This window comes from Drosophila obscura, unplaced genomic scaffold, assembly GCF_018151105.1.
Source record: "Drosophila obscura isolate BZ-5 IFL unplaced genomic scaffold, ASM1815110v1 contig_36, whole genome shotgun sequence".
Lineage (NCBI taxonomy): Eukaryota > Metazoa > Arthropoda > Insecta > Diptera > Drosophilidae > Drosophila > Drosophila obscura.
Window position 1 is genome coordinate 832,174 of NW_024542824.1, and position 72,089 is coordinate 904,262.

The following is a 72,089-nucleotide window of genomic DNA, read 5'->3' on the forward strand; positions in this document are numbered from 1 at the left end:
ACGCAACTTTTTGCCACCACTAGGGCCCTATGCTTAACCTATGTAAAAAAAACTGCGTCTTCGCCAAGACGCAAAGAAGCATGACGCAGCCCCAGTGTAAGCGGCCTATTAAAAGGCTATTATCCATATTTACTGGAGTACCCTCTATTCCATTACGAATATTTACTGGAGTACCCTCTATTCCATTAAATATCGATAGTTTAAATTATGATCCATAAAAACGCGATGAAAAGAATCTTGCATTATCACAACAAAACAGCACATGTTCAGAAAATGGATCAAATTGAAAATCTTTTGGAATGTATTACTAATACGAATCTGAAAACTCAAAGTATTTACCTCAACATGCTTGACGAAAATCATATCATATGGAGCAAGGTATGTTGCTATTTCCCCGAATCTCTACTTCATTAACAACACATTTTTCTCACTTAGAAACTTATTGTGTCTCAACTAATAACTAAATTACTCGTGAAAAGAAAAACCCGTGCCCTTGGATACCGGCTACTTATATGTTACCTCAATCAATACTCCCTCGAAGAATCAGAAAAATCTGCAAATGTGTGGTTTACAATTATATTGAAATCTTTAAACGAATCTGAGATCCGTTTATACGGGGAAATTATATTTGAAGCATTGGGTAAGTTGTGATTTCATTTTTTCTAATTACTTCATTAAGAGTCAAGTTGAAGGGAAATTTAGGACGATGGCGAATGGAATTTTAGTTCTGGAATAGAACCCCAAAAGGTTAACGCTGGGAGTACTTTGACCTCTGAGAGGAGCCGTAAAGTCCAATCTGTCCCAAAAGAGTTTGGGAGTCCACAATCCCAAGTAGGAGCTTGTGCTTAAACATCACACTATTGCATATTCTGCGATGGTGCAATGAGAGTAGTCCAATAAGTATCCTAGATCAATATGGTGAATAGAGTCTTCCAGAATCCTATTTGATTACGAAGGGCAAAGATTAAAAATTGTGTTTGAACAGATTCAAATTAGAATTTGTTGCTGTACTGTACTGTGGGCTCCACATACAGGAACAATATGTCCTCTCATATCGAACGTACCGACGAGACCAATGCACTATGGGGAAAAAAGTCGAAAATTTTGTCATTAATGTAATTTTTTTTGTGTTTAATATTTTATTGCGGTTTTAATTTTTCGATTCCTTAATAACAAGATAGAACAAAACTAGTTTAAGAACATTTTTACGGAATGCCATTAATTTATTGCTTTGAGTTGTGAAAAAAGTTGGAAAACATTGAAAAACTTGCAGCTTGAATGTTAAATCGATCCTAAATATTAACTGAAAGTGTAAATATGGAAAAACAGGTCACGGTATGTAGATTTATTGTTAATATTTTACATGTTTTTAGATAGTAATGTGTTATTGAATTTTCCTATGTGTTGTTCGAGTGTATTTTAAGCTGTATACCAACAAAGTTACGTAACACAACCAATCACCAAGGTTAAAGACAGAAGTTTTGAACCAATTAATATATGTAGAATGAAATGGTATTAATGCTTTCGGCCCGTTTTTGCACCTTTTCGGGAAATATTGCATTTTGCAGAAACCTTCAAGAGTTCACTCATGCATCGCTGCTTGAAGTTGGGATCAACAACAAACGAAAAGCAGACGCTGTAAAAATTTATATTTTAGAAAATATTGATGAAAACTATCTCACTGGAGGCCAATCGATTGCAATTTCAAAGAGAGTGACAAATTTATTGCCTATGTAAACAACCACTCACCGAGTGGTCCAAAAGACAACATATTTTTTTTCGAAATTCTAGTTTAGTCTAACGAGCATTTGTGCAAATTTGTAGAGGACTAGCTTTATTTTTAGAATAAATGCCAAATTTTTTTACTTTTTCCCCATAGTGCAACGCTTGATAAGAGCAAAATCTTTGATTACACTAGTCAACACGAAAAATGGCCCAAAATGACTTTTTCTTATAGATTTCTGGGTTTAAAAATTTTTAACAAATTATAGTTTAGTTTTTTTTTAAAGAATTTTTTAATATCTGGTATTTTTTAATGTTTCTTTTTCAGAGGTAGTGCTTTTATTTTTCACATAACTTAAGTATCTTATCTATAGATTTTAATGAACGGTACCTTAGGTTAGGTTAGGTTGAGGCGGCTGTCGGGGTTGTCAGAGACCCGACACACCTAGGCCGGTTTCGGCCCGTTGTGATACCGCATGTTTCGTTCCCATTCTCCCTCGTGAGACCCTATGTTATCCATTATCCCATCCGGATGGCCTTATGAAGCCTGCGATCCGTCTGGGACTGATTGTAGACATGTCCGAAATGTCAGTTAGAAAAGGAGCGCCCAAGTATTGAAGTCTCCTTCTACTGAGAGCCGGGCAGGAGCAGAACAGGTGTTCCACAGTCTCCTCCTCGTCCTCATCTCTACAGCTTCGACAGAAGTCGTTATATGGGGCGCCCAGCCTGTTTGCATTTGTGCCTATTAGCCAGTGTCCCGTAAGGGAGCGTATGACTGAGCTGCACCTACTCCTACTGAGTTTGCAGAGCTCATCGATGCGCTTCCTATTAATGCTAGGCCATGTTTGCCAAGTTATGCGACATAGTGGCACAGTTTGCCATCTGTCATTGATTAGTCGCTTAAAATGTTCTTTTATTTTGAGCTTGCAGGTGGCCATTGGCATACGAATATCCTCCTTATCATTGAGAAGGGGGATTGTTGTTCCAGCTCTGGCCAGCTCGTCTGCTATGCAGTTGCCTTCAATGTCCTGGTGGCCCGGGACCCATATTAGGCTGATGACGAACTGATAAGCCATCTCATGAAGAGATTTGCGACAGTTTGCCACAGTAGCCGAGCTTGTTGCTATCGCATTCAGCGATTTCATCGCAGCTTGGATATCACTATAGATATTTATGTGAGTTGCAGGGGTTAGTTCTGAAGACAGCTCAAAGCTTCCTTGATCGCTATGACTTCCGCTTGGAAGACACTGCAGTGATCCGGGAGCCTGAAGGAGTGACTTATGTTCAGCTGTTCGGAGTAGATTCCTCCTCCGACCTTGTTGTCCAGTCTCCTTTGAGCCATCAGTAAAGATTCGAATGGCTCCCTTTGGACCAGGTGGTCCCTCAAGCCAGTTGTTTCTGTGAGGGATGATTGTTTCAAAGGGGGTTTCTGTATACTCCCTCGGAACGCAGTAGTCCGTTTTTGTGGGGACGATTTTGTTTCCCTTTAGGATGGACGCATGACCGGTGTGATGTGATACCCATTGGTCAGAGTCTCTAAGACAGATTGCTGCCATTTCTGCCTGCTCCTTACCTGCAAGGTCAAGGCTCTGCAGGCATAGTATAGCATTTAGCGCATCCGTTGGTGTTGTGCTCAGAGCTCCACTGATGCATAGGGCTGCAGTACGCTGCACCTTGCCTAGTTGTTTAGTGATGGTCCCCTTCGATAGGGCAGGCCACCACACTGCGACTCCGTAGAGCAGTATTGGTCTTACTATTGCTAGGTAGATCCATTGGACTATTTTTGGGTTCATGCCCCATTTTAGCCCAATGGCCTTCTTGCAAGTGTAGAGGGCTATTGTAGCCTTCTTCACTCTGTCTTTGATGCTCAGGTTCCAGCTAAGCTTTTTATCAATTACCTAAGTAACTGGCACTGTCGCTGAAGGAGAGCCTGCATCCGTTTAGTATTGGGGGGTTGAGGGACGGGATTTTGTATTTGGTTGTAAACAACACAAGTTCCGTTTTAGAGGGATTAACTCCCAGTCCACGCGACTTTGTCCATTCTGACAGTCGCGCGAGCTTCGCGGTCATTAGATCGCAGAGTGTTTGAGGGAATTTTCCCGAGAAGATAATGGCAACGTCGTCCGCGTATGCTACCACCATGCAGCCCTCCCCCTCCAGGTCACACAGAATCTTGTTGACTGCTATGTTCCATAGAAGGGGAGACAGGACACCACCTTGCGGGGTGCCTCTGTTGACATACCTTGACTGAGTGGACGATCCCATTGATGATGCCACTGTCCTGCATGTGAGCAATTGATCTATGAGCATCACCAAGTAACGATCCACTCCCAGGTCAGTCAGGGCCTCTGTGATGGCTCCTGGTATGAAGTTGTTAAAAGCTCCCTCAATGTCTAGGAAAGCGATTAAGGAGTATTCTTTGACGTGTAGAGATTTCTCTACCGCCGAGATTACTTCATGGAGTGCCGTTTCCGTGGATTTTCCTTTTCGGTAGGCATGTTGAGCGCCTGACAGCCACTGAGGATTTATAGTTGTCCTCAGCTGCAGCCCGACTAGTCTCTCAAAGGTTTTGAGAAGAAAGGACGATAGACTTATTGGTCTGAAGTCTTTTGGGTTGTGTGTGAGGGTTTCCCTGCTTTGGGGATAAAGACTATTTTAGCCTTTAGCCAAGCACGGGGGATTTTTCCCACTGTAAGTATCTTCCTGAAGATACTTTGCAGCCAGTTGATGGCCATGTCCCCGGCTTTTTGTAACTGAGCCGGAATGACTTGGTCCGGGCCAGGCGATTTGTAGGATTTAAAGCTGTTTACTGCCCAGCTAATATTCCGTTTTGTGAGGATGTGCCCCATCGAGGTTTCCGGGCCTTCACTTGGGGTGTCTGCCGGCTCGATGGTCGTACACCCAGGAAAATGAGTATCGAGTAGAATGTGTAGGGAGTCCTCACTAGAGTTTGTCCACGTACCATCCGTTCTCTTGAGGTATCCCACCGAGGGTGATGTTTTTGACAGGATCTTGCGTAGCCTTGCGGCTTCTGACGTGTCCTCAATTTCGGAGCAAAATTTTTGCCAAGAGGCCCTTTTTGCTCTCCTTGTTTCTTTTTTGTATAGGGTTAGCTTACTTTTGTAATTTTCCCAATGCGCTTCCTCGCTGCTGCTTTTGGCTCTGTTGAAGAGAGTCCTGCAGTCTTTCCGGAGGGTATCTATATGTTTAGACCACCAGGGGGGTTTCTTTTTCCCTCTTGGTTTGGTTGAGGGGCAAGCTGCCATGAAGGCCTTGTTGCAAGCTTCCGTGAAATTGTCCACAAGACGATTAAGATCGTCTTGTGTGTCCGGGCATTTTGTGGCTAGGGGGGGGAGTAATTCCTCCATTTTTGCACTATACGTATCCCAGTTGGCTTTCCTTGGATTAATATAGCTAGTGGGTATGGTGCTTTCGAGCGATAGGATTGTCTCGATGTACCTGTGGTCGGAGAAGGAGTGGTCCTCTAGGACTCTCCAACTTTCCATTATGTCTGACAGTTTGTGAGACAATAGAGTGAAGTCAATAACCTCTTGACGGTTTTTTTATGATAAAAGTGGGGTCATTACCCCGATTACCAATAATTAGGTTGGAGTTCAGGATGAAGCTGAAAAGCTTCCCCATTGGGTGTGATGAGCGTTGGCATCGCAGCCTATTAGTAGGCTTGTATCCGACCTCTCGCTGTCGCTGGCAATCTTGCGAACGAGGTCACTGGGAGGATCGCTTTCCTCGTGAGCCATGTAGGACGACACCAGGTTCAGGCGTGTCCCTTGTAGCTCTAGGCTAGCCGCCGTGTTGTCGCCATTGCTAAAATTGTGGAGCAGAAAGATATTTAGGTGCTTTCTTGCTAATATTCAGGTTCTAATTTTACCTTCAGTTTGGGCTACAATCAGCTTGTAGTCCTTCGTCGCTAGGCCCCCTCTGAGCCACCTCAAAGCCCAATAGGATCATCGGAAACGGTACCTTAAACGACGCCTAATTAATGCGTCTATCTAAAACTAACGAGAAGGAACGTGTGAGTCGCTTCTGGGGACGCGACTCTACTTATACCCGTACTCAGTCAGTATATACATTTTTGGGCTTATGATTTTTTAGAATTTTAGAAAAAAAAAAAAAATTTACATTTTACATTTTTTTGCTACATCTGCTATCTACATCTACATATACAATGTATATTCTACATCTTACATGTAGATTGTACATGTTCCAATTAGATTCTACATCTCCTCCGCTAGGGGTTGCTCACGCACTGAACGCAGCAGAGTGTGCGATCGAGAAGGAAAATGAGTTACGTTGTTGTTTGCGGGAGGGGGCAGGGGAAGCAACTGAAAATTAATTTCTTTATTCTGGCTATAATTATGATCCAATCTGATTCAGATTCGGCAATCTGGTAGATATGGTCATTCTCTACGATACTGTGTTTTTAGTTTTATCGTATCTTTAAAATGTGCCTGCCACAGATTTTTGTCCTTTGTGTGGGCGGAAGGGGGCGGGGCGAAATTTTGAAATACACTTGTAGCACTGCGATATCACATGAGTCTGGAAACAAAATTTGGTTCCTCTAGCTTTTATAGTCTCTGAGATCCAGGCGTCAAACAAGACGGACAGACAGACATGGCTCTATCGACTCGGCTATTGATGCTGATCAAGAATATATATACTTTATGGGGTCGGAAACGTTTCCTTCTCTGCGTTACACACATCCACTTTTACCACAAATCTAATATACCCCTTAACTCTTTTTTGAGTACGGGTATAAAAATGTTGGCCAAGAATTTTTTTTTTTTCGACTTTTCCCAAGTTTTTCGAAAGAAAAAAAATTCCGCAAAAAATGATGAAATTTGAATTTAAAAGCTTAATATCTTCCCGGCATTAAGCTGCAGATACAAAGTGTCTGGCTCTGATTTTAAGCTGCATTTGTCAGCTTTTCAGAATTGAAAAGTTTTATGCAACCAGATATATGATACGTAATGTTGAGCTACTGAGCTTCTTCAGTAGCGTTGTTTTGCAAGATTATTTAAAAGTCGACGATTGTTCAGTTAATATATACACAGTTTATTTACTTAAGTTAATATATATGTATTATCCAAAACTAGCGAAAGGAGTGCGGATTTGATAACGAGAGTTAACGATGGGTCGATTGAAGACGCGCGGGCCATTTCAAGACTATTGAAGTTGATATGTTTATGTTAGGTTTAGTTTAGAACTCTGTGGCAGGCAGGTCACTGTGCCAAACAGCCAAACGTTTAACTATGGTGATGATCGAATTTTAAGTGACTTCTGCCTTTTCTGATGAGCCTCCCCCACAGCGGCTGACGAAAGCCGAGAAAGAGCAAGGCACCAGCAAGAGCATAAGTACAAGCAACCAAACGGTTATAAAGAGAGACATTACATTAAGAGATGCTCAACTACTCTATGTGCTGCCATGGGCCGGCGCTTAGCCGAACACTTAAGTTAAGTGAAAAAATAGAAGCATCTCTAAAAACATGAAAAAAATACCAGATTTTATAAATTCTTAAAAAAAAACTAAACCATAAAAAATCGATCAGAAAAGGTCATTTTGGTCCACAGCGGGAAGAAAAATTTTCAATTTTGTCGAGTAGTGTAATCATTATTTTAAGTTGAATTTTGTTGTATAAAAAATAATGATTATGTAAAGTTTATTAAATTACTGGAAACTAATGATTACACAATCGAAAAAGGTTTTTGTTGATTGAGATTATGTCCAAAATTATAGCACTTGTCCTAAATATAGTGGAATAACATGAAAACGGTTTACCGTATTCAGTTAAAACGAGAAGGAACGTGTGAGTCGCTTCTGGGGACGCGAATCTACTTATACCCGTACTCAGTCAGTATATATATTTTTGAGCTTATGATTTTTAGAAATTTTATTTATTTTTTTTCTACATCTGTTATCTACATCTACTATGTATATTCTACATCTAAAATGTAAATTATACATGTACCATTAAGATTCTACATCTCCTCCGCTAGAGGGCGCTCGCGTACATAACGATGTGCGAGCGAGAAAGAAAATGAGTAGCTGGTCTCTTGCTGTAGGAGGCGGGGAAGCTACTGAAAATTAATTTCTTCATTCTGCCTATAATTATGATCCGATCTGATTCTGCATTCTGGTAGATATGGTCATTCTCTACGATACTGCATTTTTAGCTTTATCGTATCTTTAAAATTGTGCCTGCCACAATTGTCCTTTGTGGGGGCGGAGCAAAATTTTGAAATACACTTGTAGCAGTGTGATATCACATGAGTCTGGAAACCAAATTTGGTTGCCCTAGCTCTTATAGTCTCTGAGATCCAGGCGACAAACAAGACGGACAGACGGTCAGACGGACAGACAGACATGGCTCTATCGACTCGGCTATTGATGTTGATCAAGAATATATATACTATATGGGGTCGGAAACGTTTCCTTCTCTGCGTTACATACATCCACTTTTACCACAAATCTAATATAGCCCTTAACTCTTTTTGAGTACGGGTATAAAAAGTGTGCAAATTGTGACATTTTATTCAAAGGCACACCAGATTATGTTTACATTTTGTATGTGCAAAAATGAAACTTTGAAATTAAATTTAAAAAGAACAAAATAGAGAAAAAGAGAGCAACTACGACCGTTAGTTGTTTTTTAGTGTTTGTTCTTGAACTTCGTTTATCCTCTCATGAATTATTCGAATTTTTTTTGAATATTTTATCTTTTTCCATTTTTCCACAACTGTATTTTTATTCTGCTACGTCTGTTTCTATTTCTCTCCTCTCACACCAACAACAGCCTGTTTGAATTAGTAAGCACATGGAAGGGGTAGCATAGCCACTGCAATTTTATTTTTTTATTTTGGGGTTATAAATGTTCCAATCTGATCTAGATTCGGCAATCTTGTATATATGGTCATCATGGTTCGTCACAAAGGGGTAGGTACATGCGCGGCTGATCGACGGAACGGCGCTGGCCAAGAATATGTAACCAACCACCACCGCAGAAACCAAAAACTCAGCTAACGCTCGAGTCAGTCAGCAGACTCTAATATTTGATATTGGACACTGACTGAAGGGCCAATTATTAGGTAACACGATCTTACCAATCAACAAGTCGGCACGCTCGGGTAATAATCAAAACAATATTTATATAATCCCCCTTCCACCATTCCCATTAGGAATAAGAAATCGTTTTTTGACATTGATGGAAAATCGATGGCCGGCCGATCCATAAAAGGCACTGCCTTGCAGTCGATCAAGATACCAGTACTACGTGACTCAAACAACCGCGAAAGTATACGCAGTGCCGATCCTATGAGTGCCGTTTAAACAGTGACACAGTGCCAGAACCAACAGAAAGAAAATCACCATGGAATATCATGGCGAGGAACAACCAGACGAGGCATACCCTGCGGGGAGCTTTTCCAATCCAGGGATCAGCACCGGCTGGATTCACAAACTCCGTCGAGACGAGCTAGAAGTCCTCGCCGAAGAATTTGTACTCGGTAACGAAGGAACGGTCGATGAACGACGAAATAAATTTGCCGCATTAGTCGCCAGGCCTCTCGCGCAAGACGCCTGGGTTTAGTTAGTTAGCAAAGTCTAATGCCATACGGACATAAAAACATATTTATGTTTTAACAAAAAGATAATTAGTATGTTAATAAAAAATATTTTTACCTTGCGATTAATTCTGTCAACTTGTCGATTTTGATTTTCTAGCTCAGAGCCCATATCCAGAGCCATGTTACGGAGGTTTCCAATCATTGTATTAACCTGTCCCATATTTTCTTCCATTTCATCCTCCCTCGCCTCATTTGTAATTCTAAAAATAAGGGAAATAGTTAATATGGGTTTCCGAATTATTTTGCAATTTTCAGTAAATATTGCATATTTTAGCTAATAAGTGAAAAAACCTACGCTACGTTTCACTTGTACAGAAAAATGTTTAAAAAATATTGAAGAAGTACAATTTTAAAAATGTTCTATTTTCTTTTTGATTATAATTTTAATTAATTGTAAGATGTTTTGGTAAACACACGATCGTATTCTGAGGATAGTCAGAACTACACTGCACAGACACTGTTTGAGATGCCAAGCTTTTTTGGCACCCATATCTATCCAAAATCAGTTAAAAGACTTTCAATTTACAACGTTATAATGTTTATTTATACCGGCGGCTAGCTGAAGCCAATTGCTCGCTCTTTTGCCCAGCCAGATAAATGTGCACAAGCGGGAGTTCGGTATGCAACCTATGCGGCGAGAGATTAGCATAGAACTACTTGGACCACGACGGCCGATCAATGCAAGAGCCGAAGCGGCAGGTGCAGACAGGGAGAGCGCAGCAGCACTGCCGAACGCTAGAGACATAGAGGGCCTTGAATTCGTGTCCAGCGCGGACAACGCAAACAGCAGCTGATCCGACGCAGGGTCCCAAACTAAACCAAGAGTTTTGGTAATGTCGCTTCCATCATGAAACCGTAGAAATTTCTCCACGTCGTCTTTTGGAATTCCATCAACTTCAACTTGAAGTTACCGCAAGACAGTAGACTTGAAGTTTGGCGCATCTTTTCCATGACCTTTGCGTTCGAGTTGCCGCCAGAGAGGAGATCATCAACATAGAACTCCTGTTGCAGAGCAGCTGAGCCAAGAGGGTAGAGATTACATTCGTCGATGGCCAGCTGGTGAATTGCGCGGACAGCTTAAAACGATGCAGCCCTCGTGCCGTATGTGACGGTGTCTAATGTGTACACCTAGACCTCGGACTGGATGGAATCTCGCCATAGGTGGCGAGATACTTTTACGCAGCGGTACATTTTACAAATGTCACCAGTGAAAGCGACGGGATATGTGCGGAACCGGATCAGTATGTCAAACAATGCAGGCAGAATAACAGGACCTGTCATCATCACAACATTTAACGAGCATCCAGTTGATGTAGCTGCAGAGCCATCGAAAACGACACGGAGTCGTGCCGTGGTACTGTCCTCCTTTAAAACGAAGTGATGAGGCAGAGGCTACGTGAGTCAGGATGGACTTCGGACATATGCTTTAAATCAGTATACTCTTTCATAAAAGCTGAGTAACGCTCCTTGAGCGTGGGATTACGATCCAGTTTTCGCTCCAAACTGAGAAATCGTCGATACGCCTGAGTATAGGACTCTCCCAAGTGATCAGCATCATGCTTTAAAAGCAGTCGAACGGAGTACTCCCCTGATGGCAAACGTGAAAGGTGGCTTACGAAATGCGACTCACAATCTACTTCTTCCCTTGTACTCAAACTAGCCTCCACACAATTCTCGACTCCCAAAACATACGAACAGTTCGATCCAACCTTGCATTCATTCTAGCCTCCGAATCCGGAGAATTTTGGGTTGCCAGATGCAACGAGCTAGATACGAGATACGATCCACCCAAGCCGGCAAGAGGCAATCCATCTATGAGCTTGATTTGCCCTACGCAGAGAAGGAGATGCTCGCGCCAATGAGGAGATCTACTCGCTGAGGATTAAAGAATGCAGAATCGGCAAGCTGAATATTGGATGGAATGTTCCAATCGGCTACATTAACTGCCAGACTTGGTTGGCTATCTGTGATTGTGGGTGCGATGAGAGCAGTGAGTGTGGTCGAATAGTCCGAAGTGCGAGACTGCATGCAAATGCTGAAGGTCGATCCCTCAGTGGACACGCTAGTATCGCCCAGACCAGAAACAAGGGTAGACGATTGAGTTCTCCTAAGCTGAAGCTGCTGGGCGAACCTGGTTGTAACGAGATGCAGCTGGGATGCTAAAGGGGAGATCAATTTGTAAAGATGCTGCACGAGTATATTCCGTGGCCCGCTGAATGGCAGAAAGGGCATCCAGACAGGTCGGCGGAAGAGTTAGAAGCAACAAAAGTTTTCTTTAGATGTGTAGACTGGCTTTTTTCCACCTGAGCGCTACCAGCGTGTGTCGCTATAGCGTACTGCACGTTCTCCATCTTCTGGCATCGCTTCTCCAGGAAGCGATTCTTGAGCCCAAGAATCTCCTTGATGTGTGCCTGGAAAACAAGTCGTTTATTATTAAAACGTTTGCTAAGTATGTCCAGAGCTACACGATAATTGGCACTGGAGAGCTCCAACGATCGAACCGAATCCAGGGCCGCATCCGAGAGACATTAGCAAAGATGTTGGAACTTCTCGATTTCACTGAGATCTGCATCCCCTTCGATGACCCCTTCGATTGAACATGAAATAGCCACCGGAGAAGCTAGGTTGCTTCAGCTGAGGAAGCCGCTGCTTGTGAGCCATGATGATGGTATGACCTCCAGAGCTATTTGGCATGCTAGTGGAATGAGCAGCTACGCGTAAATGACCTAGTTCGAGAGCAGACAGCAGCTTGGCTTTCAAAGAAATGAACAGCGCATCGAAGGTTTCACGCAGCTCACTTCCAATCTCGTCTTCATCCAGCGATTCCAACTCATGATGGGACTTGTTGAACTCCTCAAGCATTTCCGCCAACATATCGAGGCGCACATCTATTTTAGACGCACTTAGTTTGTCGAGTTTATTCCCCGAGTGTGGTCGTGCAGCCGATCATGCAGAGACTGAACTTTACGCTTGTAAAGCCTTTTTTCCTCCATCGCAATATTTCCGCCCGCACCTGGATTCGGTTCTTCGTCCATGCCAACCGGTGTGATGCAACGAAAAAACGGAAAATGTAAGACCGCTTAAGCGACGGAGAACAGAACGGGAGCGAGAATAGAAGACACGGAAAGTCAAGGGCCGCGGCTGCAGCGACGCAGAGCAATAGAGATACGGCGATTAAGCAACGGAATGCAGTCTCAGTGAACTTGCACTTTAACTGTTCTTATTTGCACAAATGTATTTGTTGGTCGCTAAACCGCACAGCAACGAATATCTTATTCGATTTTTATAGTTTTTAAATGAAACGCGACTAAAATTTGTAGTTAAATCACGTCGGGGTCACCAATGATTGAGATGCCAAGCTTTTTTGGCACCTATATCTATCCAAAATCAGTTAAAAGACTTTCAATTTACAACGTTATAATGTTTATTTATACAGGCGGCTAGCTGAAGCCAATTGCTCTTTTGCCCAGCCAGATAAATGTGCACAAGCGGGGGTTCGGTATGCAACCTATGCGGCGAGAGATTAGCATAGAACTACTTGGGCCACGACGGCCGATCAATGCAAGAGCTGAAGCGGCAGGTGCAGAGCGCCCTTTAACAGGGAGAGCGCAGCAGCGAATTTAAAAGTTGGGATGTTATGCATATTCTGAATCTATTCGGAAAGAGTAAGTCGTAACGCCAACTTACGAGGGCGGTCTGACCTAACATAGCCGTGTTGGAAAATGTTCAAAAAAATATTAAAGAGAGGAAGTACGGACTATTAAAAGCTTAAGTGTAAAGTTTGATGTTTTTAGCTTGCGTAGTTTTTTTTTTTAGTAGATGTTAATAGAGAACGCTCTTAATTGATTTGCAAACATGGACAAAATTGACAATCGTTATGCGATTCAATACTTTCATTTGAAAGGTCTTAGCTCAACCAAAATTAAAGCTGGCTGGCTACCTAGGAGATTCTGCTCCTTCGTTTACAACAATAAAATATTGGGTGGCAGAGTTTAAGCGAGAACGTTCAAACTGCGAAGATGGACATCGTAATGGGCGAAAGCTTAATATCTTTCAGGCGTTAAGCTGCAGATACAAAAGCTCTGGGTCCGATATAGCTGCATTTGTCAGCTTTTCGGAACTGCAAAGTTCTATGCATTCAGATATAAGATACTTAAGTTATGTGAAAAATAGAAGCACTACCTCTGAAAAAACCCATGAAAAAAATTACAGATTTTAAAAATTCTTTAAAAAAATTACACCATAAAAAAAATAAAGTACTACAAAAATTTTTAAATCCCGAAATCTATCAGAAAAAGTTATTTTGGTCCGCAGCCTAAAGAAAAAGTTCAATTTTTTTGAGTAGTGTTACCGTTAAAGCAAAGACAATATAAGAATTAGATACATAGCGCCACACGAAATTTTTGCACACGAATTTTGCAGGCTGGCTTTAGAGCTGGCTCCAGGCTAGAGGTGGGCATGGACCGTGTTTTCTTCGTGTCACGTCGTGACACGATGGGCGTCCGCGTGTGCGTGTTCGTTCAGAGCAAAATCGGCACGAAAAAACACGACGAACAATAGAACTAAAATGTTACTCGATGTCCGTTTTTGTGATTTTTGATTGTGTTTTAGAACTAGCTGGTAAAATATTTTAAGCACTCCGAGTTAAACAATAAATTGTCAAAAACTTGAAAACAAGACCTCAGAACTCGTTGGAACTCGAAATATATAATGCTTAGCAGCATAAACGATATGAAAAATAAAATTCAGAGCTTACTTCTTCAAAAGACTGAGCTGAAAAGAGTGTCTGAAATAGATTTTCATGTGATCAGTTCACTGTTAGTGTTTTCAAAGCCATTTAAAGAATGCTCAGAGCAGCTAAGTTCTGATAAAGAGACAACTTTTAACATATACGTTCTCTGGTATGAGAAACTAAAAAAACATTGCCAATTGGATGATATCGATTCAGATATAATGTCTATGCTTAAACGTAATACATTAAACTCGTTAGAAAAATGTTTTCAGCCGTCAACAGCGCACTATGTAGGTCTTTTTCTTAACCCTCCGTTTAAGGAGCTCAGTATTTTAAGCCCAGAAAAAAAGGAGCAAGTGTTGGCCACTGCCAAAGCGATGCTAATTGACTGTACGCAGTCAATTTCAGACAATAAAGACTCCCCTGATAAAAGCTATCCATCTCCAAAAAATGAAACTAGAAAAAACAGATGTAGACAAGGAGTTAAAATTTTTCTATGGAACAGTTTCATTGCCGGATACAAATGTACTAACATTTTGGAAGAATGCGAACAACATGAAAGGGCTTTTAGCTAGAAAAATATTAAATATTCCAGTCAGCTCGGCTACAATCGAGAGGGTGTTTTCTACCTCGGGAAAAATATTAAATGAACGCCGTACACGCTTATTAAGCTCTAACCTTGATAAATTGTTATTTTTATATAAAAATATGTAAATAAAAACGTATATGTAATTAAAATCGATGTAAACAAAGGTATGAAAAAAAGTATAATATTTCGTGTTGGACCGTGTTCGGACATTTTTTAGCCGTACGTGTTAGTGCGTGTTGAAAATTTGTATTTTCGTGTCGTGTTGGGTCGTGTCGGAAAATTGCAGTCCATGCCCATCTCTACTCCAGGCTCTCTTGAAATTTTTTGGAGAGAGAGAGCGCCCTAGACCCAGCCGCTCTCTTGTATGCATACAGCATACGAAGGCACACGAAGTTGGTTCTCTGCCGCTGCGACAGCCGAGACGAGTCGTTGCGACGACTGTATGTGTGCACATGCATACGTTTTTTACAGCGCCCTTCACCCCTCATAAGTGTAAGTTAATTTTGCAAGACGCTTACCACCCAAATATTAAAAAACTCTTATATTGTATATCCCTCCAACGATAATTTCTTTTAACATGGTATATTCGATAATAATGATCGGATATACTTATATAAAAATACATAATATATTTAATACATGACTTCACATTGGACTAATTGTTATTAGGGTATTCCTCGTGCGGCGTATTCAACGACGGTAAATAAATTCGTTTCTCAACTCATAAAAAGGGTTTCGTCTCGAAAATCGTCCGCTTCGCACAAGTACGCACACATACGCACTTGCTGGTTCTGTGTGTACTCACACATGCAAGCGGATTATATTTTTAGATTCGTACGCTCTCAAATTTGTGCGAGTGAGATGGTCGTCGCTTGCCGAAAAAGGGGCTTGCATATGGTAATTGACATGTATGAGCGTTACGCATCGTATACATATGTTGGCTTTGGTTAAAGCAATATGGCTGTTTAAAGATACATGTACATAGTTTGTCATCGAAAATGACTGCAAGGTCATTTGTTCTTAAATTTCGATGCAGGACATGATGTCCTGAGCAGTGTTCCGCAAACTTTTTGTGTTCAAGGTACTCCCATCAAATCCGAAATTTTAGAGGTACACTAAAGAAAAAAGCTATGTTTATTAAGTATTTATTTATTACTAAAATCAATATACGAGGGCGGATCAATGGGTCCGAGACCTTTTGGATTAAAAACAGGTTTTTGATTACACAATCATTTTATTTTTCAACTGGTCTTATTTTAGCTCTATAAGGTGAAGGAGCCATTCGTAGCCTAATTCATGGATTTTCGCAATGGAAACTGCACATGTCTGCGCCCTTGCATTGTTCTGGCGGAAAAGATTTTTTTCCTGGGCAAATGCTTTCGTTTCTTTTTCAAATCCTCATTAAATCGATCCAATAAGTTGGCATAATATTCACCATTGTCTGTTTTTGTGGTTTTTTTTTTATTTTTAGGTTCATTAGGTTCATTATGTAGTATTCAGTATCTGTCAAACTGCATATAAAAAAAACTGGCAGGAATTTTTCGTTTACGTTTTCCTGGAGTGTGTATCCAGCAACACGAGCGGAATCCACAGATTTGTATCGATAGTTGCCTATAGGGACCGTATGTGGACTGAGAGAACAGCTGACACCCAGCTCAGGAATATATGTTCAAAAATTATTCCTTTAGTGAATGGTGCAAGATGTAGGCAAAAACTGTCCGCAAAACCAAAAAGAGAGATGAAAATGTATGCCGCCACCAACACAATCACTTCATCATCAGATTGCATTTTTTCCTTTTTTAATTTTAGCAGAATTTTACAGTTGCCTCTGTTTACAAAACACAGCTGATTCATCAACCCTTTTTTAGCTATGTTCCACACCCTCACGGAATAACTAGCAAATTCCTTGCAATTTTCCGCGGTGCTGGAGACAGGCCTTAAAGAAACTTTTAACGGATCCTGATTCTTTATGGATAAAGGCACAGCCCACGTAATTGTCTGTGACTGAACCGTCCGTGAAAATTAAATTGAAGTGTTTAAATTTAAATGATTTAATTTTTCTTGAGCTAACGAATTTATAAGAGCATTACTTGCAGATCTTTTGTTTGGACATGAGCCCTTGAAAAAATCTGTGTCGGTTGAAATTTTGCTGTTAAAACTACGTACATCTGATCGGTACAATTGCATCCAAAATGTCTTTAAACTCGTCGTAGACTTTGGCGTAGCTGGTATTCCGTGCCACAAAAGAACTGACCAAAAGCGATGACACCGGAAGACCAAAGGCAAAAACCTTAGCCAGCTCCTTTGCTGTAATAAACTTTAGCCTGTATTCAGGAAGTTCGGCAGCTAGATTGTTAATTATATTTACCGGTGTGGACTTTATTAGGCCTAGTGCTCGCCTAAGATGAAAATTGATATGAACTTTAATTTTGTTAGATACCACCTTAGAAATGTTTGCAAATGAGGAACATGAGTAATTTGGAGCGTACAAAGGCTTTGTAAAAATTTAAAGATTTGCTTGGACTAACTCCGAAGTGACATTTTATTGTTATTCTTATTTGATTTTGAAATGATTTCATCAATGTGAAGTACTGAGGAGTTATTGGCAGCAATTATTCTACCAAGGTAATTTACTTTACCTACCTCTTTTAGTGTTTCATTGTTATGTACTATATTTAATGGACGTCTTCTATTACTAAAATGAATTACGGTAGATTTTGTCAAATTGAATCTTAAGTTTTTACTGCTGCATACCATATTGAATTCATATATTCTTTTATTTTAAAATGTTCTTAGCCGAATCAAAAATTTTGGTGAAAATCAGGAAGTTCAGCTGAGGTTGATAAGTTAGCTTGTTTAAAAGAACTTGTGCAGTTTTTTTTACTGCCAATGACTGATTACACTAGTCAACACGATTTTTCCTCAAGGAACAAAACGAGCTTTTTCTTAAAGATTTGGGGCTTAGAAATGGTTTGGTGATATTTTTTTTTTCTATGGCAGAACTTTTGAAGAATTTTAGAAAGCTGGTATTTTTTTTTTAAGCTTTTTTCAGAGGTAGCGCTTGTTTTTTTCATATAACTGTAGTATCTTACGTCTGGTTGTAAAGAACTTTGCTACTTTGAAAAGATAATTATAACAGCTAGAAGTTAAGCCCAAACACTTTGTGATTACAGCTTACCGTCTGGGAAATATAAAGCATTGAAATGCAAAAATGATGATTTTTGTGCGGTATTTTTTACGAAATTTTGAGTTTAAAAACTTAGGAAAAAACAAAAAAATACAGGACACAGGATATAATTTTTTTTCGACTTTTCCTGAGTTTTATACCCGTACTCAGTCAGTATTTAATTTGAGATTTATGTAGAAATAAAAAAATTAAAATAATTATGATCCGATCTGATTCAGATTCGGAAATCTGCTAGATATGGTCATTCTAAACGATATAGTTTTATCGTATCTTGAAAATTGTGGCTGCCACAGATTTTCGTCCTTTGTGGGGGCGGAAGGGGGCGGGGCGAAATTTTGAAATACACTTGTAGCAGTGGGATATCACATGAGTCTGGAAACCAAATTTGGTTGCCCTAGCTCTTATAGTCTATGAGATCCAGGCGCTCAACAAGACAGACAGACGGACAGACAGACATGGCTATATCGACTCTGGCTATTGATGCTGATCAGGAATATATATTCTTTATGGGTCGGAAACGTTTCCTTCTCTGCGTTACACACATCCACTTTTACCACAAATACAATATACCCCTTATTTCTTTTTTGAGTACGGGTATAAAAAGGGGTCTAAATCGGATTTTCTAATTACCGATTTCTAATTTATCTGCCATTCCCAAACACTTCGAAAAAATTATTACTTCCCAGCTACAACACTTTTGTTCTTCCTTCTTCTCTGAATCGCAGCACGGTTTTGTGAAACCTCGCACAGTGGCTTTCAAAACACGTTGCAAAATTAATAACTTTTGAACCCGGCTAGGCATAAGTCTGAAATTTAATACATACATATATTTGCAATTCTTAAAATACATTTTTAAAAGAAAAAAGTTTAAAAGTCTAACTCGAAATTTCGTTTTATTACCCTTAAAACCATCATAATAAATATAAATAAAACTGAACAACATGCAAATATATTTTTGTACAACAAATCTTAATTTTTAATACATTTTACTAGTTAAATTTAAAAAAAATAAATTTTGGTTTTTAAATTATTTATTTTGCACTTTTTGAGCTGATAGCACGAAAAGTTAATGTCCAAAAAACGTCAAGTAAAAAATTTGATCAATCGATTTATTTAGGGTTTTGAATCATGAAATAGATATGTAATCGAAACGTTTTTAAAACTGTGAAAGAAAAGCTCTCCCAGCAAATGCGTAACACCTATAGTTCATAAGAAAAGCGACAAAACGAAGATTTGTTCAACTTGCTGTTAGCTTCCCGGATGAGAGCCCTTCCGGACTTAAAATTCGTGCATTCCTCTGAAATGGTTGCCCCATTTGAAAATAGGGGCTTCGTTAAATATAAAAATATTTAATTAAAGGCATATGCATATATGTATTTAGAAAGGGGGCGTGGCTTGGCTAATCTAAAATTTATGCATTTATACCATGTGAAAAAAATGTTCTCCTAGCTTGAGTACTTTTTGAGGAAAAAGCATTAACTTTTGCCTTTTAAGCACGGTTCTCTTCATTTTTTTCAAAAACAGAAAAATGGTCCGACAAAATTGAACTTTTTATTTAGGCTGTGAACCAAATTACTTTTTCTAATAGATTTCGGGACTTAAGCATTTTTGTAGTACTTTATTTTTTTTATGGTGTCATTTTTTTTTTTTAGAATTTTTAAAATCTGGTATTTTTTATCATGGTTTTTTTTTCAGAGGTAGTGCTTCTATTTTTCACATAACTTAAGTATCTTATATCTGGTTACATAGAACTTTGCAGTTCTGAAAAGCTGACAAATGCAGCTATAAATCAGACCCTGTTGTATCTGCAGCTTAACGCCTGAAAGATATTAAGCTTTCAAATTCAAGTGTTATAAATCTTAAAAAAATTTTGTAAATTTTAAAATTCTGGTTTTGAATAGCTTGATCAATTCCTAATTGAAGTGTTACAAAAGTTTTGCCAAATTCAACAATGCGATATCCGACTCTTGCATCGAGTTTTCATAAAACGAGCCACTATTCGTCGATCTATTTCTTCTAACCTCCTTGAATTCTCAACCTCGTGCATGAATGTTTCGCTAAGCAGTCTCAAACTTTAGTAAAGCCTTTCATTCAGTAAATAATAATCTCCTTACCACTAAATTATATCTCCTAGGGTTTCCGTTTGAACTTATTTTCTGGATTAATGCCTACTCTCTCTCTAAGGCTGTTTCTTTATCGTCTGGGGTACCTCAGGATAGCCATCTTGGCCCTCTGTTGTTTAATTTGTTCATCAATGATCTTCCCCAAGTCTTAACTCATTCCCGAGAACTTATGTACATGGACGATGTGAAGTTATGTTTCTCCTATAGCGTCCCCGCGTACCCTTTATGTGTCCAATCCGATCTTGACGCCCTCAAATTTAACGTCAAGACATTCCATCGCAGCAAGCCTTTTTGACTACAATATTCACAACTGTTCCTTAAAACGCCTTTACAAAATTACTGACTTGGGAATTATCTTTGTACCTAATCTGTGCTATAACACATCCACACATCCGCGATTTCGAATAAAGCCAGAGGCTTCCTTGGCTTCATGGTCTAAGGAGTTCACCGAACCTTATACCACTAAAATTTTATTTGTATCCTTTGTCCGGCCTATCCTTGAATATGGTTCCTGCGTTTTGTCTCCGCATTATGATTGAGTCCGTTCAAAAAAGGTTTCCCCTTTTTTCACTTCGTGGCCTTAATTCGGACCCCTCTAGACATCTTCCTTCTGAACAAAATCTTGTTTATATAAACACTAGCTGACCCGGCGAACTTCGTCTCGCCCCAATTTAACACCCTTCAGATAAACTTCAGAGTGATAATAAAACAAAGATATGTAGTTTCAATTTCAAGAATCGAAATCAGCTATTCATTGAAGAACCTTGGAATATACTACATTTTTTTTTTCATGCGCAAAACAAATAGAGCGGATGATTTGCCGACATCTGAACATGCCACGTACAACTGGCCATGATAAAAACATGTCTTTTCTAGGTATAGACCACAAACAGTCAAGGATTGGCCTTGTGATTTATTGGCGAAGGCAAGACGAATCGGGAACTGAATTCGTTTAAACTCAATAGGTATATATTTTTGGATCATTGGAATCCTCGGAATTAGGACTAACTCATCTTTAAATTTTCCTTTGAGTATCGCGTGAATCAAATTACTCATCAGTTTTCTTATCACCAATCGCGTTTCATTGCATAGTTTATGGTAGGTTTAGATTTCGAAACATGATGACTACCGAGCCCACCTTCAGTTCTAAATTGAGCACATCCAAGGAGTTTAAAAATTCAGTAGGATAATTAGTTGCTTCATCTTCGTTTGTTACACAGTCAATAGATTTGAATAATTACAGTGTACCAACGATTTGATTCTGAATTTTAATGTTTAATCCATTCACTTCTGTATTCTTAGCCGCCAAAATTGCACGCTCGCCTTACCATTTGTTATTTTTGTGGTTATCAATAATGAATTGAAATCACTCTGCGGAATCAATACTGTGGCTCAGGTGCTGCCAAGTTATGGTTTAAAGCAATTAGCACGAAAGAAAAAAAAACAAACCCTGTATATCAGTGGGAACCGCGAGCAAAGAGATTACAGCTAATGGGCGTAACTGTGCAGCTGTGCGAGCTGTCCGATTCCACTTTGCATGCGCTTATGTGTATTGGTGAGTTCACTGAACTACCCACTGCACTGCACTGATAGAATTTTCGCAACACGGGGAAAGGAGTAACCAGCAATGTAGTTAGTGTGGTTGTTCTGACACCGAATTGGGCTCAAAGCGCCGAGAAACTGCTAAGGCTTGCGATTGTTGAACCCAAAAATGATTGTTCAATTGGTTGCCACTGCAATTCATATGATCACGTCGGTGTCCCCAATTTTTAAAAATCCCTAATCGGGCGAATAATTTTTTCGAATAAATAAGAACCCAGCAAAGACGTAACATTCAAATGTATGTTCTTTAATGCCATCAAAATTGCAAGTAGTCTTGCTTTCCCTTTGCATTGCAGATCCGATTGCTGAGCGCAGATTCGCTCAGCATAGATAAGCTGCGTAGAGTCTTAGATAACGTAGAGCGAACTTCGAGAGAGCGCTTAGAAGGGCAATCAAGTACAAAGCTGAAGCGAACATAATCAGGCAGGCTCCGGTTTTCACATTCACTTTGCGTTTTACTTTTCAGCAAAAAGTCATACTTTTCATTTCAAGGCGCTCTGGAATCCACTTTTGTGAATTTGCTTATTCTTTGTACTCTTAAGCACCAAATTTACTGCTGTTATACCCACGCGTTAGTGCCAGCTCACACAAAAAGGCCTCTGTTATGTTTAACCGAGATTTATCGATAGCCAAATCGGGCTGCCACATCTGTTCGTAGCAAATCACTACTTTTTGTTACCCTGGCCAATTTTTCAGATCTTAATTTGATGTTGGTTTAAATAAAAATTATTTATAAGCACAAACTTAATTGCACTGTTAATGATGTCAAATTCATGTTAATGCATCATTGAGTCATCTATTTTTTTACACCCGTACCCAAAAAGAGTTAAGGGGTATATTGTATTTGTGGTAAAAGTGGATGTGTGCAACGCAGAGAAGAAAACGTTTCCGACCCCATAAAGTATATTATATACTCAATATATTCTTGATCAGCATCAATAGCCGAGTCGATATATCCATATCTGTCTGTCCTTCCGTCTTGATGAGCGCCTAGATCTCGGAGACTATAAAAGCTAGAGCAACCAAATTTTTTTTCCAGACTCATGTTATCACACTGCTACAATTGTATTTCAAAATTTCGCCCCGCCCCCGTAAAGAACGAACTTCTGTGGCAGGCACAATTTTGAAGATACGATAAAACTAAAAACAGCATCGTAGAGAATGACCATATCTTCCAGATTGCCGAATCTGAATCAGATCAGATCATAATTATAGCCAGAATAAACATTGTAGATGTAGATAAAAACTTTAAAAAGTGAAATTTTTTAAAATTCTACATAAATCATAAGCTCAATAAATTATATACTGACTGAGTACGGGTATAAGTAGAGTCCCTAGAAGCGACTCACACGTTTCTTCTCGTTTTTTTTAAGGTTCATTATGTAGGTTTATTGTAAACAATTATCACAGACTATAAAGTACAATTACTTAACGTACTGATACTGTTGATTAGCAACTTTTGTTAAGGGTCAGGGACAATTTCTATTTACTATTTTAAGTTAAATTCGGGACCAACGGACGACAACGGAGATTGTGCAATAGGAAATTATATGTTCCTGGTGGCCAAGGCGGACGGATGGATGCGGTTTAACCTTCGCCTGGTTCTGCAACTTACCAATCTTCTAGCGTTCGGGTGGCTCACAAGTTCTGTCAAGGGCCAACTGCGTTGACGACGCCACTGAAAACCTCCAGCGGTACCTTAAATGTTTTGAGAACTGGGCATGTAGGTGGGAATATCAGTGTGGACCCTGAGAAGTGTGTGGTAGTGACACACACGCTTAGGAAAGGAACGTGCCCTGAGCTCTTTCTTCATGGCGAGATGTTGGAGCAGCGGTAGGAACATAAGTATCTGGGAATCACGATGGACACCCGCCTGACCTTTGCCAGCCACACAAGTATGGTCAGAAGCGCTTTGGAAAGCAAGGCTAGAAAACTCTACTGGTTTCTTAAGCCAAACAACAAGCTCAGCCTGGCCAACAAGATCCGCATATATAAGGTCTATGGTGTCGCAGCGAAAACGAACCTGGACAGGATATTTGTGTTTCAGAACAAGACCCTCCAAAAGATCTCTGGTGCTGAATGGTATGTCCGTAATAGAGACATCGCCAAAAACCTTGGAGTTCCCTCAGTCGGTGACATTATTAACGAGAAAGCCACAAGATACCTGATCAAACTGAATAATAACAAAGAATTTAGTAGCACACAAAACATATGCGGCTGAGGGCTAATAATGACATTTGTCTGTTGTTGTTCAAATTTTGGCTTAGTCAAATGTACAAAGATTGCAAGTTTTTAGTTCGAGACTGTTTTGTACGCCGACAACGAATGCCGATTCTACTAGAAATTTGACTAGTTACAACCGTGTTTCACTTTCTATATGTGAAATGTGTGTTTAAGAGTTGTATTAACCAAATCTCCAGCTACAGAACAGATGTTTTGAAAATAACCGAGACAGAAAGAACTTGAACTCAGTTGTTTTAAAAATCTGTGACACCCCCGAATATAAGTTAAATTTTTTGATTGTACATACCTTATAAATAATATATTATTATATTAATTATATTATTATATTAATTATATTATTATATTAATTATATTATTATATTAATTATATTATTATAGTTATTATATTATTATATTTATTATATTATTATTCTTTATTATAATATATTATTATAGTTATTATATTATTATTATCCATTAAATTATATTATATTATTATAAATTACATATTTATACCCGTACTCAAAAAGAGTAAATGGATATATTAGATTTGTGGTAAAAGTTGATGTGTGTAACGCAGTAAAGGAAAGGTTTCCGTCCGACCCCAAAAAGTATATATATTCTTCATCAGCATCAATAGCCATGTCTGTCTGTCCGTCCGTCCGTCCGTCCGTCCGTCCGTCCGCCCGCCCGTCTTGTTTGTCGCCTATATCTCAGAAACTATAAGATCTAGAGCAACCAAATTTTGTTTCCAGATTCATGTGATATCACAGTGCTACAAGTGTATTTCGCCCGCTCCCTTCCGCCCCCGCAAAGGACGAAAATCTGTGGCAGGCACAATTTTAAAGATACGCTAAAACTAAATGAGAATGACCATATCTACCAGATTGTCGAATCTTAATCGAATCATAATTATAGCCAGAATTTTCAGTTGCTTCCCCCGCCTCCTACCGCAAGAGACCCGCTACTCATTCTCTTTCTTGCTCGCACACGCTGCCGCGTTATGTACGCGAGTGCCCGGTGGCGGAGGAGATGTAGAATCTAAATGGTACATGTATAATCTACATGTTAGATGTATAATATACATAGTAGATGCAGCAATTTTTTTAATTCTAAAATTCTACATAAATCATAAGCTCATAAATTTATATACTGACTGAGTACGTGTATAAAAGTGAAGTCGCGTCCACAGAAGCGACTCACACGTTCCTTCTGGTTTCACAATAAGTATTAATATAATGAAAATTAAATAATATTTAAATCAATTTTACAGCGCTACTCATAAAAAATATCCAATGTGATTTTAGCTTGTCAAAAGCATTTGGATCCGTTAATATCCTTAAAGTGGTCGAAAAGGTTTCTCTAAATGCGGTACTTGAAGACGATTTCTGCACCCTATCTGCCCTTCACACTGTCGAGCAATGCTTGAAATATTATCCAAGGAGTCTTAAATCTGGAAAATCTGCAATTGAAAATTTCTTGATAAAATTATTAGACAGCACTAATCTTGATATTGTCTCTCAAACCGGTGAATGCTGGCTCTTATTACAAAAAGTACGCGGTTCTCCCAGTAATGGAGTTGAAAATGATAAAAATCAATGGCGAGATTACCAAATGACTTTATTGGGGAGTCTTTATTCAATTATAAACAAGACATTTCCAATATCTGAGAAAATATTTGTGGGTGCAGCTGTGGCAAATCCCTTCGAACATTTTAAAATGCATTTGACAGAAGATCCAGTAAAACGAGCTGCACAAGTTTGTCAGCGGTTTTGCAATCTTGTCGATTTCTTAAAGATTGCCTTGAGGTGAGGAGAACCGATATTTTAGAATATATGCGTAAATGTTTTTTCTTTCTCAAAATATTTTCTTTGTAGCAATCCGTTCCCTGACAAGAAGCTAATTTTTACACAACAAATTTTGTGTTTTATACAACGTGGATTATATGTGAAAATAAATAATACAAATAATCCTAAAATGGATTATGTATGTTTTAAAGCATTGTTACCGCAAATGAACATTAAGTTGTTGGAGCTTCTAGAAGTTTTGATTGACATGTAAGTCTATATAATATAATCAGTCTAAAATGTATACTAGGCTGGGCCAAAAATTGATCAATTTTTTTTTGTCCTATTTTGGTTTTTTTTAGTAAATAAAATTATACAATATTTTTAGTTTTATGTTTGCGGGTTGCTACCACGAAAAGAAAATACCTTTTTTGTTAAATATACATTACAAAAAAATTGAATTCGTCTTTTTTTTCAAATATTATTGACACTTAATTCTAAACTAGTTCGTATTGATAAGGTATTTTTTTTTATACCCGTACTCAAAAAAGAGTTAAGGGGTATATTAGATTTGTGGTAAAAGTGGATGTGTGTAACGCAGAGAAGGAAACGTTTCCGACCCCATAAAGTATATATATTCTTCATCAGCATCAATAGCCGAGTCGATAGAGCCATGTCTGTCTGTCCGTCCGTCCGTCTTGTTTGACGCCTGGATCTCAGAGACTATAAAAGCTAGAGGAACCAAATTTTGTGTACAGACTCATATGATATCACACTGCTACAAGTGTATTTCAAAATTTCGCCCGCTCCCTTCCGCCCCCGCAAAGGACGAAAATCTGTGGCAGCCACAATTTTGAAGATACGAGAAAACTAAAAAGACAGTATCGTAATGAATGGCCATATCTACCAGATTTCCGAATCTGAATCAGATCGGATTATTGTTACAGTTAGAGTAAAGAAATTAGTTTTCAGATGCTTCCCCCGCCTCCTCCAGCAAGATACCACGCTACTCATTCTCTTCATCGCTCGCACACTCTGCCTTGTTATGTACGCGAGTGCCCTCTAGCGGAGGAGATGTAGAATCTAAATGGTACATGTAAAATCTAAATTTTATATGTAGAATATACATTGTACAGATGTAGCAAAAAAATTTAAAATGTAAAATTTTTTTAATTCTAAATTTGTTAGTGCAAGCCATGCCATTTGGCTATCATTAAAAAACAGCAAGCAATTTGGTGCACGCGTTGCAGAGATAGGTTACACACAGATTTTTTTTCTACAAATTTATAGAATAGATATATTTATATTGGGCTAACGACATAAGTCCGCGCGACATATCTCCGCCCATACATTTTCCGCGCGGAGATATGACGAAAAAATCGTTTTTGAAACGACATATGTGTGTCCGCGCAGAATTTAGCGGAGATATGTCGTTTTTAAGACCACGCGGAGATATGACGCCAAACTCCGAGCGGAGATATGTCGCGCGTAGATATGTCGCGCGTAGATATGTCGCGCGTAGATATGTCGCTATGCCTTTATATATTTATGTTTATTATTATTTTTTTTTTTTTCTGTATAAGATTAGGTTAGGTAAGGTGGAGGCGGTTGTCGGGATCGCCAGGAACCCGACACACTTGGGCCGGTTACGGCCCGTTGTGATACCGCGTGGATCATGTCCTCTTCCCTTGTGAGACACTTTGTCAGCAGTAGTCCCATCTGGATGCCCTTGTGAAGTTTGCGATCATTCTTGGACTCATAGCAGACATGTCTGATACGTCGTACATGAAACGCATTACCACGTATTGTAGCCTCCTACTGAGAGCCGGACAGGAGCAGACTAGGTGTTCCACCGTTTCTTCCTCGTCCTCACTCTACAGCTACGACAGAAGTCGTTGTAGGGGGTACCCAGCCTGTTAGCATGGGTGCCTATTAGCAAATGTCCTGTGAGGGAGCTTATGACTGAGCTGCACCTTTTTCTATTGAGCTTGCAGAGCTCAGTGGTGCGCTTCTTTGTGATACTAGGCCATGTTTGCCGAGTTATGCGACATTGCGGTACAGTTTGCCACCTATTGCCTGTTAGTAGCTTGAAGTTCTCTTTTATAATGTGCTTACAAATGTCCTCCTTATCTTGGAGAAGGGGGATTGTAGTACCAGTTCTGCAGTTGCCTTCAATGTCCTTTTGGCCCGGGACCCATATTATGCTAATAACAAACTGAAGAGCCATCTCGTGGAGAGATTTGCGACAGTTTGCTACGGTAGCCGAGCTCGTTGTTATCGCATTAAGCGATTTGATTGCCGTAGTGGCAATTTCACAAAGCCAACTCAAAGCTTCGTTGATCGCTATGACTTCCGCTTGGAAGACCCTTTTTTTTTTTTTTACAATTTGAAATGTGTATTTATTTTGAAAAAACAAGCTTACTGCTACCTATTATGGCAGCTTAATCAGGTTATACATTTAGGGGAAAAAACAAACTAATTTTCACGGTGTGAAAATGATATATACAGGAAATTTTCTTACATATTACATACATATTTACATTTTACAATTTAACTGTACAATATTAGGAATGAAATTTAGTTATGGGAGGATTCTAGTAGGGAGATCCAGTGGATGGCACCTTTTAAGTCGTCCCTTTCTTGGATTATTTGTAAGACGTCTGGCTAGAGCGTTTGGGTGATCAGGAAGGCGTTGCAGATATTTCGTTGCGTGTTGTTGCATTACATCACCCACTTTAGGAACCCTTAGATCCCTTTCAATATCCTTATTGCGTATGTACTAGGGAGCATTACTTATTTTCCTTAATATTTTTGATTGTACAATTCTTATTTTGCTTAGATTGCTTTTAGCAGTAATTCCGTATATTTGGAGTGCATATTTCCATATGGGACTTAGTATGGACTGGTATATTGCCACTTTGCTACGTAGAGGTAGTTTGTTCCTGGGCGCAAGCAGCCACGCCATCTTTTCTGCCTTAGCCATAACCGACCTTTGAACCATAGTTGTATGGGTTTTGAAGTTAAGTCCCCTGTCCAATATGATACCTAGGTATTTATATGACCTCTTGTGCGAGAGGGTTGAGCCCAGCATCATTATGCCACTGCAGGATTGTGTCCTTTTAGTAAATGTGACGTTTGCGCATTTGTTGCTGTTTATGCCTATGTTCAATTTAAAAGCCCATTCCTCAAATCTGCGCACGTATTGCTGCAAGGCTTCGGTAGCTAGATTAATATTTGGACTTCTGGTCATCACTGCAGTGTCATCGGCGTAGGTTGCTATCAGCACATTGTCGTCCTCCAATCCGGCGATTGCACTTGAGGTAGGCATATCGGCTGTATATAGTGTGTATAGCGTGGGACCGAGAACGCTACCTTGTGGTACGCCTGCGCTAATTGGGCGTTTCGAGGATTTCACTCCGTCAACAACCACTCTGAAGCTTCTGTCTTTAAGGAAGCTACTTACCAGCGTGTAAAGTTGTGGTGTTAAAATGAACTTCAACTTAAAGAGCAGGCCATCATGCCATACCCTATCAAAAGCTTGCTGTATGTCCATGAATAGAGCAACTGCGTACATCTTTTGCTCCATTGCGTCCAGGGCGAAGTTGACCACACGGTGTAGTTGTTCTGGAGTACCATGGCCTTGTCGAAATCCGAACTGCCATTTCGGAATTGTTTGAACCACAGATTCAAGTTTTAGGATCCGGTTTAGGATCACCCTTTCCGTTATCTTCCCCATCGCTGAGAGGAGACTAATTGGCCTATATCCATCGACTTCCGTGTGATTTTTTTCTGGCTTTGGCACCATTGTAATTAACGAAGTCTTCCACCTATTTGGGAAGTGACCTATCCTAAGTATGCTGTTAAGGAGCAGAACTAAGAATAGCAGGGCTCTTTTAGGCAGTAGCTTTAGTGTTCTGTTGTCCAGAAGGTCCTCACCAGGGATTTTTTGGCTTTTGGATCCTTATTTGCTGTTCCACTTCTTGCAGTGTAACCGGGTTTGCTGGCAGGGACATTTGAAAAGGGAGCTCCAATCGTATCTCAACAGCCCTTCGTGTAACGGCTGACGTTAAGCTAAATGGCTTAAATCTTTCCTCTAAACTATCTGCAAAAGCTTCCGCCTTCTGCACACTGGAGTAACACCAGCCACCTGTCGGATCTTTAATTGGAGTCTTCGGGACAACGATTCTTTTAAAACGACTTGTAAGTTTCCAAAGGGTTTAGTTAAAGGATACGTCCGGGCCTGCACTACCCAATAAATCATCAATTTTTCTTTGCTTGATTTTTGCAAGTACCCTTTGTACTCGATTTGACAATCTTTTGTATATTTCATGGATACGAGTATCACCCGTTCTTACGTATTCTCTTCTCACTTTCCTTTTCAGCCGTAAGAGTGCATTCGCATTTGGAGAATGAATGGTTCATTCGCAATAGAAAATCTTATAATAACAGCTGAACCACTTTTTGAGGTTCCACTGGGATGATTGATTAGCGTAATATTGGTCGTATCCAGGCAGGTATACTTTCAGGCAAGGAGGCATGTGTGTCTCAGTTATCAATATTACATCTATCTCATTGGCACTAAGGAAAAGTCTGAGCTCTTCATTGCTTTTAACTAGTCCTCGTGCATTCCAAAATCCGATTTTTTATATTGGATTAGTCATTTCGAGATAAGCAATTGTACCAGGTCACGAAATGCTTTGTTAGCCTCCATTGTTTCCTGCATAAGTTTAAACATTTGGTCCATTCTGGAGTTTAGGTCACTTATGGCTTTTTCCAATATTTTAAATTTCCCACTTAACTGTTGATCTTTAGCTTCGTACGACCGGGAACTGTCCTGCTGGATGAGCCCGTTGTTATTTTTCTCTTGGCTTGCTCTTATCATGTCTGCATAGGAACAGCCACTCCTAACGATCGCATTTGAAATGAATTGTGTCGTGACTGGCTGGGTTTTATTTTTGTTATTACTTGGCAACCCATTTTCTGGTAGTCTTGCCATTGGTTTAAGTTTCTTACTCAGCTCTATTCTAACTTTACAGCCTTTAAAGCTAGATAGGTGGTCATCACCACAATCGGCACATATAGATTTTTCGACAAGACTTAGCTCACAGGACTTTGATCCAGTAGCGTGGTCACCTGAGCATTTGCCACAAACTGGCTTTTCAAGGCAGTAATTTCGCGTGTGCCCAAAGTCTTGGCATCTGAAGCATTGCACCAATTCTTTACCATGCTTTGCCTTCATCACCGTTACTCTGTGTCTTCCAATTTGAGTTATTTTAAGTGCCTCTGCAATATTTGGTGTCTTCTTAAGGTTAACGTAAAACATGTTTTGTCTTGTTTCTTGTTTCCTGGGACAATATATATTCAAGACTATGAAACCATTATCAGTGAATGTGCGTTCAATCAATTGCTATGGTACGTTGGGGTGTATATCTCGAATCACTAATCTGAACGGCGTATCCCTGGTGCCAAAACTCACAATTTTGTTTTGTCAGCGTATCAACAACTGCTCGAAATACGTTGGAGTTTTTTGCATAAATGCGCGAGACTCCAAATCTGGATGTGCGAATATTATACTCATTAGCTGGGATTACAGCATTGAGTACCTCTTCGAGTTTGTCCATTTTGTTTACTTGCGGCACGCATATGGCTGTTGGAAGACACTGCAGTGATCTGGAAGCCTGAAAGAGTGTCTTATGTTTAGCTGTTCGGAGTAGATTCCCCCACCGACCTTGTTGTCCAGTTTTGAGCCATCTGTGAAGAGTTGTATGGCTCCGTCTGGGCCAGGTGGTCCCTCGAGCCAGTTGTCTCTGTGGGGGATAATTTTTTCAAAAGGAATTTGTATGTACTATGTTCTCCCTCGGAACACAGTAGCCCATTTTTGTTGGGACGATCTCGTTTTCGTTTAGGATAGATGCGTGACCGGTGTGATGTGACACCTGCCTGCAAGGTCTAGGCTCTGGAGGCATAGGATGGCATTTAGCGCGTCATTTGGTGTGGTGCGTAGGGCTCCAGTGATGCATAGGGCGGCAGTTCGTTGTACCTTGCCCAGTTGTTTAGTGATGTTCTTTATTGACAGAGCAGGCCACCACACTGCGACTCCGTAGAGTAGTATTGGCCTAACTATTACTAGGTATATCAATTGGACTATGCTTGGGTTCATGCCCCATTTCAAGCCAATGGCCTTTTTCCAAGTGTAGAGGGCTATCGTGACCTTCTTCACTCTGGCTTTGATATTCAGGTTCCAACACAGCTTCTTGTCAATTAACAACCCTAAGTATCTGGCATTGTCGCTGAAGGAGAGCCTGCATCCTTTTAGTATTGGGGGGTTGAGAGGAGGAACTTTATATTTGGTTGTGAACAATACAAGTTCCGTTTTCGAGGGATTGACTCCCAGTCCACGTGACTTTGTCCATTCAGACAGTCGCGTGATCTTTGCAGTCATTAGATCGCAGTGTTTGAGGGAATTTTTCACCGAAGATGATGGCAACATCGTCCGGGTATGCCACCACTTTGCAGCCCCCACCCTTCCAGGTCGCACAGAATCTTGCGGGGTGCCTCTGTTGACATACCTTGACTGAGTGGACGATCCCATTGATGAAGTCACCGTCCTGCATGTAAGCAATTGATAAATGAGCATCACCATGTGACGATCCACCCCCAGGTCAGTCAGGGCCTCTGTGATGGCCTCTGGTATGACGTTGTTAAAAGCTCCCTCGATATCTAGGAAAGCTATTAAGGAGTATTCTTTGATGTGTAGGGATTTCTCTACCGTCGAGATTACTTCATGGAGTGCCGTTTCCGTGGATTTTCCCTTTCGGTAGGCATGTTGTGCGCCTGACAGCCACTGAGGATTTATGGTTGTTCTCAAATGTAGCCCGACTAGTCTCTCAAAGGTTTTGAGAAGAAAGGACGATATACTGATTGGTCTGAAGTTTTTTCGGGGTTGAGTGTGAGGCTTTCCCTGCTTTGGGGATAAAGACTATTTTAGAGTTAAGCCAGGCGTGAATTTTTTCCACTACCAGTATCTTCCTGAAGATGCATTGCAACCAGTTAATGGCTGTGTCTCCGGCTTATTGTAATTGTATTGTATTGATGTTCCTTTTTGTAAGGATGTGCGCCATCGATGTTGCCGGGCTGTTGGGGGGATCTGCCGGCTCGATGGTTGTGCACCCTGGAAAATGTGTATAGAGTAGAATGTGTAGGGATTCCTCACTAGAGTTAGTCCACGTACCATCCATTCTTTTGAGGTACCCCACCGAGGGGGTTGTTTTTGAGAGGATCTTACGGAGCCTTGCGGCTTCCGACGTCTCCTCAATGTCAGAGCAGAATTTGTGCCAAGAGGCTCTTTTTGCTCTCCTAGTTTCACTCTTATATAGGGCTAGCTTACTCTTGTAGTTTGCCCAGTGTTCCTCCTCGTTGTGACTTTTGGCTCTATTGAAAAGAGTCCTGCAGCTTTTACGTAGGATATCTATTTGTTTTAACCACCAGGGAGGTTTCTTTTTCCCCCTAGGTTTGGTTGAGGGGCATGCTGCCGTGAAGGATTTTTTGCATGCTTCCGTGAAATTGTCCACTAGACGATTAAGAACATCTTGAGTGTCCGGGCATTTTGGTGCTAAGGGGGAAGTAGTTCCCCCATTTTTTAACTATATATATCCCAGTTGGCTTTCCTGGAGTTTATGTAGTCAGTGGGTTTAGGATTTTCTAGAGAGGGGACTGTCTCGATATACCTATGATCAGAGAGGAGTGGTCCTCTAGGACTTTCCAACTCTTAGTTATGTCTGACAGTTTGTGAAACAGAAAAGTGAGGTCGATAACCTCCTGCCGGTTTTTTATAAGGATCGCTCCCCCGATTGCAAATAACCAGATTCGAGTTTAGGATGAAGCTGACTCACACCTTACATTTGTGTCCGAGCTCCCCCATTGAGTGTGGTGAGCGTTGGCGTCGCAGCCTATTATGAGGCCTCTTTTCGACATCTCGCTGTCGCTGGCTATCTTGCGAACGAGGTCACTTGGAGGATCGATTTCCTCGTGGGCCATGTATGACGACACCAGTCTTAGGTGTGTCCCCTGTATCTCTAGGCTAGCCGCAGTGTTGTCGCCGTTGCTAAAATTGTGGAGCAGAAAGATATTTAGGTGTCTTTTTGCAAGTATGCAGGTACGAGTTTTACCTTCCGTTTCGGCAGCGGTAAGCTTGTAGTCCTTCGTCGCTAATCCACAGACCTGGCCTCCTACCACCCAAGGCAACTGGATTAGGACTACGTCGACTCCGCTTGAAACCAAGCGTTCCTGTTCCGGCCCCAGCTCGTCATCGGGTGCTTCGATCTCCGAGGCCACCTCCTGCTCGACTGGCTTGTCAACAGGACGGGCCTCGAGCCTCGCTGCGTCCGACTTGTACACCTTGATGTTGACCGAGCTGACGCCGAAGTTCAGCTCACTCTTAGCGGCCTCGATCGGGGCCAGCGACCCCTTGCTGAGGATGACCACTACTTGGTTTGTGGGGCCCTGTGTCGCCTCAACTTTCACTACCTTCCAGTCCTCGGTAGGAAGGTGTGGATTGTATCGCTGCAGCATCTTGAGGATGCGCTCCGGCTCCTTTATTGAGGCGGGCACGTAAATAAACTACTGGGCACTTCGCTCCAGTCTACCGCGACGAGCTTCGCCCCTGGGTAGACCTCTCCGACTTGCGCTACCGCTGCTTTGACAGCTGTACGGAGCGCTCGTCTTCGCAGGCTACTATCTTTGTGTTTCCCTGGAACCATCCCATGTCCTTACAGACTGGGGGTGGGCCAGGGTCCTTCTCCAGCAGCTCGAAGCAGCGGTCGGCCAATTCCGCTTCCACTCACTTTCACTGGTTTCTTGGAATCCTTCTATCTCCACTGCCTCTATCCCGGACACCAATAAGTGTCCTTTTTTTGGCAATCTGTGCTAAGGATATATTTTCCAGGACCCTTGAGCGCTTTGCAGCAGGTCCTGGCGTCTCCTGGGAGCGTTGCCTTTTAGGCTGAGGAACCTCCCTTGGTGGCTTCATGCTGAAGTCTGGGTCTCTCTTCATCTATCTTTCTCTCGCTTGCATTAGGGCACGGGCAATTCGGCCCGCCTGCCCTTAGCAGGAGTCTTGACGTAGCACTCGCACCTGACACATCGTCGCCTAAACGACCAGGCATATTAGCAATAAACAAACATATATGTTTTTTTTTTTGTATTCAGTTCTTTATTTATGCTACACTTAAATTAAATTGTTGATGTTAGGGTCTCATACAGTATTTGGGCAATGATAGGACAAGGCTGCGCGGTACTGCCGCAAAGCATTGCTTCGCACACCCCTTCCGTCTCGGGCACACGGGAAATTCGGCCCGCCTACCCTTAGCAGGAGTCTTGACGTAGCACTCGCACCTGACACATCGTCCCCTTAACGACCAGGCATATTAGCAATAAACAAACATATATGTACATTAATCTGTTCGTGACGTTTTCTTGTAAATAAAGTTGATACATTTGGTATCCTCCTCTAAACAGCATCATTAGAACAGGGGGCTGCCAAGTCCCTGAGCTCTCCGTTCCCGACTGGTCCAGTTTTTATACCGGGCCCCCAGCCAGGCTGATTCTTGGCACGGGTCGAGTGACACCTTAGTCCGGTCCGGTGTGAGGTGAGTGTTGGGGTTATGGTGAGGGCTGGTAGTGTGTAGGGATGAGAGCGTGAGAGCTACTTATGAGAGACGGCACCACAAGCGCATCGTCAGTATTGCTGCTTCACGAACAACCGCTTGCTGTCCGGGACTGCTTATTTTCGGTACTCTCCCTCAGAGCCAACCTAGTTGCTTCTCTTTGGGATGCCCGCTTATTCACAGCTGACCTACCTTCGCTATCCGCAACCTGCGACCCGTCTGGTGGGCCCCCTCAGAGCCCAATAGTTCATCGGATTAATACGATAAAGATTAATAAGATTTTTTTCTGAGCCACCTCAGAGCCCAATAGGTTCATCGGATTAATAAGATTAAGATTAATACGATTTTTTTCTGAGAAACATACTCCAACTTTATAAAACAAAAGTCACTTCCTTTGACTGTACACTACTGTATAATTATTTGATTATTATTATTTGTTTCAAGATGTCACACCCATCTCAGGATGCATTTTCGCATTATATTGAGTATTTTATTGGATTCGCTTGAAAGGACCAAATTGCTTTTAAAGGAAGGAAACAAACTACAATTTGTGTAAGTCATAATTTATACATTTAAATACATTAATAAATTAAGTTTTATTTGTATGTTTTTTTCTTTTAACTTTTACATAAAACCAACTTCTTTATATGTTAGGCTGGGCCAAAATTTGATCAAAATTTTTATACCCGTACTCGAAATAAGTTAAGGGGTATATTAGATTTGTGGTAAAAGTGGATGTGTGTAACGACAAGAAAGGAAACGTTTCCGACCCCATAAAGTATATATATTCTTGATTAACATCAATAGCCTCGTCGATAGAGCCATGTCCGTCTGTCTGTTTGTCTGTAAGTTTGGTTGAACGCCTAGATCTCAGAGACTATAAGAGCTAGGGCAACCAAATTTGGTTTCCAGACTCATGTGATATCCCACTGCTACAAGTGTATTTCAAAATTTCGCCCCAACAAAGGACGAAAATCTGTGGCAGGCACATTTTTAAAGATACGATAAAACTAAAAACGCATTATCGTAGAGAATGCCCATATCTACCAGACTGCCGAATCTGAATCAGATCGGATCATAATTATAGCCAGAATTAAGAAATTAATTTTCAGTCGCTTCCCCTGCCCCCTCCAGCTCACGACAACGCAACGCAACTCATTTTCCTTCTCGCTCGCACACTCTGCCGCGTTCAGTGCGCGAGCAACCCCTAGCGGAGGAGATGTAGAATATGAATGGAAAATGTACAATCTACATGTTAGATGTAGAATAGACATTGTATATGTAGATGTAGATAGCAGATGTAGCAAAAAAATGTAAAATGTAAAATTTTTTTTTTATACCCGTACTCAAAAAAGAGTTAAGGGGTATATTCGATTTGTGGTAAAAGTGGATGTGTGCAACGCAGAGAAGGACACGTTTCCGACCCCATAAAGTATATATATTCTTGATCAGCATCAATAGCCGAGTCGATAGAGCCATGTCTGTCTATCCGTCTGTCCGTCTGTCTGTCTGTCTGTCTGTCTGTCCGTCTGTCTGTCTGTCTCTCACGATGAGCGCCTAGATCTCAGAGACTATAAGAGCTAGAAAACCAAATTTTGTTTCCAGATTCTTGTGATATCACACTGCTACAAGTGTATTTCAAAATTTCGGCCCACCCCTTTCCGCCTTCACAAAGGTGCGAATCTGAATCAGTTCGATTATTATTATAGCCTGAATAAGGAAATTAATTTGATGTTGCTGCCCCCACCTCCTCCGGCGCTATTGACGCTACTGACCTATGCAATGCAAGACCTTTGTGGAAATGTAGAATCTACATTGTGTATGTATAATTTACATTTTATATGTTGAATCGACATTGTAAATGCAGATGTAGATAACAGATGTAATGTAAAATATTTTTAAATTCTACATAAATCATAAGCTCACAAATTTATATACTGAGTGAGTACGTGTATAAAAGTAGAGTCGCATCCAAATAAGCGACTCACACGTTCCTTCTCGTTTACTCTTAACAATATATGGGAAAATAAAAACATATGGATGACAAAAATTTTCTAAATACAGAGTACTTAAAAACGATAAGTAAGCATTTTGGTTGACAACGTAAAGCGCAAAATGTGAAAATCGAAGCCTGCCTGAATTTAGCGCTTGTAAGTCTGATTTAGAATAATTTTTTTGTGCATGGAGTCTTAAGTACAAAGTACATGAACTTGTATTGAACCAGTAAAAAAACTATCGTTTTGCACGGCCCTAACTGCGATGAAAATGCCACTTTGTTCTAACATATTACTTGATCAGGGGTGACGTTGATAGCCTTGACTTGTTGGACCCGCCCATCGAACTGTGCCCGAATCCTTGTAGCGACATGTTGATTACTGCGACTAGGCGTTGTGCTGCCTTTGCTACAATCAGTTGAGCGTGGATGTCCAGGGGGTCGACTCCGAGTATTGTGTGATGCAGAGCAGTGGCAGCCGCTGAGAGTTCTCCATTAGCTTGTTGTATGTCTTCTTTTCCGTAGCCTGCCACCACACTAAGACTCCATACAGCAGAGTCGGCACCACCGAAATGTAGCTCTAGTATATTAGATAGAGAATTTATTTTTTTTTTTTGTATGTATAGGATGGAAAAGCATTGAAAGCCGATAAGTGTGGGACTTGGAAGTACCTCACCCACTAAAAACCCCCCTACTCTCCGTATCCCTCTCGTGGTACGACCGGTAAGTATTACTTCACGAGGGGAGATGGCATGAAAGCCGTCACTTGATCCTATCTAGGATTTGAATTTCGATTGCGCTGTCCCTCAGCGCGATGCAAGGATTGGATGGTCTCTGCAGCGTAGGTGCTCACGGCATCCCAATTGTTTTGCGAGCTAAGTAGGATATCCATTATGTCATTGACTATAAATGGCCTCCCAATGTCTAGGCTTAGCTCTTCCCAATCAGCAGAGAATCTTGGACAGACAAAAAATACATGTTCAGCGTGGTCTATGGTCCGTGCACAGTGTGTGCAAAACGGATCCGACTCGCATTTAAATCTATGTATCTATCTATGTCCTGTTAAAAGCTGCGTTAGATAAAAGTTAGTCTCCCCAAAAGTTCTACTCACCCAGGGCCCTATGTCCGGGACTATGCGTCTAGTCCATATGACGCTGCCAGGCGTCAGCACATCACTCGTCTGACTGTCTCGTTTGTCATTTCCTCTACTTTTTCCAGGGTTTTTTTGTACCGCTTCCACCGCAATGTCGTCTGCGAAGCCAACGAAGCTGCAGCCGGCTGGTGTGTCCAGTCATGCCATCTTACATGACGTTCCACAGAAGCGGGCCGAGAACAGAACCCTGTGGAACGCCTCCTGTAACTTGCCGTCGTTTTTGTCCCGTCGATGTGTCGAACATCTGTTTTTAAAGTAGCTAACTACTAGGCTCACCAGGTACTCAGATACAACAAGTCTGGAGAGGGCGGCGATGATGTTTGGCCACCATGCAGAGTTGAAAGCATTTTTTACGTCTAGTGTAGTTACCAGGCAGTACTTCTTGGTGCCACCGTGCCATCTCTTCCCAGCTATGGCTTCGCGGGCTTTACCCTCCACTACTCTGATCGCGACGGTTGTGCTTCCCTCTTCCTAAAACCGAACTGAAGCTCAGATAGTCCCTGTAGGCTGTCGATTTTAGCTTCTATCCAATTTGATTCGCTCGAACAGCTTCCCCGTTACGCTGATCATGCACAGAGGCCTGTATCCAGCCGGGTCTTCGGGGTCCTTCCCAGTCTTTGGTAGAATCACGAGCCTCTGGAGCTTCCAGCCCGTAGGGAAGAGTTGCTCCTGCGGGCATTGGTTAAAAGTCTTCGCTATCGCTTCCGGGTATGTTGTGGCTATCGTCCGGACTGCTATGGCGGGTATACCGTCGGGCCCCGGCGCTTTGCTGGTCTTCATGCTCTTAGCCGCATTTAGAAGCTCTTCCGCACCGATCTGTGGAGGTGTGGGGATCTAACGATGTTGAGGCACGTAGGTTAGTTCCTGTTGTGTGGGGAACAGTGAATCTATGATTTTTGACAATAATTCAGGACAGGTGGGCATTACCTTGCGCGCTAGCTTGCCCATCACCATTTTGTAGGCTAGGCCAAAAGGCTGCAGGTCAGACTCCTTGCAGAGGTCCCTTCAGCAGTTCGTTTTGCTGCGTTTGATCTCCTTGGTGAGATGAGACCGTTGTTGGTGGTAGATAGCGTGTGCTTTTGCATCTTCCTGGGCTGCTTGAGGGTCTTGTGGTCTCCGTCTTGCCCTTTTCATGCTCATCTGGTAGCAGCGTCTTGCGTGGCTCCCTTTCCGCAGATCCGCTATATCCTGCGACCACCAGTGCACTGGTTTTCGCTTCCTTCCTCCCATTTGTTTCTTTACCATGGCGGCGTCGCAGGCAATTTCCATTGCTGTCCCTAGAAAATTTGCCCGCTGTTCTGCATTTCCGTGGATGTTTTCGCTGCTTTGCCGGAACATGAGGAGCAGGCACTGGGTGTCCATATCCTCCGTTTTCCAAGCTGTGCGCCTTATGGTTTTGGTCCGTCTGGTGGGTCCGTCGTCTATGCAGCACGTTATGGCCCGGAGGTCGCTATGCGTATATTCACTTGCGACTTTCCAGGTGGCACACCGTGCTAGTTGGGGGCTGGCAAATGTGACGTCGATTACCGATCCACGGGCACCCTTAGTGTACGTTTGGGTAGTTCCGTTGCTCAGGAGCACCATGCTCAGGGTCGCGAACACGTCAAGTAGGACGCTTCCGCGTGCGTTCGTCCTCGTGCTTCCCCACTCGGTAGCCCATGCGTTGAAGTCGCCAGCAATGATCACTGGGGAACGACTGCGTGCATCTTCTGTTAGGTCTTCGAGTATGTTGGCGAACTCTTCCAGTCGTATGCTCGGGGCAATGTAGCAGCTGTATATGTGGATGCCGGCAATCTTTGCTCTGACATACCCAGCTGACGTATGACGGTCGCTTAGGCCTTGTGGCGGAGTTCCACAGCTTCAAATCGCTCCTCCGTAAATTGCGTTTGCATTTTGTATCCATACGTCTGGTTGCATCGCTAGGTGTGACTCACTCAAGATGGCGACGTCGACATCCTCTTCTCTCACTGTCTGCATGAGCAGGTCCTGTGCCGCTCTGCAGTGGTTCAAATTAAGCTGCAGGAACTTAATTTTGCCATTTGCCATTATTGTGTGTGTTTTTTGCTGCCTTGACATATATAGGGCATGCCCTACTTAGGGTTCCAAGTGCCGTACCTTCTAGTCCTGCTCTTGTGCATAAGATGCAGGCGGGCATCTGCTTACAGTCCCTCGAGCTGTGCTGCGTACCTCCGCAGTTGAAACATTTGCTCGTTTCGTCGTGGCTACTCCTGCATCTTGCCGCGATATGGCCAAATGCTAGGCATTTGAAGCATCTCCTGGGTTCGTTCTTCTGCCGGATTCGGCATATCGACCATCCAATGCGAACCCTCATGCCCTCATGCAGCAACTTGTCCGCTGTTTCTCTGGGTAGGAGGATGTTCGCCGTCAGCGTTCCGCGGTATGCTTTCCTGAGCTTTGGAACTGACTCGGTCGGCCAGTCTCCGTCGATCTTGGCAAAGATGGCTTCGAGCACTTCTTCCGGCCTCGTCCACTCCGATATATCCCAGACCTCAATCAGCACCTTCTCGGAGATCGTCTTGACCTCAGCAATATTTCCCACCTTCGTCTGGACAGCCTTGAGGAGTTTTGCAGTGGCGCCGTCCCCGTGCTTCCCCATCTGCAGTAGGAGCTCCCCTGCCACGGTCCGTCGAATTGCGGATACCGAGTCTCTGAACTCGAGGATCGCTTTATCGGACTTCACTTCCCTGAGTATGACTCGGCCTATGACTCCTGGTCATTGCACTTAACGACCAGTGCATCTGGCCTCTGTGCTCTCCCGGGCTGATTCACCACCCGCTTCCGCTCTGGGCTCTTTGCGCTTATTTTCTTCCGTGTTCTCTGCTGGGGTGTTTCGGACAGCCTGGGTCTGGTTTCCGCCATGCGTTTTTCTGCGGGGCAACGCTCGGGGCGATTGTCGGGCTTCGGCTGCTACTCCTTCCGTGGGTCGGTGGCGTCAATTTCCTTCCATTCCACGCGATGTCTTTCCAGGCATTTCGTGCAGCTGGCGCCTGCCTGTTCCTCTTCGTGCAGTTTCTCGCTGACTGCAACCTGGAAATGCTTCTTTTGGGCCAATGAATCCTTCATTCTTCGGTTGATCGTCCTCACGATGGGACTCTTTTCATTTACCAAGTAAATGAGTTAGTCTAGGATGCTTCCCAACTTGTTGAGCTGCGTCCAGTAAGAAGGTGCATTGCCCTTCGCCCTTTTTGATGGTGTCCTCCTCGGTGGGGATTCCGGGCTTGCCGACGCTCTACATCTTTTTGGAGTATCGGACTCCAGCTCGCCCTTGTTCTCCAGTATTGCGGGGGGCTCAGATCCCGTGGGCGGTGTTCGCGTCATTTTTCGCGACTTGGTAAATGTCTTTTCCTGGTCTTCCTCTTTGCTTCCGGTTTTGTTTGTGGTTGGTGTATTCATTTTTGTGTAAATGGGTCCCCCTTTAGGGCCGTTATTGCTCTCCATGCGTGCAGTTACCTTAAAAGTTTCCGTGGGTGCCTATCTTTAGAGTGAAGTCCACGCAAGGGTTGACTTCAGCCCTCATGGGGTCTGGGGTTCAGAACCAAATCAGTTTTAGCCAGGACATTGTCAACTGGGCCTGCACGGCCAGGTGGGTGGCGATGGGAGCAAGCGTTTCCTATGGCATGCCAAGGTTTTAACGGGACGGGGGAAGCTGCAGCATTACCCCAGCAGCCATTTCAGCACGATGTCACTCGTCTTACTCGGGTGCCAGAATACTGCAAGCCGTCAGCCTGATGTCGACAGTTCAATAACGGGGCTTCCTGTATACCATAGTTGAGACCTTACTGGGCTGGGGTCCCAATGAGCCTTGCTAAGTCAAGGTTCACAGACTTCTGTTTTCCTGCAGGGCGGTGGCTGCCGCCGTTGCATCTGGCGCCATCTGTTGGTGGGGGCACCTAACATCCTTGTGTATATATGTATATGTAGTTTATCCAGTGTCGTCGTGACCGCCGTAGTATGCTGGCGCCATTTAGATCTCATGATATACGTATGCAGATGTCACGAGCTGCGCCCTCTGCCGGAGCTTTTTGTTGATCCGCTTCCGTGCACTGGTCAACAGCTGACGGCTCGATCAGCTGGCATGACAAGTGAATATCGGAACGGGACGAGACGGCACAGTCAAATACAAAGGCCGGCGCCTTGTATCTCTTGGTAAAGAGGATGAGGTCCGTCTTGTCCGCGTTGATACTGAATCCTATTAACCGTTATTTTTGGGGCTCTCCTAATCTCTTGCTTAGGTCGTCGATCACCAGATTCCACAGGAGGTGCGACAGGACCCCAACTGGAGGTGTGCCTCTGCGCGCGCCCTTCTCCATGGAAGCGGTGCCCCACTCTGAATGCAGCCGTCTACAACTTTTTTTTTTTTTAATTACGGGACTTTATTTATCGAATCTTTCCTATTAGAGACTTACGACAAGTATACAAATCTTAGCCTAATATATTTATTTAATTAATTACACTTAATTACTTAGAGCACGTCCCTAGCTAAGTATTATTGCTGGGTGGGAAGGTCTCTTCGCCGGAGTCGTATATGGCTAGTGTGCCAAGTTAAAGACTGCGCAAGTCTATTAGGATGGGCTTGAAGCTTGGCCTGGTACTTTGCTTTCACTTTGGCAATTTCATCTTTAACTGATCCTACATTTACATTTTTCATTCCGTATGTACAATGGTGCCCCAGTGATAGTTCTCAATCATTGATTGAGCTCTCTGGATTATTTCTAAATTACTAACGCAAGCATACCCCCATAGCTCGGAGCCGTATGTCCAGATGGGTTTGAGAACTGCATTGTACAAAAGTACTTTGTACTCCAGTTTTAGTGGTAACGGGTGTTTATTAGCCAATGTAGATTACTAGCTTTAAATTTAAGTAGATTTCTCTTCGCTTCGATGTGTTTACGCCAAGTAAGTAAGTATCCAGATGAACACCAAGGTATGGTATTTTGTCTGTTTAGGGTAGAGGTGATATGCTTGCACTTTTGCTCGTTTAAGTGTATGCGCCAGTCTGCTAGCAATGGTTTCGTGTTTTTCCAAATTGGTGAGTCAGGATGGCACCGTTGATGTGTAGGTGTTGTTTGATACGATTCAGGAGCAGCTTTTCAAATATCTTTGATAGGCAAGGCAGTAGGCTGATAGGTCTATATGTTGATGGCTTGGACTTGTCTTTTCCGGCTTTATGGATCATTGTGATGACTGATTTCCTCCATTCTTGAGGATAATAGCCCCATTTCATCATGCTGTTGAATATCACAGTAAGGAAATACACTGCACAGCTCGGCAATTCTATGATCATTTTAGGGGAGATGAAATCGTGGCCCGGAGCTTTCTTTTGCTTCGAGATTTGGTCTTTAATGACCCTTGTGACTTCTCCTGATTGGAATTCGGGATTGTTGGTTGGTGGGAGCACAAAGCTATTTGTTGCTGGGTGTGGTTTGAAGACGTTTTCTAGATGGACGGCAAATGTATTTGCCTTCTCTTTGTTGCTGCGAGCCCACTCTCCTGTTTGTGTACGCAAAGGTGATTCACTCTCGATTGGTGGACATACGCCTGATTTTGCTTTCCACAGTGGGAATCGTTTGCTAGTTGGACTGCTGTTGGAAAGTTTATTAGATGCTAATATTGGTGTTGAGTGTTTTGCCGCCAGTGGCATTGAGGAAACAAATGCTTCGACTGACCTATCAATATCATCTTTACAATTAATGTTTGGGCAGCTATCAATATGAGAGCTTATGTACTTCCTGTATTTGAGCCAATCTGTTTTGCTAGAAGTTAGAAAGTGTGGGCGTTCCGAAAGCTGTGGATGGTCGTAAAGGTGAAGTAGAATGGGCGATTGATCCGATGATAGATCTGTTAAGTGATATACATTAATCTGAGCTTGCAGCACCCTTCGTGTAACTGCAAAATCAATCAAGTCGGGTTGCTTGTTTGGATCTGTCGGCCAGTATGTGGGCTTGCGCGGAGAGATAAAGTCTAGCTTGTTTCGTGGCGATTTTATAGCGTTATATAGTTGTCTTCCTTTCGGGTTGATAAGTCTAGATCCCCAATGGGTGTGCTTGGCATTGTAGTCACCAGCTGCTAAAAAAAGGTTACCTGGTAGGTCGAAGAATGTTACAAATTCTGTTTCTGGTAGCAATGTATTGCTACCATTGTGTTTGTTATAGTTACCAGCATTGACTCAATTCCACTAGGCAATTGGGATGGATTAGCAGGGGTATGTTGGCCAGAGATTTCTGGTATCTGATTTGATGCCTGATGCTGCATTATTCCAGCTGTGGTTGGTTGAAGTGTTGGCTTAGAGACTGAGGCGTATGACCCGTTGTTGTAACTTAACGCCTGAGCAAAAGAAACTCCTGGAGTCGTAGTTGATGGTATATATGGTAAGTTTTGTCGGACGACCGGGTTTCAAGCTGCAGTTATTTGTGGGTTTAGGCGATTTATCAATTCTTTATAGACAGGACAACCTCTATAGTTGGCAGTATGGTTTCCCCCACAGTTGCTACATTTTTTGGCAGATGGGTCCTCCTTATTTACGGGGCAGGCCTCAGTGAGATGAACATCACCACATGCAACGCAGACTGCCCGTAGAGTGCAATAGGTTTTCGTGTGTCCATATTCCTGGCAATTTGTGCATTGGACCGGTCCATTTCGTTTGTGTGGTTCATCAACGGTGATCCTACGGTGCAGTAGATATTGAAGCTTGTATATTGGGTGAACTTCATTTTTACTTATATGCATACTTTCAGGTGTCAGTTCTACTTTGAACATTGGCTGGGGAAGCCATAGCCATTTTGGCTTCGAAGACCTTATCGTTAAGTCCATCTATTATCTCATTGATTGGGACTGTTGGTTCGATTCCTTTGATAACCCCTTGTAATCCTTTGCTACTTTTAAGTTGGTAGGTTTAGTAATTCATTTTTTTCATTTTCGAGGTATTTCGCAACTGATCGATAGTTTTGTTCGTCATTGACTTGTATTTTTGTTTCATTTATGTTACCCCTTGTTATGGACGTGACATAGAATGTGTTTGCGCCAATTGTTTCAGTTATTTTTTTGACCAGTTCAGCACAATTTGCCTGTCGAACATAAATAGGTGGCGGTCTTAATTTTTTGGCCTTGGGTGTTTGGGCAATCTTACCTTCATTTGGGACACTTAGTATCGCAAATCTATTGTTTGCTAGTGCCTTATGTGGCACAGTGTTCTCGGTTATTTTAGTTATTTTAGCTGCATTGTTGTTCTTCGTAGTTTGTGGGCTCAATTTTCTTTTGATTTGCACATAGCGATCGAGCCCAGTCTGAATTAACGCTCCGTTAGCATTTTTTGAACTTATTGGTTGGGAGACGTGGGCTGCTTGTCGCAGTGGGTCGACAGTATCGGGCGCTGAGCAATTGCAGTGGTTGTTGTCGTTGTTGTGGTCGAAGACACAGTTTTGAGCGAGGGCATTGTACTAGTTGTTGTTGATATTAGCAAATCGTTGGTTAGGCAGTACGAGTCGGGGGATGGGCACTGAGCTCTCCATGACCCACTTTGCAATGCAGGGGAGAGAGAGCGTACTCTCTCCTCGTTCACTTGCAGTGATGCAGTTTTTGTTGGTACTGCTGCCTTTGGCGAGCGTATAGAGAAGTACGCGTTGTTTTTTGCTTGCGAGAGCCGACGCTTGTCTTGTTGCTGTTGCTGGGCTTGGCTCATTTTGGCTTTGGTTACAGTGCTTGTGCTCTTTACCGAGCTGGTGCTCTTATACGTTGTCATTTGTTCTTTTCTATTATTTCTATTAATCTTTATTACACGATTGGATGGTATTCATGGGCAGCACGATCACTAGTACACATGCCTACCCCGAGCGCTTTTTCGCGAATTAATTTACGATTAATCGCGATTAATTGATTTTCACGGCGGAGCGATACAAAAATACGTCTGAAGTCGATGACGGTTGACAACGTCTACAACTTAGAAGGTTCTTTATCCAGAGGTTGATTGCTGGATGCGTTTTGGTCGCTTCTAGACGGTCCATTATAGCGTTCGTATTCACGTTGTGGAATACTCCGGATATGTCTAAAAACACTACTAAGGCATTCTTTTTATTATGAAGGGCTCTCTCAATGGTGGCTACTAGCGAATGCAATTCACCGAATTGCATACAATTCCACCGATTTCCCTTTGGTATAGGCATGCTGGTTGGTTGACAAAGGAGTCTATAGCCCAGTGAATTCTCTTAGAGGATATGAGATCTGTTGGGGGGTGCTGTTCCTCAGTTGCTACGTCCTGATGCGTTTTAGAGCAGGGGTCGGCACACAGACTCACACATTTTTTTGGTGCGTTTGTGTGCGAAGACAACAGACACGAAGTCAAATACGTTACTTATTTCTCTGCAGCTGCGAAAGCCGGGGAATTATGCATAGGGCTTCTCTGCCGCTGAGGCAAGCGAGCAGAATATGAAGCCGTTTGTGCATAGCCCGCTCTGCCGCTACGTCAGCAGAGCAGAATTTTCTCTGCCGCTACGTCATCAGGCAGAATAACGAAACCACACGAAGTCTTTACGCTGTACGTGTGCCGACTGCGCTGCCCGAAATTTTTTCCTATGCATAGTGCATACGACGCTGCCGGCCTCTGTTGTAGAGTCGGCAATCTCAGTGCATCCTGGGAAGTGAGCTTCCATTAGTGCTTTAAGGGCTTCTTGCCCTCAGTCCACTGTCCATCGATTCGCTTCAACTGACTCTGTATGGTAGGTTGTTTTGATTGCAACTTAAAGAGTCTAGTTTGTTAACATTCTCGATATTGGATCGATATGCCGATATCCATCGGCAGCTGCATAAAAGGGCCAAGATCGGCCGAAATAGTAGGCAGTCCATCAGCCCGAACACAAGACACTGCACGAGGCAGTCCATCAGCCCAAACACAAGACATTGCACTAGGCAGTCCCTCAGACACACACCCAAGACACTGCACTACGCAGTCCCTCAGTCACACACCCAAGACACTGCACTACGCAGTCCACCAGCGCAAAAGCACACAGCCACACAGCCAAAAGGGCAACCACGTAACGAACTAAGTGAATGAAAAGTACTGAATAAACCAAGAACAACCAAAAACCCAAACTCTCGCGTCATCATTTCTTCCTTGCCTACTGCATTTCAAGCCAGCCCGACACCTGAAGTCACCTGCGATCTACAAATTTTCTTGTAGCGGACCCTGGACAGACTGATGCATACCTCAGCCTGAGATAGGACCTCACAGTGCTGTAATGAGACAAAAGGTAAACATGGATGTCTGTTCCTGTTTCACAGCATTGGCCGAGGCAATCCATGGCTCCTGGAGCAAAGCTATGTCGATGGGCCCTTGCTCCATGGCAATGAGGAGCTCCGTCGACACGAATTTACTTTTATGAAGATTGACCTCACAGTCTTGAGTGGCTGGCTCAACTTCTTTCCACGGGTTGATTATCACCGTCAGGTCACCATCCTCTTCCCCCGCAAGACCCTGGACGGCTTCATGATGGATTGCACACCAAGGTCCTTCTCCACCTCGCCTGCCTGCAGGATGTGCGCATCTTTGTCTTCTGGGTTGCGCTTTTTGAGACGTAGGTAGACGCTACCTACGTCCCACGCCATCTGAAGGATCATGAGCTGGCCCCCCTCGTTGGGTAATGGATAGGTTGAGACAAACAATTTTTTTTTTTAATTATACGGGAAACCCGTTAATTTCGTTATCTTGGTTTTGACAGTAATATTAAAGCTTATATTTGTATTTAAAAAACATTTTTAGAGATTGCTAACAAATTAAAAAAAAAAATTGTAAACAAGAAAATTTAAAAAAAATTGTTTTCGCTGAATGAGTTGGATAATTGGTGAAATCTATTAAATATATATTGACACAAGTTCACAAGTTTTTGCGAACTAGTTAACAAAATATATCAACCTCAGCTGCACTTTTTGATTTTAACCAATCGTTAATTTTTTAACAGTAACTAAAAAGAAAAGTACCTTATTATCAATATGAACTAGTTTCTAGTTCAAATCCATTTTTTTGTACTGTATTTTCTTTTTGTGGTAGAAACCCCCAAATGTTAAACTAAAGATTTGAAAAAAAATTTATAGTTTTATATTCTATTCTACATCTCCTTCGCTAGGGGTTGCTCGCGCACTGAACGCGGCAGAGTGTGCGAGCGAGAAAGAGAATGAGTAGCGTGTCTCTGGTTGGGGAGGCGGGGCAACTGAAAATTAAATTTCTTCATTATGGCTATAACTATGATCCGATGTGAATCTGATCAGATTCGGCAATCTGGTAGATATGGTCATTCTCTACAATACTGCGTTTTTAGTTTTATCGTATCTTTAAAATTGTGCTTGCCACAGATTTTCGTCCTTTGTGGTGGCGGAAGGGGCGGGGCTCTATCGACTCGGCTATTGATACTGATCAAGAATATATATACTTATGGGGTCGGAAACGTTGCCTTCTCTGCGTTACACACATCCACTTTTACCACAAATCTAATATACCCCTTAACCTTTTTTTGAGTACGGGTATAAAAAGATAATAAATAATAAATTATTTTTTGCACGTAAATACTTGATAAATCGCGGTCCATCGAGGGTATTTTTTGTTCGCGATTTTAGGAGCATAGGCCCGTATATCGAACATTTACCATTCAGTTCTTCATTCTGGCTATAATACTGATACAATCTAAATCAGATTTGCCAGTCTATTTGTGGCTGCCACAGATTTTCGTTCTTTGTAGAGTGGAACGGGGCGGCGCGAAATTTTGAAATACACTTGTAGCAGTGTAATATCACATGAGTCTAGATATAAAATTTGGTTGCTCTAGCTCTTATAGTTTCTGGGAACTAGGCGCTCATCAGGACAGACACACGTACAGACAGACATGGCTATATCGACTTTATGCTGATCAATAGTAAATTCACTTTATGGGGTCGGAAACGTTTCCTTCCGTGCGCTACACACATCCACATTTACCACAAATGTAATATACTCCTTAACTCTGCGAATACGGTTAGAAAAAGTACAAATAGGTCATTTTACACGAAACACATGCATCGGAAACAAAGTACATCTTTAGCAACGTATTGCACATTGTAGCACCAAAAAAAATTTTTTTTTTTTATTGCATGAAAATTATATAGTTTGTTCAGAAGTTATTAGTTTAGAAATAATAATTTTAATTTTATTATTATTAATTTGTTTATTTCTAGTAAATTTCGATTTGTGGTTTACAAAACAATATCATTATGGTGCTCGAACTTAAAAGAAGGAAGTCATTGCGAAATAATCTCGGAGACCATTATAAACGAAATATTAGATGATGTAACGCAGCGAAAGTCATTTTTATCAAAAGAGGTAACAATTGAGTAGTTAAACGTAAATCTATAACGATCTATTTTGTTTTCTTAGTCAATAGAAAAAAAAAAAACACTGGAGACCCCATTTACCACGTTAACGCAGTTAAATGAAAATGAGAAACTGCTCCATAAGGAAGCCTTTTCTTGCCTTCACATAATTCTAACCTCGTCTGGTAATTTATTACGAAAATCTGTTATGAAGGAAAGTACGGTTTTTTTTATTTCTTTTCCTGTTTTAATTTGTTTACCTTTTATAACAGGAGGTACACAACGCACTATTGGAAGTATGTATTGAAATGCATGCAGAGCCTACGAAATCTGAAAATTCGACTAGACTCTGGAATTGTCGCTTGGAAATATATAAAATATTAATAGTAATATTGAAGTCGAGAAATTTCAGATGTCCTGCACCATCAGAAATTTTAATGTGCTTTTTAGATGAATCGCGTTTATTTGAAAATAGTCTTGAAGTGCGCCTAAATTCTCAAGCATTATTTGAAGCATTGGAATCATCGCTCCATCCCCAAAAGGAAGATATTTGTTTTAAACAAGATTCAAAAACGATGCTGTGCATTCCAGGAAGTCTGGACCAAATGGACTTAAATATAAATAAAAGTAAAGTCCCATTCAACTATAATAGTGACCGAAATGAAAACTTTATATCTTTTAATCAACACGATGGACATAAATCGAATTCACAAACTTTTACCAACCAAATCATTAATGAGCAAGACAGCACAAAGCACACCAGTTTAAATCAACAGATAGGTATTAAAGTAAATAATTCTGAAAGCCCTGTGGGAAAAAGTATTTGTTGTCCAATAATTAAAGAACAGAAAATAATGATATTACCTTCGAGCGAAAAGATGCTAATTAAAAATTCAGATGGGGTTAGCTTAACTCATTGCGATAATGGGGGTGCTAGTTCTACAGTAAATTTACCTTTAAAACGTGAAAATTTTGATGACGATAAATTGATTGCCGAATTAGAATCCGCATTTGTAAATGAGCTCAACTGAATAATCATCCTATTAGTATGTCTCATTCAATGAAAAGTTTTACTTTTGATTTTCCATATTTGCATATTTCCATACTCCGATGTTATGTACGTGCCGTTAAATGTACTTGTAATTTACTTGCATCGTCAGCTCTTAGCAAAAAACAAATTTTGTACACATCTTTTAAATATTTCCACAATAAAATTAAAATTTAGCGGACATGTGTTGTATACATTTCAAGAGGTTATGTTACAGTCTTTTGGCATAAAAATCGATAGGTACACTGTTTTGTTCTTAAGCTGGTTCTAAATAATGCAGCGGCTGCATTGCAGCATGTGTACCTGTGACATTTCACGCATAAAATTGTACATGCACAAGCTGCACAGAATATCAAACTGATTTAGATATTGTAAGATACTTATTAAAGGCTGGGATATTCATCAGCCTGTCCAGAATCCTAAACTACAAGAAATTTGCAATTTCTACGGGGACTCTATTAAGAACGGGACTCACCGGCTGTTCCCAGCAGAACGCCCTCTAAATAACATTATATCTGAATTACATTATATCTTTACTTCTCAAATCACGATATTGAAGTCATATACTATTATTTTTAAGCCACCATATAATACCATTGTAAACTGCTCACCACTTATCTATCGATAGTTATTGTTGGAAGTTCCAGAAGTAAATCACGCATTACAAGTAGTGAAAAGGTCTTTTTTTTATTAAAATTTACAAACAAAAGGGCCGAAGTGGGGTGCAAACTAGCATCTTCTCAAAACATTGGTAACCCCGACGTGATCTTGCTTCTCGTCTTGCCGCAAATCTTATTTTCGTTATTCATCGCTCTTTTGCCACTGCAGCAAAGACACTAAATACAAGTACAGACATATGTACATACAATAAGAATTCCAGGGTTCAAAAGTAGGTTTTTAAAAAGTATGTTTTTATTTAACCGAAACTATTTTAGAACATATGATATGATAGTGAATTCCCCAACTCAGTGTGGAGCTTTTGGTTCGTGTCCGGGCTTGCCTCGGTAACTCCTGGGGTATCCCCTTGTAACAAAAAAAAAAACGAAATGTTGTCCCTTCAGTGGGAATTAAAGGAACTTATGGCTGGGTAGTTCCCGTCAAGGGAGAAAAATTTGTGGGGGAGCGTTTGCTCCTTCACAGTGTATAGATGTGGGTGTAGTTATGAATATGTCAAGTGCTCAACGTATACGTAATGCGTGTGTGGGTGTAGGGCAGAGATGGGCACGACGTGGCTCTTTCAGCTCCCGCGGCTCTTTCCAAAATGTTTTTCGGGAGGCGCCAGCAAGTCGGCTCAAACGGTCGTCGCTCGCGACGTGTTTTACAAAAACAATGCCACAGAAATTTGGCGTCAAAGAGACGGCAAAAATGCTTCGAAGGCGCGATCTCGAGATTGCAACAACACATCATGTGTCTTGGGCTACGCACATGAAAATCAGAGCAACAACAAGTGTATTCACTTTGCTCGCCCATTCTGTCTGGCTCATGACTGCGACGCGTCGCGACGGGGGTTGTTTTTTTTTGTTTTTTCTGTCTGGCTCTTTCCGTTAGTTTTCATGCCCATCACTGGTGTAGGGCATTAGCGCGCTTCTCTTTAACGATCTTATCGCGTTATTTAGCAGATCGGCTATGATAACCAAGCTGTTTGGTGCATATCAGTGCCAAGCACAGTGCCTTAGAAAAGGAGCCGTCGATTAGATCTTTACATACTTACATATATACATATATGAATTCAGGTGGAGTGAGTGTTTCGATCGGGTGCGGACGCGTTTCCTTGGTGCTTCTGGGTGGGTGGCTGATGGCTGCGATACCTGCAAGGAAACAGGACCGGATGAGAATCTACACCAACACTGGAGTCCAGCACATACCCAGGAGATGACAATCCATGGCCAACGCAGCTTTCCCAAGCTCCATAGGCTGTGACCAGGCTGTGTTAGAAAGGTTCCACATGGGAAAAAACGGGTGACAAAGGTCATGGAGCAGATCAACAGCCACACCCACCGCCCCCAAAACGGGGCTCTGGCGACCGAGTATGGGCGGTACCACACATCTGCGAGCCGAAATGAAATCTTCGGCCGCCGATGGACGCCCCAAAAGTGTCGCCGACCAAACCAAATCCAAGCAGCGTCTGACCCACAATGGGCGGCCGCTTGGTCTGCGTCTGTATCATATTGATCGGCAGTAATGAAACCTGTCAGGAGGTATAAAATGCGAATAACTTGGTAATAGGTATAAAATGCGAATGGCCGACGAAGCAAGAACAACTACAAGAAATGAAATCAGCGGCTTTCCAAAAAGCCTCGAAGATGGCCTGAACACCGCCACACCAACAATCAGCCTCAGCGCCGCCATTGAAACAAAGCTCGATGAGCAGCTTTGCTAGCGGGTCCACAAAGGACGACATAAAAGACGCCGACACCCCAAAGAGGCCGCGAGACCACCCCACTCCATCGAGTAGTGTGAGGAAAACTCCCCCGAAGAGAAGCAGAATCAGCGCCCAAGACATCGATGAGATGGGCTCAATATCAGACGATCTTCTGCGCCAGATGAATGAGAAGGGCCAGAGGTCGATTAATATGGCCATCAAGAAGATGATCGGACGCATGAAGGAGCTGCAAGTAGAGGTCAGGTCCCAGCTGAAGGTGCCAGCGGTGGTGATTAAGCGAAGAGGCGTCTCAAGGGGGTTTCAACAATCACTTTCCAAGAAAAGACAGGGCAAGTCCAAGTTCTTCAAAGTAGGGTTTTATTCGGTATATATATATGTACCAGAGAACTGAAAAAATCACATATTTCTTGATTTACGCATGAGCTAAAGTTTTTGCTCACATGCAATCGCTCAAAAATACTCAGCGTTGAATAAACTCAACTTGCGCTGTCAGACGCTTCGTTCGCATCACTTTCTTGCTTAGGGTGTTTCTTGGCCTACTCATATATAAACACTCAAAAATACTCAGTGTTGAATAAACTCAGCTTGTGCTGGCAATCGCCTCGTTCGCATCAATTCTTACTCACTCACACAAATCTCAGCTTCGTGTACAATAAAATCATATCCAACATGTATGTGAAAAGGTTTACACGCATACATGCAAAGTCGACGCAGACGGATTTGGCCCGAAGAGCCGAGCGGTGCAAATTTCCAGCCGAAGAGGTCTTCGGGCTCCTCTCGCTAAAAATTCCGTTGGAATGTCTCGTTTTCAGTTCGGTCGCTTAGTGAGATTTTTGAGACAATGGCAGACGAATCATTTGTTCTAGAGAAAGTTAAAAAAATGCGTACACCTTGTCACTGCGACAAAAGGGAAAAAGCGTAATCTGGAACATTTTGTCAGACATTATTAAAGAAGATGGAACTTTTTTGGATAAATATCTTTACTGTCGGTCGTTCAACAATCTTTTAAAGAAATCGGAGAAGAACTCGTCAAATTTAAGCCGACATAAATGTTGCATAGCCCTTAAGACGAAAACAAGTGTTAAAATTGTTACGGCAGAAGATAAGAAGGCCGCCATAGATGCCTGCGTAACTTGGGTTACTGAAGATTGCCAACCATTTTCAGCTATAAACGGATCTGGATTTGCAAAGCTTGCTCAATTTTTGTATAGAAATGGGAGCTAAATATGGAGACGCCGTTGACAAAGAAAACCTTCTGCCTGATGCCACGACAATTTCAAGAGCAACACATAAAATGGCAGAGAAAAGGAAAAACATGTAAAAGATGAAAGTGCCGATATTGTGCATAGCGGTGGAGCTTCTGCTACAATTGATTTGTGGACAGATAATTATGTGCACAGAAACTTTTTGGGAACGCTGCACTTCCAAAAAGGTTTGAAACTGTTTGACATCATTTTGGGAATGAAGTCTATGGATTTTCAGCGCTCAACTGGTGCTAACATTCCAAGCAAGTTGAACTCTTTGTTTTCTGAGTTTGGGATAACAAAATTGGACAAAATAATGTTTGTAACAGAGGCTCCAACGTTGTAAAAGCTTTGGAAAACAACATTCTTTTAAACTTCAGCTGCCATTTATTTGCGAATATACTGGAACATGCTTTTAAGGAATCGTCGGAGCTAACCGTACTTTCAGAGGCTTGCAAAAAAATAGTTAATTATTTCAAAAAAGCCAACTTGCAGCATCACTTGAATCACTCGCTGGAACTCAAATTTCACTATGTTTAAGTGAATAGTAGACAATTGGCTTAACATCCTTAAGGAGAAGCACGAGAGCCAAAGATTATTACTTATATGGATTTCAACCCTTCAACAACTAGTTAACCTTTGCAGTGATTTTGAAGTTATATATAAGAAATTACAGCTTTGCAGTTCACCCTCTCTATGTTTCGTTGTACCATCTATTGAAAAAGTTAAGCTTATATGTAAACATAATCCAACAGATGTACCATCCATAGCGTCTTTAAAAGAACAAATTTTGCATAATGTTGACGACACTTGGATTCCAAATTTAACGCTTTGGCATAAAACTGCTTTTTTTTATTTCCTCCTGCATTAAATATGAAAGCATCAGATAAGGATGAAATTATTCAATTCTGTGTTTCCCAAATCGAGCGATCATTTATATCTCACCAGTCATCAATCTGGTCTATTCCAACTAGTCCATCTACCCAAAATTCTGATTCCATTCTCCAATTTTCTTTTCCTGAAAACAGCAATTCATTAGACACGAGCATTGCGTTTTCCAATCAATCCAATAATTTTTTTTCCCTTATGTGCTACCAAAATCATTACTGACTACATTGAAAACACCTGCCGATGAAATAGAAAAATATTGTAAAGAAAATGTGGAAATAACCGATGAATTTGATGTTTTAATATGGTGGAAAATTAATGAACAAGTATATCCAAATCTCTCAAAATTGGCCCTTAAGGTTTTTTACTTCTAAGAAAATATAAAAATAAATATTTCGTTACTCATTTCATTTGATTTCTATTCTGCATTTCTTTTTTCCACCACTGTCAGCAGCAATTAGACACATTGTGCATGTATGTGTGCCGACCGTTCCTTCACTTGAATAAAATCATACGAGCTGAGCTTACTCATTTGCGTCTTTGCTCATAATCTTATTGGCTCATTGCTGAGCCGAAGTAACAGACACCCGAAAAACGAACGAGCATGAATAAACTCAGCCAGAAAAAAAGAAAGCAAAGCTTGAGTGATTTAAAATCATCTGGGAATATGTGCGCATGCAAGTGTGTATCCGTCAACGCTGAGTCAGTTTAATCGGGTGATTTTTTTGTGTAAACTTATTTGCAATCACCCAATGCCGTTCTCTGGTATGTACAATGATCGTGTGCAAAGCCGGCCGTTTGCTTGTGGGTGCATATGCGAAGTGAAGTTAAAGTCGAAGTCAGCTGGCGGCGTGAGCGTGGTGAGCCTGAGCGCGCGAGAGCGCGTCACAGTGGGAAAAAACGCTCATAAGCGTGAGAGCGAGAGCGAGGGCAACAGCTTGCGTAGCTGGAATGCTAACAGTGGTGTGGCTCTCTCTTTCTGAACATTCTCCCCCCCCTTTCAGGATTGCAAAGACCCTATATGCTCCGATTTTGAAGCAAGGAGGTGGCTGAGGGATCCGGGATTCCTATGACGGGGCGGCTCACAGGAAGACGAGGGCGCACATCGGCGCTGTATGCTGAAGATGAAGGCGGCGGTGCCGCAGAGGAGCCAGATGGGTGCCGAGACTCTGGAAGGTGGAGTAACGTGTGGTGGCTCCGGTTACACACCTTACACCGATAACCTCTTCGGCAATCCTGGCCGGAGTGTCGGTGAGCCAGGCAATTAGTGCAGTAGCTGAAGTGGAGGACAGCTTGGAGCCTCCTTTCGGTATCGAGGCGGAGAAAGCGGCGGCATTTCTGTAGAGGATGCATTTCAGAGCAGACTCGGCATTGGAAGGACTTAGTACCTCGGGAACGTCTGCTCTCCACAGTGCGGTCGAAACCGGATCGAGAAGCCATGTCTGTATGTAGAAGGCTAGGGCGAAATGAAAAAGTCGAAGAAGCATTAAAAGTGAGCTTGGAACGGATGACGGGCACATTTGAGACATTGGAAGCTACTCTGGAAATTTGACAAGAAAAGGATGCAACTTGATGGCTCGCCGTATTGGACACGGCCGAGAAGAGAGCCACATATGTTGGGCTGTAAGCCGCTTGACATTACCGATGGTTGAATAGGCTGTAACGAACCCTGGTTCTACCCATGCCTCGTTGCAAACAACTCCCACAGCGACACCTCCACGGTAGGCAGCAACCAAAATTCAACTAAAATATGCAGAACAGAAGAACCATGGCTCTAGCCACGGTTCTCCACCAATAGCGGTGTGTCAGCACTCCGGGAAATAAAATAGTCTTAAGCAACGCTCACAATTAATTAAGAACTCTCGACCAACAACTCTACACATTCTTGTCCACCCAATAATTTAAAACACCCCACCTCTTGGGACATTTCGCAATCGACGGCCTACATAAGAAATATCATTTGCGTTATTTCACAATAAGTCAAGCTAGCATAAAATTATCGACCTACCGACCCAAATTCAGATATCACCTTTCCCAACTGCAACTGCACCTTCCGGGATGCAGCCTCAGCAAAAACACACTGCCCCACTAACAATTGTCAACGAAGCACCCAGCTTCGACCCACTTACTAGCCCCACATTTATTGTCGTAATCATAAGTTAGCAAGAATTAATTATTTCCGGGTCTCAGGTGCGATCGCCAGCTGCATAAAAGGGCCAAGATCGGCTGAAAGAGTAGGCAGTCCATCAGCCCGAATACAAGATACAGGCAGTCCATCAGCCCAAACACAAGACACTGCACAAGGCACTCCCTCAGTCACACACACAAGACACTGTACTACGCAGTCCCTCAGTCACACACCCAAGACACTGTACTACGCAGTCCCTCAGCCACAAACACAAGACACTGCACAAGGCAGTCCCTCAGTCACACACCCAAGACACTGTACTACGCAGTCCCTCAGTCACACACCCAAGACACTGCACTAGGCAGTCCCTCAGCCCAAACACAAGACACTGCACTACCCAGTCCAACGGCTCCAAGGCCAAGTAACTAGATCCGCGAGTTAAGTCATTGTAAACAAACCAGAATTAAATAATAAAAGAACAACGCAAAGAACAACAACAAAAAACCACCGACTCACAGGCCAAGTAACAAGATCCGCGGGTAATCCATCGTAAACAAACCCACAAAGAATTAAGTAATAAAAATAATAAACACCAGCAAAACCGAAAACCACGATTTTCTTGAAGTATTTTCGTCAGCAACAAAACGCTCCTCCGGTGTCCTACCTCTCTTTCGGTCAGACAAGGCCGCTCCAAACCTGAAAGTCACCTGCGATCTACAAATTGTCTTGTAGTGGACCCTGGACAGGCTGATGCTTACCTCATAGGTAAATAGGAAATAGGAAATAGGACCATCACAAGTGGCGCCCGAGCAGGGACTTTTTGGTGACTTTAAGGAGACTAACACCTTAATACGGAGCTTTGTGGAGTAAAGACCCACGGCCACTGAAAGAGACTAGGTTAGCAAGGATCAATAACCGTCAAGCACAAAACGCAAAATCCGGTCGCAAGCAGAAATACCACCAACAACACGTAAGTCAGTGCTACTAACCACAGAAACACACCATGGAAGCCCACGGAGCCGGTCAACCCGACGAATTTTGCCCGGAGGGACACCATACCAATCCAGGAGTCACCACCGGCTGGATCTACAAACTCCAGCGGGATGAGCTGGAAGTCCTGGCCGAGGAATTCGGATTCGGAAACGACGGAACAGTCGAGTAACGAAGAAAGAGATTCGCCGCACTAGTCGCCGGAACACTCTCGCAGGATGCCTGGGTTCGACTGGCCGACCTCGAACGGCAATACCCCAGACCAGCAGGACACTCCAAGTCGCCCATGCCCACCACTCCTGGGCCGTCTGACCAGCGGAAAACCGACCCAAAAGCCGGGTTACAAGTCCCCACAGCGGCCGAATACAGCACACCCTGCCCACCACGCATCGTAACGCCAGCCGATCTGCCCAGACCGCCAGTTACGGAGACCAGCCGCTCGCCCACCCAGAGGATCGTGCCAGCCATGGACTCTTCCACCGCCCACATCGCGGAACAGATTCGGAAATGGGGGATCAGGTTCGACGGACAGGACGATCCACTCGCGTTTCTGGAACTACTCGAGGAGCGTGCTCTCTCATATGGAGTGGACACAAATCAGCTACCTCGGGCCATGACAGAGCTTCTCACCGATCGGGCCAGTCGCTGGTACCGCACCAGCCAACTACAAGGCAGCTCATGGGCATATTTCCGCCAAGAATTCTTGACTTTCTTCTTGCCGCCACGGTATTTTGAACAATTGGAAGACCAGATCCGAGCCCGCAAGCAAGCGGTAGGAGAATTGTTCAAGGATTACCTCATCGAGATACGTCTACTCATGCACCACGCCAGGTACGACGCAGCCAAGGAACTGAACAGGATCTACGATAACGCCCTGCCAGCATACCAGATGTACGTGCGGCGACACGAACTACAAAGCTTAGCACAGCTCACAATGTTGGCCACCGAGTTCGAGAGCATCCAAGAGCGGACCATCCCGACCACTTTCGCACCCCCGCGTAACACTCCAAGATACGCAAGGCCGGCTTCAGAGCCGAGGAATTGCGACTCGCACCAGACGCCATTTCTGAGTCCCCATTGGGAATCGACAGACACACCAGGGAGACCACCAGCTCATCCAAACAGTACGGCGAATCCCGACGAAGCCCGTCACATGATAACGACCCCCATCACCAACCCACGCGCAGCCTGTCGCCGGTGTGGTGGAGCGGGGCATGCGGCATACGACTGCCATAATCCCTCCATCCTATTCTGCTGGGAATGTGGCAAACGCGGCACACGGACCGTAAATTGCTGCCGCCAAAACACGTCGGGAAACGACATGCGTCCCCAACTGACACGGGATCAGCCGGGAACGACGCCTCCTTCAACCCGCGACTAAATAACTCTCTACACGTAAGCAACGGCCGGATAGTGGCGATGGTGACCATAGGAGGACACGCAACGGAAGCCACAATCGACACCGGGGCATCCAGAAGCTTCATCAGCGCAAACCTCGCCCGACAACTAGACAACAACACCAACCTGCAAGATGCATGCGTCCGCATACGCCTGGCCGATGGCTCAGTCAGAGAGATCTCACAAGTTCTACTGGCGCACATCAAGCTGGATCAACGAGAGGTTCAAATCCCGCTCCTGGTCCTGCCAAACATGTTGGGACAAGTTATTGTCGGCATGGACTTCCTAGGTGCCACCGAAACGACGATCCAATGCGGTTCCACGCTGCTACAGCTACGAGACCGTCACACCATGCCCACTGAACCCGTGCTTACTACCATCCACGTACAAGACGCCGAACCCCGATACCAGAAACCCCAACAAATCGCAACGAACCTACGTCCACGACCTACCACAACGCACACGGCACCCAATAACGCAACGCAGCACTTGACACCCAAACCAATCGCAACGAATACGAAACGCCGGCCCACAACGGAGAACACGAATCCGAGGCCAACACAAGCCAACCACAACCAAGCAATCGGGAAAACGAGTCCCACGGTCACTACGGAGCAACCGCGTCCTAGGCCAACCACAGGGGACACACACCCCAAACAAACCACGAGGATCTCACACACGAGACAAACACACTTGAACCCGGCGCTCGACACAGGTAGCCCAGGTCCAAGACAAGCAACAGAGCAAGCACGCAGAGAAACCGCATTGGAAGCAGGGAACGCACGGACACCCTCAAAACCGACCGCCAGCAGCGAAAAAGGACAACGGCCACCACCATCCGACAGCCCAGCCACACGGGAAACAGCCACGCTAACCCTACGCTGGACGGGGCCCATAATCGAACTGATCTCCACAGAGCCCCTCAACGAGGGCCCGGAAACCAGCACGATGCCCCCACGATGCCCAGACAGCCGTCCTGTCCGACCCACGGCCGACGCCACACCGATCCTCGCCAACACAATGGAGTACCTTCCGCGTACTGACATGATTCTTAGCGCCATGCAGCGAGCCATGCCTAGAGCCTTGTCCGAGATCTTCGTCGCCCACACAAGTCGTTGCTGCGATACCAGAGGGGTCATCGCGACTCACCTGTTCACGTACCAGTCTGGCTGTAGTATAACACGAGTACTACTCCCGGCGTACCAAAACATCATACCCATGGTCGACACCACACCCATCGTCGCCCACATAAGCGACTACCAACGGAGGATCGAAACGCCCAGCGCCTTCGACACAACCCTCTCACCCGAAGACCCCAGCCAGCCATTTGACTTCGAAGCCGCCGATCCAACCGGACATGAGCCCGAACCAGTCGCGGAGCCGTGGCCGCCAGACTTGGCCCCGCAGATCCAGGCATTTCTAGATGAAGAGCTACCAAAATTTGATGGACTCCATGGGACATCGATGGACAGGCTGATGCTTACCTCAGCCTGAAATAGGACCATCACAAGTGGCGCCCGAGCAGGGACTTTTTGGTGACTTTAAGGAGACTAACACCTTAATACGGAGCTTTGTGGAGTAAAGACCCACGGCCACTGAAAGAGACTAGGTTAGCAAGGATCAATAACCGTCAAGCACAAAACGCAAAATCCGGTCGCAAGCAGAAATACCACCAACAACACGTAAGTCAGTGCTACTAACCACAGAAACACACCATGGAAGCCCACGGAGCCGGTCAACCCGACGAATTTTGCCCGGAGGGACACCATACCAATCCAGGAGTCACCACCGGCTGGATCTACAAACTCCGGCGGGATGAGCTGGAAGTCCTGGCCGAGGAATTCGGATTCGGAAACGACGGAACAGTCGATTAACGAAGGCTGCCCACGCGCAGCCTGTCGCCGGTGTGGTGGAGCGGGGCATGCGGCATACGACTGCCGTAATCCCTCCATCCTATTCTGCTGGGAATGTGCCAAACGCGGCACACGGACCGTAAATTGCTGCCGCCAAAACACGTCGGGAAACGACATGCGTCCCCAACTGACACGGGATCAGCCGGGAACGACGCCTCCTTCAACCCGCGACTAAATAACTCTCTACACGTAAGCAACGGCCGGATAGTGGCGATGGTGACCATAGGAGGACACGCAACGGAAGCCACAATCGACACCGGGGCATCCAGAAGCTTCATCAGCGCAAACCTCGCCCGACAACTAGACAACAACACCAACCTGCAAGATGCATGCGTCCGCATACGCCTGGCCGATGGCTCAGTCAGAGAGATCTCACAAGTTCTACTGGCGCACATCAAGCTGGATCAACGAGAGGTTCAAATCCCGCTCCTGGTCCTGCCAAACATGTTGGGACAAGTTATTGTCGGCATGGACTTCCTAGGTGCCACCGAAACGACGATCCAATGCGGTTCCACGCTGCTACAGCTACGAGACCGTCACACCATGCCCACTGAACCCGTGCTTACTACCATCCACGTACAAGACGCCGAACCCCGATACCAGAAACCCCAACAAATCGCAACGAACCTACGTCCACGACCTACCACAACGCACACGGCACCCAATAACGCAACGCAGCACTTGACACCCAAACCAATCGCAACGAATACGAAACGCCGGCCCACAACAACGGAGAACACGAATCCGAGGCCAACACAAGCCAACCACAACCAAGCAATCGGGAAAACGAGTCCCACGGTCACTACGGAGCAACCGCGTCCTAGGCCAACCACAGGGGACACACACCCCAAACAAACCACGAGGATCTCACACACGAGACAAACACACTTGAACCCGGCGCTCGACACAGGAAGCCCAGGTCCAAGACAAGCAACAGAGCAAGCACGCAGAGAAACCGCATTGGAAGCAGGGAACGCACGGACACCCTCAAAACCGACCGCCAGCAGCGAAAAAGGACAACGGCCACCACCATCCGACAGCCCAGCCACACGGGAAACAGCCACGCTGGACGGGGCCCATAATCGAACTGATCTCCACAGAGCCCCTCAACGAGGGCCCGGAAACCAGCACGATGCCCCCACGATGCCCAGACAGCCGTCCTGTCCGACCCACGGCCGACGCCACACCGATCCTCGCCAACACAATGGAGTACCTTCCGCGTACTGACATGATTCTTAGCGCCATGCAGCGAGCCATGCCTAGAGCCTTGTCCGAGATCTTCGTCGCCCACACAAGTCGTTGCTCCGATACCAGAGGGGTCATCGCGACTCACCTGTTCACGTACCAGTCTGGCTGTAGTATAACACGAGTACTACTCCCGGCGTACCAAAACATCATACCCATGGTCGACACCACACCCATCGTCGCCCACATAAGCGACTACCAACGGAGGATCGAAACGCCCAGCGCCTTCGACACAACCCTCTCACCCGAAGACCCCAGCCAGCCATTTGACTTCGAAGCCGCCGATCCAACCGGACATGAGCCCGAACCAGTCCCGGAGCCGTGGCCGCCGGACTTGGCCCCGCAGATCCAAACATTTACATTCGACAGACCCATCCTACCGAAAGACCCGAATCAAACCTTTGACCCGGAGCCACCGAAGACGACCCAGAACTACCGACGGATCCTTGGCCACCCGACATAGCACCGCCGATTCAAGAATGCCTGGACAAGGAACTACCGAAGAAAACCGCCGAGAAAACCATCGTCATATGGGATAATCGACCCACCAAGCAGACACCAACTACAAAGCACCCAGAACCGAAGAAAAACTTCCACGATCACAGCAGCAGTAGAAAATATAACGTTACCGACGCCACGCTAAAGTGACGAGATTAACACCGACGAATCCAAAGACTCGGCACAAGCCCAAGGACAGGATAACCCGGTAAAAAGGCGATCCTCAGCACCCGCCAAGCGACGCCACTAATCTCTCCATAACCCACCCGGAAGAAAGGGGGGGGGGTGTAACGAACCATGGTTCTACCCATGGCTCGTTTCAAACAACTCCCACAGCGACACCTCCACGGTAGGCAGCAACCAAAATTCAACTAAAATATGCAGAACAGAAGAACCATGGCTCTAGCCACGGTTCTCCACCAATAGCGGTGTGTCAGCACTCCGGGAAATAAAATAGTCTTAAGCAACGCTCACAATTAATTAAGAACTTTCGACCAACAACTCTACACATTCTTGTCCACCCAATAATTTAAAACACCCCACCTCTTGGGACATTTCGCAATCGACGGCCTACATAAGAAATATCATTTGCGTTATTTCACAATAAGTCAAGCTAGCATAAAATTATCGACCTACCGACCCAAATTCAGATATCACCTTTTCCAACTGCAACTGCACCTGGGATGCAGCCTCAGCAAAAACACACTGCCTCACTAACAATTGTCAACGAAGCACCCAGCTTCGACTCACTTACTAGCCCCACATTTATTGTCGTAATCATAAGTTAGCAAGAATTAATTATTTCCGGGTCTCAGGTGCGATCGCCAGCTGCATAAAAGGGCCAAGATCGGCTGAAAGAGTAGGCAGTCCATCAGCCCGAATACAAGATACAGGCAGTCCATCAGCCCAAACACAAGACACTGCACAAGGCAGTCCCTCAGTCACACACCCAAGACACTGTACTACGCAGTCCCTCAGTACACAAGGCACTCCCTCAGTCACACACCCAAGACACTGTACTACGCAGTCACTGCACAAGGCAGTCCCTCAGTCACACACCCAAGACACTGTACTACGCAGTCCCTCAGTCACACACCCAAGACACTGCACTAGGCTGTCCCTCAGCCCAAAACACAAGACACTGCACTACCCAGTCCAACGGCTCCAAGGCCAAGTAACTAGATCCGCGAGTTAAGTCATTGTAAACTGTAACGAACCATGGATCCCATGGTTCGTCACAAGCAGATGACGCAGCCAACGCTACTCCCAGGTGAAGCGATCAACACCCAGCAAAAATGCAAACTCAGCACTCGCCAAAAGACAGGAGACCAGCAGAAGGGGCTTACGCAATAAGTAGCTAAAATAATATATAATAAATATTCCTAACAATATATATTCCCGAAGTGCCAACGAAATTCCTTTCCCACGGTACCGGTGCATACCGATCACCTTACGCTGGGACATTGGGAGGCGATTGCTGAGTAGCTCGATTACCGAGCAAAACCCCCCACATGCGCAAGCCAGTCAGCATTCCGACTTTTTACCGGGAATATTGGACACTGACTGCAGGGCTAATGATTAGGTAACCTTCTGTTACCGATCAGCCCGTCTGCACGCGCAGACTATAATTCGGCAATATATATTTATGTAAGAACCCTTCCCACATTCTGGAGTAGAAATAAGATATCTGTAAGACATTCATGGGAAAATCGAAGGCCGGCCGATCTATAAAAGGCACTGCCTTGCATGAAGAAGGGAGGCAGTCCACCAGCCATCGTGGGAGTCAGTCAATCAGCCATCGCGAGGCAGTCAAATCACCATCCGCGTCGTAGTACAAGTAAACCTAACATAACCGGGTAGAATAATCATACGGAAGAATAAAGAGAACTATTAAAATTAAAAGAACCAAAAAGTGTTGTGATTTCTATTTCAGTTTTCTGGCAAAGTTCCTGGTTTCCCGATAAAGTCCTCGTGAATTATAAATATCTTGTAATTCAGGACCCTGGACAGGCTGATGCATACCTCAGCCTGAAATAGGACATTACAAGTGGCGCCCGAGCAGGGACTTTAAAGGATTTTTCGTGGAAACTTCAAGAAAACCGAAATCAGGGACTTCGTGGATTAAAGACCCACTGCCATCAAAAAGGAAATTGAATCGATAACAAGTCCGCGCACTTACATAATCCGGGCGCGAAAACAAACGCGAAAGTATACGCAGTGCCGATCCTAAAAGTGCCGTTTAACAGTGACTCAGTGCCAAAAATCAACAGAAATCAACATGGAACATCACGACGATGAACAACCAGAGGAGGCATACCCTGCGGGACACTTTTCCAATCCAGGGGTCAGCACCGGTTGGATCCACAAACTCCGTCGGGACGAACTAGAAGTCCTCGCCGAAGAATTCGGATTCGGCAGCGAAGGAACGGTCGATGAACGCCGAAGGAAATTTGCCGCTCTAGTCGCCGGGCCACTCGCGCAAGAAGCCTGGGTCCGCCTAGGAGAGTTCGAGAGGCACTATGCCAAGCCAGCCTCACGCTCTCGTTCCAAGTCACCACGGCCCACTACTCCTGGACCATCCGACACTCTCCAAATGGATCCTAAGACCGGACTACGAGTCCCCGCAGCCACCGAATACCGCACTCCTGCTGCCCCGTTTCCAAGGCCCCTAGCTACAGAGACCCACCCAGCACCCGTGCCAAGGATCTTGCCAGCGATCGACCGACCCATGGAAGGGCACCACTACAACCACGCTGCACCAATGGCGGAACGCATCCGAAAGTGGGGAATCCAGTTTGACGGCCAAGATGACCCTCTATCATTCATCGAACTGCTCGAAGAACGCGCGCTCTCGTATGGGGTGGACACAAACCATCTGCCGCGGGCCATGGCCGAACTTCTCACAGACCGTGCCAGTCGTTGGTTCCGCACCAGCCGCCTACAAAGTTCCTCATGGGAAAATTTCCGCCAGGAATTCTTAACGTTCTTCTTGCCACCACGGTATTTTGAACAATTGGAAGACCGGATCCGAGCCCGAAAGCAATTGGCTGGGGAACTGTTCAAAGATTTCCTCATCGAGATACGTCTACTTATGCACCACGCTGGGTACGACGCAACCAAGGAGCTAACCAGGATCTACGACAACGCCCTCCCAGCCTACCAGATGTACGTGCGCCGCCACGAACTGCAGGACTTGTCACAGCTAACACTGCTGGCCACAGAGTTTGAGAGTATTCAAGAGCGGACCATCCCGAGCACTCTCGCACCACCACGACACACGCCCAGATACGCACGGCCTACTACAGATCAGAGGAGCGACGATTCCAATCGGACACCATTTCGGAAGCCTCATTGGGACTCGGCAGACTCACCAAGAAGACAGCCATCCAACCCAGTGAGTACGGCAAAGCCCGAGGTAGCACATCGCATGATTACGACCCCCATCGCCAACCCACGCGCAGCCTGTCGCCGGTGTGGTGAAGCAGGGCATGCGGCATATGAATGCCAAAATCCCTCGATCCTGTTCTGTTGGGAATGTGGCAAGCGCGGCACCCGGACCATCGATTGCTGTCGCCAGAACACGTCGGGAAACGACTCGCGTCCTCGACTGACACGGGATCAGCCGGGAACGACGTCTGCCCCGACCCACGAATAAAAACCCCGCTACACATGAACGAGAACCGGATAGTGGCAATGGTAACCATAGGAGGACAGGCAACGGAAGCCACCGTCGACACGGGGGCATCCCGAAGCTTTATCAGTGCAAACCTCGCCCGACAACTAGACAACAACACCAACCTACAAGATGCATGCGTCCGCATACGCCTGGCCGACGGCTCGGTCAGAGAGATCACCCAGATTCTACTGGCGCACATCAGACTGGATCAAAGAGAAGTTCAAATACCCCTCCTTGTCCTACCAAACATGTTGGATCAAGTTATCGTCGGCATGGACTTCCTATGCGCCATTGAAACAACGATCCAGTGCGGTACCACACTTCTACAATTACGAGATCAGTGCCACACACCACATATCCACACCGTTCCGACCAACAGAGTACAAGGCAACGAACCCCGACACCAGAAACTGAAGCCAACGGCGGCCGTCATACGTCCGCAACCTATCCCAACAATTTCGGCACCCAGCCACGCCAACATGACACCCATACAAACCTCAACGAACACACGACCACGACCTACCCCAATGAACAAAACGACCCAGATCGCCACGAAGAACACGACACCCAGCCCAGCCCCAGCAGAGGCAAAGCGCCGGCCCACGAACATGAAGCCGAAACCAACAACACGAAACAACAATCAAGCAAACGGGAAAACGAGTCCCACGGTCACTACGGAGCAACCGCGTCCTAGGCCAACCACAGGGGACACATACCCCAAAGAAACTACGAGAATCTCACCCACGAGACAAGCACTAACGCACTGGAACCCGGCGCTCGACACAGGAAGCCCAGGTCCAAGTCCAGCAACAGAGCATGTAAGTACCCTCTCCTCCCAGGAGAAAGTGAACATAGAAACACCCTCAGAGACGACAATCAGCCCTGAACCAAGACAACAAAATCGACACCGACAACGGCAGCAACAGATCAACAGCCCAGCAACAAGGGAAACAGCCACGCTGACCCCACCCTGGTCGGGGCCCATAATTGAACTGATATCCACAGAGCCCCTCAACGCGGGCCCGGAAACCAGTACGATGGCCCCACGATACACCGACCGCAGCCCTGTCGTACCCACGGCCGACGCCACACCGATCCTCGCCCACACAATGGAGTACCTTCCGCGTACTGACATGATTTTTAGCGTCATGCACCGAGCCATGCCTAGAGCCATGTCCGAGATCTTCGTCGCCCATACAAGTCGTTGTTGTGATACCAGAGGCGTCATCGCGACTCACCTGTTCACGTACCAGTCTGGCTGTAGTATAACACGAGTACTACACCCGGCGTACCAAAACATCGTACCCATGGTCGACACCACACCCATCGTCGCCCACATAAGCGACTACCAACGGAGGATCGAACCGCCCAGCGCCTTCGATACAACCCTCTTACCCGAAGACCCACGCCAACCACCTGACTCCGAAGCCGCCGACCCAACAGAACATGAGCCTGAACCAGTCCCGGAGCCGTGGCCGCCAGATTTAGCGCCGCAGATTCAAGCATTTCTGGAGGAGGAGTTACCAAAATTTGATGGCCTCCACGGAACGTCGGACATCGCCAAGCATACTATTGTCATGAGGGATGACCGGCCCATAAAACAGCGGTACTATCCTAAGAACCCAGCAATGATGCGAATAATTGATGAACAAGTGGACCAATTGATTTCGGAAGGCCTCATCGAGCCCTCCCGGAGCCCCCACAGCGCCCCAATTGTACTCGTCCGTAAAAAGAATGGGAAATGGCGCATGTGCGTGGACTACCGGCAACTCAACACGCATTCCATCCCCGACGCATACCCGCTGCCGAGGATCAACTATATTCTGGAACGGTTACAAAACGCGCGGTTCATCACCACCCTCGACCTGAAAAACGGATACTGGCAGATCCCCATGGCCGACGGAAGTAGAGAAGCAACAGCTTTCACCGTACCGGGCCGGGGCCTCTACCAATGGAAGGTTATGCCCTTTGGTCTGCACTCGGCACCGGCAACATTTCAGCGGGCCCTCGACACCGTGATTGGTACAGACATGGAGCCATATGCATTCGCGTACCTAGATGACATTGTCATCGTGGGGCGAGATTTCAATGAACATCTACGCAACTTGAAAGTGGTTTTGTCCCGACTCCGGAAAGCAAACCTAAGGATAAATGCAGAAAAATGCGCATTCTTTCAAACCCAAATCAAGTATCTCGGCCATATGATCAGCAATGAGGGAATCCACACCGACCCCGACAAAATTGCTGCCGTCAAAGAACTCCGGCCGCCCACCAACCTAAAAGAGCTTCGCCAATGCATCGGGATGGCGTCCTGGTACCGAAGATTTGTACCAAACTTCGCGACGGTCGTCCAACCGATGTCTCGCCTACTCAAGAAGGACCAACCATGGGTATGGTCCGAAGCACAACAGGCTGCTTTTGACCTACTGAAGACACTTCTCACGACCGCCCCCGTCCTTGCGTGCCCCGATTTCAACGTCAAGTTCTCGCTGCAAACAGATGCGAGCAATCTAGGAGTTGGCGCAGTTCTCACCCAAGAAATCGAAGGCAAAGAACGAGTCATAGCATATGTCAGCCGACGACTGAACCAGGCGGAAGAAAACTACTCCGCTACTGACAAGGAGTGCCTAGCGGTCATTTGGGCCATTCGGAAACTACGCTGCTACCTGGAAGGGTACCGATTCGATGTAATCACCGATCATCTAGCGCTAAAATGGCTAAATACGCTTGACAGCCCATACGGTAGAGTAGCGAGATGGGCCCTCGAACTTCAGCAATACCAATATGACGTGCATTATCGAGCGGGCAAACAGAACGTAGTCGCAGATGCACTATCCAGGCAGCCATTAGGAACACTCGCACGGATCGAAGAGGAGAAGACAGCCTGCCCCTGGCTCCAGCACCGGATAAAACAAGTCCAAGACGAGCCTCAGAAATACCCCGACTACACCTATGCTAACGGGGAACTATATCGACATCTGGGCCATGGCGCCGACGACGACGACCATATAGCATGGAAACTCTGCGTAGCAAAAGATCAACGAGCCAGAATACTTCACGAATGCCACGACCAACCCACAGCCGGCCACCTAGGGGTCAGGAAAACCATCACCCGAATATCCCAACGGTACTATTGGCCAGGTTTCTACCGAGACGTGAGGAAATATGTCCGCGGCTGCGTAAGCTGCCAGAAGTTCAAAGCTCAACAGCGCAAGCCGGTGGGACGGATGCTTACTCGCAAAGCCGAAGAGCCATTCGCTACACTATGCGCTGACTTCGTTGGACCACTACCTCGATCAAAGAAAGGAAACACGATGCTGCTCGTCTTCTTTGACACTTTCACGAAATGGGTCGAATTGGTACCACTCAAAAAGGCCACCACCGCTACCCTGGAACTGGCTTTCCGAGAACGAATCCTGAGCCATTTCGGCATACCCAAACGCTTCGTATGCGACAACGGCACGCAATTCACAAGTCGATCGTTTCGGTCATTTCTACAGACAGCAGGAGTAGAACTGCAACATACCGCACCCTACTGCCCCCAGGAAAATCCAACGGAACGGGCAAATCGGACGGTCAAGACCATGATTGCCCAATTCGTAGGGGATCGTCAAAATACCTGGGATGAGCTACTACCGGAAATATCCCTCGCAATAAATTCCAGCGTTTCGGAGACAACGGGATTCAGCCCAGCTTTCCTACTGCATGGAAGAGAGCCCCGTTTGCCTGGAGCCCTCTACGACGAAGTCACGACCGGCACCGGAAGCCCCCCAGAGACCGCTCTCGGCAAGGCAACCAAACTCAGCGAAGTATTCACCATTGTCAGAAATAACATCCAGAGGGCAAGCCAAGAACAAGGAAGGCATTACAACCTCCGCCGCCGGCAATGGCGCCCCACTATTGGATCCCTAGTACTTCTACGACAACACCACCTCTCCAACGCGGCCGACGGATTCGCCGCTAAGCTGGCACCGAAATACGATGGACCATACCGAGTCAAAGGTTTTGCATCACCGAACATTGTAAAACTACAGCATCCGGGCAGCCGAAAAGCGAAGGTGGCTAACATCAACGACCTGAAGGAATTCCACGAGGACAGTGATGCCCCCGACGAGGCAAATACTACCACCAGCCCCCCGCAATCCCCCTAGCCCCGACTCGGGTTTCCATATATCGGCAGCTGACCAGCCAAAGCCAACGAACCCAAAGACGAGAACGCAGCACACGCGCAGCCAAGAACAAAAAAAAAAAACCCGCGGGCTCAGAATATGTAACCAACCCCCACTACCACGGAAGTAACGAACGCTCTCAAATGACGAGGTCAACACCCAAAGAAATGAAAACTCAGCACATGCGCCACCACAATGCACAGCAAGAGACGAGACAAAGCAAGGAAATATCAACCTCAGCACACGCGCGGCCAACAGACAGAAAAGCCAAAGGACAGGATAACCCGGAAAAAGGCGAACCTCAGCACCCGCCAAGCGACGCCACAAATCTCTCCATCACCCACCCGGAAGAAAGGGGGGGGTGTAACGAACCATGGATCCCATGGTTCGTCACAAGCAGATGACGCAGCCAACGCTACTCCCAGGTGAAGCGATCAACACCCAGCAAAAATGCAAACTCAGCACTCGCCAAAAGACAGGAGACCAGCAGAAGGGGCTTACGCAATAAGTAGCTAAAATAATATATAAATAAATATTCCTAACAATATATATTCCCGAAGTGCCAACGAAATTCCTTTCCCACGGTACTGGTGCATACCGATCACCTTACCGGGGATGGGACACCTATTGGGAGGCGATTGCTTAGGTAACTCTCGATTACCGCCCCCCCCATGCGCAAGCCAGACTTTATTCGGATATTGGACACTGACTGCAGGGCTAATGATTAGGTAACCTTCTGT

The 72,089-nt window shown here is 44.3% G+C and overlaps 1 protein-coding gene across 3 annotated transcripts; it reads left to right on the top strand.

Moving 5' to 3' along the window:
* Positions 1 to 211: 211 nt before the first annotated feature.
* Positions 212 to 51,327, top strand: LOC111080969 (proline-, glutamic acid- and leucine-rich protein 1). 3 transcript variants are annotated; one of them, XM_022376860.2, is made up of 8 exons: positions 212 to 378; positions 436 to 640; positions 25,093 to 25,627; positions 25,697 to 25,876; positions 35,716 to 35,823; positions 49,635 to 49,779; positions 49,834 to 49,983; positions 50,042 to 51,320. In XM_022376860.2, the coding sequence occupies exons 1-8, from the start codon at positions 226 to 228 to the stop codon at positions 50,798 to 50,800; spliced, it is 2,235 nt and encodes a 744-aa protein (XP_022232552.2). In that variant the 5' UTR covers positions 212 to 225; the 3' UTR covers positions 50,801 to 51,320. The 3 variants fall into 3 exon arrangements, with proteins under 3 accessions (XP_022232552.2, XP_022232553.2, XP_022232554.2); XM_022376861.2 differs by lacking the exon at positions 35,716 to 35,823 and having other exon boundaries at positions 215 to 378; positions 50,042 to 51,327; XM_022376862.2 differs by lacking the exons at positions 212 to 378; positions 25,093 to 25,627; positions 25,697 to 25,876 and having other exon boundaries at positions 556 to 640; positions 50,042 to 51,327.
* Positions 51,328 to 72,089: the final 20,762 nt, after the last annotated feature.

Coding starts and splice junctions, on each gene's coding strand:
- LOC111080969 (XM_022376860.2), top strand. CDS start 226: ATGAAAAGAATCTTGCATTATCACAACAAAACAGCACATGTTCAGAAA. Junction 25,628..25,696: donor TTCTTAAAGATTGCCTTGAG/GTGAGGAGAACC, acceptor TTTTCTTTGTAG/CAATCCGTTCCCTGACAAGA. Junction 35,824..49,634: donor GGAAACAAACTACAATTTGT/GTAAGTCATAAT, acceptor GTTTATTTCTAG/TAAATTTCGATTTGTGGTTT.